The sequence below is a fragment of the Erpetoichthys calabaricus genome, chromosome 2 (assembly GCF_900747795.2).
Source record: "Erpetoichthys calabaricus chromosome 2, fErpCal1.3, whole genome shotgun sequence".
Lineage (NCBI taxonomy): Eukaryota > Metazoa > Chordata > Cladistia > Polypteriformes > Polypteridae > Erpetoichthys > Erpetoichthys calabaricus.
In genome coordinates this window covers 127,838,997-127,911,085 of record NC_041395.2, presented here as the reverse complement: position 1 = coordinate 127,911,085, position 72,089 = coordinate 127,838,997, and the positions used below count along the sequence as shown (strand labels likewise).

Sequence of the window (72,089 nt, the reverse complement as noted above, 5' to 3'; positions counted from 1 at the left end):
TCAGAAATTGAAAAGGGATGATTATAGGGAGTAAACACAAAGTATCAAAATAATGAAAGAAAGAAAAAAAGTAAACTCGAATGCTTCATAGGGCCTGACCTTCATCTTACTGGTGAGATGGTTCATCCACTGAGCCACCTCAGAATCCCATCAAAACACAGCCCAGCTCACCCTGCAGACTTTCTATTTTCCTGATAGCCAAGACACAGTTTGTTTTTGGCAGAAAGCTGTGTTCAATCCCCACAAAGAGACTGCTGACCTTACAGTCCCTGGAATAGCAGCTGGTGTTGGACACTCCTCCAAAAACGATACTACTAGTAGACCATAGCACCTTCTGATGGCTTTTGTCATCAGTTTACTCTTGAGTTTGCTATGAGCACTATAGTAATTCTAGAGTTTCTGCAGACCTGGAAATATTTATCAGTCCCTTACTGTCACTTGGAAGCATCCATCGACCCATGCTGGCATGCAGAACTGCTTTCTATTTGACAGTGTTTGCATGTTCCACTCTCTGTTCCACTCTCTCTTAGCTCTTTACTTGACAGCATTTCCCCTTTCCTTTGCCTCCTGCCCTTGTCAAGTTCTTACCAGCTGGAAAAACCAGTCCAAGAAAATTACCGTAATATAATAATGTTATGTCTTCAACAGTTGATGCCAATACTGACTGGACAGCTGATTAACTCAGGATGAGTCCTCTTTAATAAGAGTGTACAACCTAATCTAGACCAAATCAGAATGGGACGTGTTGTTCTGGTTGCAAGAAACATGTTAAACATTACACAACATTGTTTCCTGTGGTACAGGTAGATAGATAGATAGATAGATAGATAGATAGATAGATAGATAGATAGATAGATAGATAGATAGATAGATAGATAGATAGATAGATAGATAGATAGATAGATAGATATGAAAAGCATGAAAAGCATTCTACGACTAACAGAGAGATAGAAATTGTGTGTATAACATTTCATAGAAAATATGATGAAATCCTTAAATGTATACATGTGAATTTCAATAATTTCACAATTTCTAAAATAAAATGAGCACAATGTAATAAATGGCTATTAAACCACAATGGGTCTTCACAGGTACAGCTGGCTGATTATGCTGTTCCTTCTATATTGTTTATACCTTTAGTTTAAAACAACAAATATTTCTTGTATAATACAGATGGCCGTTATGAGCCATCTATTGTGCCTACGCCCTGGCATTAATATATTCATCAGTGCCAGACGCCAGCACCTGGAGTGCAGGTGAAAAGGTGGATCCAATTAACTCTGAAGATCTTACCCTGAGACTGTCCACACCCAAAACATGCCAAGAGATTTTTGCATGCCCATTTGTTCCTCATTTGTTAATCTTTTAAAAAACCTTCCTTTATTCTAATCATATTTTTTGCCTATCATGTCAAATGCCAATGGGTAGAGTAAAAGGCAAATTATGAATTGCTAATTAATTTGTCAGAGTAAAATCTTTTTAGTTATTTCTTGCAAAAATATTTCATATATAGGAACAATTTAGGATGTTAACATGTCTTCAGAATAATGATTTCCAAAAAGGGGATAATACGACCAATAATGGATTTTAATCTTGACTTTTATTGACTTATACCTTGTGCTTAATGCTTCTTGGATAGACTCCGACTACTAAAAGCCTGAAAAAAACAAAAAATATGGTGGGATTTCTGGATGGATCGATATAAAAAATTCAGTTATTGAAAGAATACCCATCACAAATATTAATTAATTCAATGAATTGAGTTTGACTGTAAGGTTTCCTCACCATTTGTGGTTTCTTCATTTTTTTCAATTTCTAGTTGCTCTAACTCTGTGACATAACCTCAGTTGCAAATATATCTGCTTTGCCCAGAAAAAGCCATTTAAATTCTAGCAATGGTGACTTCTTGAATCATCATGTTTGGGATCACTTCAGGAGTCTATCGCCCCTTAAAACATCTAGAACTACAGCAGAAGTGCTGTGAAGGAGTAACTAAATCCTTGAGCCCAATATTTAATTTAAAGGGCGCTGTTCCCCTTAGGAACTTTGAACCTACCTGCCTTTGTAACAGACATCAGGGTTGCTTTACTGTCAACTTGAGAAAAAATGTAACAATACCAGCTTCCTTTATATCCACTGTATCTCAAATCCTCGCTGTCTCATCCTGGTGCCATTGGAGTTCCTTCCCTGGCACCTTTGCATTGGCCAGGCATCACCTATATACTAACAGCATTCAGCAGGAGCTCTTCATTACCATTGTGTGTTTTTCATCCTTTAAATAGCCAATACCCTTCCTGGCACTCACAACTCCTTAACTAAGTGCTTTGAGTAGTGGGAAAAGCGCTATATAAATGTAAAGAATTTATTATTATTATTATTAACTACTACTAGGTGCTTTGTAATATTTAGTCACTTGAATTAATTAAATTATTGTACATTATATATCTCAGAATGGCTTTGAAAATACATATGGGGTCGCTTTATTAAGTACAGAGGTCTCTTTTATCATGAAGAACAGCCACCTGAATTCTTCAAGGCATTGAATCATCCAGATGCAGGAAGCATTCCTTGATGATTCTGATCCCAAGATGATTTGATTGCATCATGCAGTTCCTGCAGATTTTTTGCTCACACTTTTTTGCTACATATTACCTATTCCGTCTTATCCCAAAGGTTCTTTATTGCACTGAAATCTGGAACTGTGAAGATAATGGAATAAACTGAAGTAAAATATCTTGTTTGTACTAGTTTGAGATGATGCAAGGTCTGTGACATGGTGCATGATGTATTTGAAAATGTATGGCCATCTAGGGATGTTTATAATCAGAACAGTGTTGTGTCTTTCAAATTATGCACTGTTAGTAGTATTAAGGCGTCCTCAAATGTGTCAGGAGTAAATTTCCCACACTGTTAAAGTCCTGCTGCCATCTGGTACCCAACCATCTGCCTATGGCAGCAGACACTGAGCTTTGTCAAACCAGGCTACTGTTTGTGTTCTTTCTTTTAGTTTGAAGGGTCTGACCATTCTCCTCTCACCTCAACCACAGCTCTCTGCTCATTGGATGTGTTTTTGTGTTTTGTACTTTGCTCAATAACTTCTACAGACATGTAGCTTGTGAAAAATCCATCTATCGCTGCTTTCTCTGAAAAACTGAAACCATCACCTCTGTCACCAACAATCACACCATGGTAAAACTCTCTTTGATGATGCATCTTGCTCAATCTGATGTTTGGGTGAACAGCAAGCAAATCGCTTGTCAATTTCTGAATGATTGGATTAAGAAGATTTCAATATGGAACTGATACATGGACTTTTGGTTTTGCAATTAATGGAGCTGACATGTAAGCCTACAGTATATAGTTTAAATGGAAAAATTTGGTTAGTTTATACAACTTAATTTTCTTTGAAGTAATAATGATTAATGAACATTTCTCCAGTTCACAATGACTGGAAGTCGATGTTTATCCAACAAACATCAGGCACAAGATGGTGACCAACCCAGTCAGTAGAAGGGCTAATCAGCGTAAAAAGGAAAAAAGGCACAGAAATCTTAATATCTAGAATAGCTAAGATGGAATCACTTTGACATTACAGAAATCTTTCATTTTGCCTGTGTATAGGAAACCATGTTGTTCCTTCATTCTACAGTTTAAAATATATACCCTCTTATCCTATCCTAATAAGGATAATGAACAAAACAAATAAATACACCATCTGTATTCCAGATGAATGATTTAATAATTTTCGAACTGTAACCTCTGGCATGGCATTCCTGTTTTTAATACCTTCAGCATGCAGGAGAGAAAACATCGTGTTTCATGCTATAAAATGTTGAGCCACATTAAGTTTAAGGGCTAGTGCAACGATCTTAGTGAGAACAGCACTCTTCAAGGGCTAACCTTGTGGAGCAGTCTTCTATTACTCAAAATCAATGTCACAGTAAATATCTCTCTTTGTTAATCATGTTCATTTGACTTGTGACAAGGTAATATTTTATAAGAAAAGAGTAACACTCACCACTGATTTCTTTTTTATACAGAATGCCCATCAAGCCAAATCCATTATCCTTAATTTACTCCTGCAGCGACTTGCTAGCACAACATATTTCAATAAGCTAACACTAGAGGGAGCAATTGTTTGTTTTCCTTTTAGTTGTATTGCGAAATTTCAAATAATATTCAATTATAAAGAATTTTAATTTACTATTAAAAAATAGAAACATGTATGAGCCATTTATCCATCTATTTCCACAACTGCTTAATCCAGCTCTGGGTCAGGAGGACCAACAGTCTGACTCAGCAACACATGCCCAAGCAGAGAGAGGACTTCAGCCTAACACTTTGAAGCTTTCATTACTGGCACAAGAAAGAGTTCATTCTGAATTCAATGATGTACTCCTTATCTTGGATATTTTATCTGTAAAATACACACATGGAATATTACAAACACCAACAAAAGTAAGCAAAAGCCTGAATTGTTTTCCAGTCAAATTTTTCTCAAATGTACTTCTTTTTTGAACTTAACTCATGTCATTTGAATAACAAATTGTTTAACTCTGCCAAAGCAAACCACACGTATAGAGTAAATTTGACACCTTTGTTTCATCTCTGTTTTTGTTCTATTTTAAAATGCTGACTCTTTAGAAATTAATTTTAGATGACCTGGTTAACACTTCATTAGCAGCATCTGCTCAGTGAGTTGTTATTTCTAAGGTAATTTCAAAATACCAATTTAACTGTTTAGAAGGTGAATTAAAAGAATTAAATGCACAGCATTTTGTAAGCACATTGCATTTTATCAATACCTGATAGCACTCAAATAATTATTTGTTTCATATAGCTTCCAGAAAATAAGGTAGCTATGATTTTGAACATTAATCCATGCATTAATTTACTGAACCCTGCTAATCAATAATTGGGAATATGGTTGGAGCCTGGGTTGACGTAACCAATGCACAGGCATGCCCCCCTCATTGCTTAATATATTGATAAATTTGACACTTGTGCCAAATTTTTTATTACGCCCTGCCTAAAGAACTTAAAGATGGCACAATGGGCAGCATTACTGCCTCACAACCGTAGGGTCCCAAGTTCAAATTCTAGCCTGGTCACAGTCTGTGTGGAGTTTGCATGGTCTCCCTGTTTCTCCATGCAAGTTAGCTTGATTTGAGACCCTAAGTTGAACCTTTGTGAGTGAGCATGTCCCACAATGGACTTAGTCTGCATTTGCAGGTGCTGCTTCCTGCTCCTCCATCCCTTAAAACCCTTTGTGGAACGACTTAGTAAGTTCAGGAAATGAACAGAAGAATGAATACTCAACTTAGTCCATGGTAGGTCACAGTGGGTGCAACTGTTCATTCCCAACATTTCCTGTCTTTTACTGGACTACCACTTTATTTAAACTTTCTGTCATCTCCCAATTTCCACCATTTTTGCAGTCTGTCCAACCTGGGTTTAGTCATTCAACCTCTAAAAATGTTTCCCAAATTTTCTAATTGTCCTCTGATTTTCATTTTAATGATCACACAGGTAGGAATATCAGAAAGGCAGAGCTTCCTCTCTAGTATTTGTTGTCTATTCTGTGAGAATTCTTACAATGTGGGTGTAGCAAACTATGGAAAATTACAAACTGAATATTACCATGCCTTTCACATTACATGAAATCATTAATGGCATCTAAAAAAAGCAGAGCAGACACCGGTGACAAATGACAGAGAAAACCTAAAGTGAGACCAAAGCAATACTTCAATGGCACTTTCACTTGTGCGATGCTTCTTGACAAGACATTTTTACATATTAAATCTTATCAGCAAGATCAAGGAAGCTTAGCCACAATTGGTAATTTTCTACAGAGTGTGAAAACTCTTAATTAATAATAATAATCATAGCTTTTATTTCTAGTGCTCAAGGGACTTACGGCACATAAACACAGAAACTGAGAAATGACCCACACACCCACTCAATCCAATCAGGGGGTCACAGGTTTTCTGAAGACTTTTTAACAAGAGCATTGTATACAAGGCAGGAACCAGCGCTGGACAGGATGCCAGTGCACCACAAGGCACAATCATGGAAACATCTGTACCCACTCACATAGGGCCATGTCACAGCCACTAATTAACCTAAGATACGATACTTTGGGATTTCGGAAGAAACTAGTAGACATGCAGAAAACTGTTAAAGACATTCTATTGTGAGTGAGTACTTGGTGGAACCAAAAACCTGCACTTACTGCAGTTTTCCTTGGAATGAACTGAGAATCCAGCAATAAGACTATGTAAAGCCGCTATGCTGACCTTTCAGTGCAATATGTGCTCATGTCCACATGTCTTTTAGTCGGATACTATGCTTTCCGTCCATATCACAAAGATGTGTAAGGTAGACTGAGTAGCCAGTTAGTAGACTACATAAAAGTTCTGCTGCTATGTTGACCTTTCCATATCACATCTAGCATTGCAGACCATTTGTTTTACTGATGCAGATACTGAGATGAAGAAAGCACTCTTTTATTAGTGGACATGAGTGAAATTACATAGCAATAATAAAAGGTGATGCCATACTTGGACATAAAATCCGAGGCTAGGAATCTGCACCGGCAATCGGAAGGTTACCGGTTCGAATCCCGTAAATGCCAATAAGAACTCTGCTCTGTTGGGCCCTTGAGCAAGGCCCTTAACCTGCAATTGCTGAGCACTTTGAGTAGTGAGAAAAGCGCTATATAAATGCAAAGAATTATTATAAAATAAACTCCATTTTATCCTGCAACACTGAAATGAAGGCTAAAAATCTACTCAATGCTTTTATATAGTGCACTTTCATTTAAAAGCCTAGATTAGTGTGCACCTACCAAAACAGTAGGCCATTGCTTATACAGCATATCCATGATGAATACTTTGATACTTTTAAAGGCTGACATTTTATTTAAAGTTTTCTATACATTCTGTGTTTGACATTTATTTAATGTCATATTACATTTTGAAGTTCTGCTCATCTTTCAATGACTCTTCACTACAATGGACCCTAGACACATCCTGAAATGTTCTGTATACAAAACAAGCATATGATTTACAGGAAAAATGGACCATGAGAGATCGGCATACACCACTGTGAAATAGGCAAAACATGGCATCCCTTTACAAGGATCTGATACAATACATCTAACTTCCAAATCCACTCTATTATGAAATTTATATGTACCATAAAGACATCTGTGAAAAGGGTTTCATGTTCAATTTCTCTGAAAATGTTCAAGGTAGTGGCAGAAACATCAAAAACATCTGGTCGAATTTTGGATCTGTAGAGACACTATGTACATTTTTTCCATTCTAAAGAAAAGATTTGTGTCGTAAGTACTCATCAGGACTAACTAGATGACAGTAAAAAGTTCAAAATTAATATCTGTGCTACCTCACTGCTCCACAGCTCTGGGCTTTGTCACCATCACTCTCTTCTCTTCACATCCTCTTTGCTCTTTCTTCAGGTATTGTGTTTTTCCTTCCACATTCTTGGGATGCGTGTCACGTTAACTGGCCTTGAAGGGGTGACTGTGTGCGTGAGTGCACCTTACGATGGACTGACGTCCCATCCATTCTGGTTCCTGCCTTACAGCACAGGCTGATGGCATAGGCTCTGACCACTGCAACCCTAAACTGGATTAGGCAGGTTTGTTAATGTATTGATGGACAAATCAGTTCAGAAGCACGTCAGCAAGCACCTATAGTAGTCACCAAAATGGCAAAATACACCTCTCCTTCAGATGTTTAACTGTAAATTAACCCTTATTTGTTTCTCTCAAGGAACGTTGTGTTCTTTTTTTCTCATTAAATGGCTTGTGGGCTCTTGTTACTTTAGTACAGTTTGTGACGTTAAACATGATATCTGCTCATGACACTTAATCACTGCTTTCCATATTTTATTTTGCCACCTCCCTACCACTCTGTGTTTCAGTTTCAGTAAAAATGGCATGTATTGTTAATGCAATATTAAGCCTCCCATACTTTTTGTTAAAATGTTTGATATATTTTGGAGTGTTTCATCTGTTTTAGAGTAAACAGCTCTGACTTGGCCTTGATCTTGTCTGTGGTCACATAAAATAAAAAGCGATACTGCTTTTCAAGGGTGTTGAAAATTTTTACACCAAGGCAGACGCTTTTCCTGAAAAGGATTTATTGATTGTTTTTTCAGAAGCTATTCCTGATCATTTAAAAGCATCCCTGAAATTTGTCAATTATAACCTGAGGATAAAGGTTCTTCTGCACTGCCTAATTCAGACATTTTTTCCCTTGTTTCTTTTGTATGTCAGCAATGCAGTTCCCAGCATTTCTTTGTTCTGAATCCAACATATTCTTTTGTATACATCTGGTGTAAAATTTTTTGGAGCAACACACAAAATGTGAGCTTTATTGACTGGCAATGTATTATTCCCTACACAAACTTTCTTTTCACCCCTTTACATTTTTTTATAGAATTATTGCAAGAAACAGACTGAATCTGCAATAAATAATTTACAAAAGCCCTGTCTCTTTCTTTTCCAGCAGAGATGCTTTAATTATAATTTAATACATTGCGGCTTTAGCAATTATGGGTGTGATATTTTTGAAGCAAGTACTTAGATGTCAAGAAAGATTCCATTTATAAAAGGTTAAGAGGCAAGTTGCTGCCTGAAAGGAAAGGTTGGTTTTTCCCTTTCCCCACAGTAAGAAGTTCAAGACTAGGTTGTAAGCCTTAGTGAGTGCAGTACCTAATGTGCAAGTGTGTCTGTTTAGACAATTTGTATCTTGATGGAGGTGAAGAGCAGCAGCACAATAAACATTCTCTTACTTCTCTTCCCTGCTGTTTTGACAACAGACAATTGATAAAACGTGATTTTCCTTTTGCAGTACTTGTTCACAATTTTTTGCTGCTGTTATTATTGATGTTATCCCTTAACTCATCTCTTTACTGAACTGCCTTAATCCAGTGTTGTAGGTGTCCACACTGTGGACACAAAGCAGGACCAGCCCTGTAAGGGACATCAGCGGTCTGTCATACCCGCTTATATGGAGCCAGTTTCTTAGTGGCAAACTAAACCAAATGAAACTAATGTGCACATCCTTGCACTGATACAGGAATATGGGCAGCGCTGTCAGAAAAACCCCTGCAGATAAATTGAGAATGTGTAAACCTGACAGAGAGACGGGGCTGGTGTTCAAACGCAGTCTCCTTGAGCCGTGAGGCAACAGCACTAAGCAAAATAGGCCTATGTTGTCTGACATTTTCTTATGTCTGTATTAATTTTATAATCAAGATGCTTAATATGATTGTTGCCTTCACTTGCACATGATGCACACAATAAAGGCCCCTTGCATTCATTAGCCGGATAAAGCAAGTTTGATAATGGATGTTAATTATTTTTAACATATTTGGGCTGACACCTTTATGAAATGCAATTGGTTTCATTTTCTTTGTTTTTACAATTAGAGCACAGGCACATGAATTGACTTGCTTATGGTCACAAAGTGTCAGTGGCTTGATTTATACCCACAACCGCAGGGTCTGAAGTCCAACGTCTTGACCACTATGCCACAACCAATCCAGCTGACAAACAACTCAATACAACTGGACAAGTATGAACTCTTAGCATACAAGCACTGGGTCTCTGACATTCTGCACAGACTTTATAAATGAAATATATTCATTTGATAGCTGCTTACAATGGAGTGATTTTTAGCAACAGCATATCGAAAAAGGGCTTCACAAAAATGGTACAGAATAAGAATTCAGATGTAAAACAATAGATTTAGTTACAGAGCACTAAGCCTAATATTAATAGCAGACTTAAACCAGAGGGAGAGACGGGAATTGGCTCTTCATATTAACTGAAGAATATGTTGAGAGGAATTAGTATGAAGGGTCCATTAGTAAGGAATTGGGCTAGAAGCCTAGAAAAGTGCAGAGTCAAATCCCACCACCGGCAAAACACACATAAGTCACTTAAACAACTTGTGCACCCATTGTTAACTTAAGCATTTCTGTAAAGAAATGGGTCGTTTTGAAATTAAAAATTTCACATTTAATTTTCCATGAGCTATAAATAAAAGCCCTAATATTCTATTCAGGAATTATTTCTGCCAGGCAATCATTCTATATTGACTGAAGTCTTGTTGTCCACAACAAATATGAAATGAAATTATGTGCATGGGATAAAAGGTTGTAGAGTTTAAAATGAAAGCTGGCAAGAATATAGTTATCAAATGTAAAATAAACCATGGTACACTGACCAAAAAAGCCAAAGCAGGCAGACAAATGTAAGTACTACATGTGAAAGGTGAAATTGTGTATCATTCGTAAGAACAGTCTTAATTTTTATGACTAGGTCAGTTCTGGTTTGCCTGTGTTGCTAGATGGGAAGTGAGATTCAGATAATGGAAGAATACACTGAAACTGAAATGAAGACAAGAGATTTGGGTTTTATAGTAAAACGAAATCACAAAGAGATCGAAAGAGGTTTGGCTCATTGTGGCGAACCACGTGTAATTGGTTGAAATTAAAATAATCAAAATGTCAAAGAAAATGTGAGTGTCTTTACAGACGGGAGTCAAAAAGTGACTGGCCATTATATGGCCCAGGCAGGAACGGGAGGGGGGGTTGGGGGGGCAGACCACGAACATGACATCACAGGTGGCAAGGCTGACAATCTTCCATTCTACATGGGTGAAAGAAAGAGAAGGCATTTAGCAACAGCGTCAACCCATGGTTTGGAGGGTAATTACTAACAATCACTAGAGCCCTTGAGCTGTCACCCAGGCACATGACAATAGATAGAATTCAATCACAAACTATATGAAAAGCACGATTCAGAAAATGGATAAATACAATGAAATTGAAATGAAGACAAAAAAGCAATTTTATAGATAGAACCTAATCACAAATTGAACGAAACCATGATGTCTTGTTGGACTTGTATCATGTCGTAACTATGACTGATTCTTTGAAATGAATGAGAAATTTGGACACCTGTATTAAAAAAAACACATAATCCCTTATCATTTTAGCTCTTAATACTAACCAACAAAACTGAAAAATAGCATACCTTTGTGATTTTTCACACTGAATTAATTTCATGTAACCTTTTCTTAAGTGGTAGAGTGAATCTTCTCTCTGTATCTGTTGCCGTTTTAGACTGATCATCCAATATATTGTAACCTTAAAGCTGCAAATTGGCCTGGCGGAACTGAATACAACACAGGACCCAGCCTTTTAATGTGATGTCAATCTTAGGTTAACTAGTTTGTTTCTTATTAAAATACATTTCACAATTCACCTTACAGAAATATTAAAATCAAGTAAATCCAGGGACTTGACAATTTATGATAAAATTAAAGTTTTAACTACCTTTAGTTTCTCATTTTATCTAATTTGAATATTCACAAAATACACCTTATGGTGGTTTGGCATCCTGTCCAAGGTTGCTTCTTGAATTGTGTCAAATGCTGCTAGATTAAGTCTGAGCCCCCACAACCACATATAGTTGTAAGTAAATTTGGAAAATGATTTAATAATTCAGAATTATTTTGGAGCATAGAGTTGGAAAGAATGACTTGAAATTTTCTGCTATGCGAGCACCATCAGCAATATGTGTACATTTTGTGGATCAAAGAAACTGTCTTATTGCTTTGCTGTTTGCTAAGCTGAGGTCACTTGTGTGTTTTTTGAACGCACAAAGAGCACCTCAAGTAATGGGCATCCTCTGTCATAATTTCATGTTCCAGAACACAGTGACCCTAGAGTTAAGTTGCTGAGTGAGAACTGCCCAAGACAAACAAGCCCCAACCCATGAACAATTATCCAAGCTGTCCTTTCTCCTTTCTCATTCTGCAGAGACAAGCAGTCAGCCACTATCACTTCCTGATACTGACATCTCTCTCGTGTTTTTTTTTTTTTCGTTTTTTTTCAGCATTAGCCCCTCCCTTTGATGAAAATCCGCAACATGAGTGGTTAGGAGAAGCAATATTTAAAGTACTTGCAACAGCTGGGAGCCGCAACCCCCACGGAAAGGGGCCGTGTTACGTGCTTGCAGGCTGCGGCTACGGAGGTTTGTCACACAGGCAGAAGCAGAGCGGCTAGAAGTTCTCACGGATTCACCGGCGCGCAGAAGAACATAAGGAAAAAAAGGGGGCTTCATGATCCGACTAGTCCTGCGCTGTGCCAAAGACAGGGAAACCTGAACCTGCCCCCAGAGGTTAGTGACTTTATTTCGAATGTACTCCCAACTTGGTGTCTGTTTTTTTTTTTTAAATATTCGCTTCGTTTGTTACAATAACTTGCTAATTGCCATCGCGACTGATTTCTTTTCTTATCTATTTCATTTATGAGTTCGTTTTCAATCGAAATTGTAAGTGCATAATCTTTCAGTTCGAAGAGCAAGGCTCTTTGTGCTATTTGTTTAACTAGAAATGTATGGTTATTTGTTACGTGTTTTAAAGTTGACAATTTCGCCACCTTTAGAACTGCTTCTCCGATCTTATCTGCCTATGGGACAAGCGCGTTTGGTTAGTCTTTCTTTCTTTCTTTCTTTCTTTCTTTCTTTCTTTCTTTCTTTCTTTCTTTCTTTCTTTCTTTCTTAATAAACTCATCCGCATATGTGTGTATACTTTGGTTAGTTTAACCGATGGTATTACTTTAGATGTACAATCAGAAGATTGTTTGAAATATGTTCGTGGGAAGGTGGAGGTCTACGGTTTCTAAAACACGAAGCAGACGTTTCCTTTTCTAGTGTTCTTCAGGAGAGTGGGGGTGTATTTAAGTCTCCCTTTCCTTTCTGATTAAGCCTGTCCTGGTGTTAGCTACACTTTTTTTTTTGGAAACAGAAGGTTTTGCACGTAGGTTGTTTGGGATTCATTATGCTGGATATTGTTCCGGTTACATGCTGTACGTGCCTGGAGGATCAGCGCGCTGCTTTGTTATCGAACTTTTCAACTAGAGATTGCAATCTGGCTGTGGCATTTTCATTCAGCATGGGGAGAAACCGCTGAAATGTAACTTCTCTTTCTTAACAGGTCTTGAAAGGTTCCGCCAAATGGAGAAAACTTTGCGTCTTCTGCAGACTGGCTTAAAAGGCGCTGGCCAAGTGCTGGGCGACCCGACGCTGGATCTGAACAGTCCAACGGCAGCCAGCGGCGAATTCACCAAGCAGATGAGCTTGGCGGATAAAATCCCCCTGGTCAAGCCTTACCTGAAAAAGAAACACGCGCCCAGGAAGCTGGATGCCAAGTGTCTACGCGCACTGGACCCCATCCTTACCAGTCTATTTAGCTCCGAAAACCTAGGCGCCTGCGATGGCGTCTTTGTCTCCAGGAACCAAACCGGCAGCCGGAGGAATTTGTGCGAGGCTGCGGTGGCGAAGCAGATCTGCCTAAAAAGAAACGGAGTGCCCGATTTGATGGGCGACCACGGTGTTGAACTCATGGAAGGGGAACAGAAAGCCAGTTCCCTCCAGACGGGTCCCAAAGACAGCTCCTTCCCCCTCCCAGCCAGCGGTCCAGAACAGACGAGCGGAATGTACCCATTCGCACCAATAGAGACGGACAACAGTAATCACTTGCACACGGGGCTCTTTCAGGATAAAAGCGAAGAAGCCTCTTTGGATCTCGTGTTTGAACTTTTAACCCAGCTGCAGTATCACACTCACCAGGGCGACGGAATCCCGATCTGCGTGGATTTCTTGCAGGGAGGCTGCGCCTTTGGCAGCGACTGTCCCAAACACCACACCGCGCTCCCATACCACTGGCAGGCGAGGAGGAGCAGCACTCAGGTGTGGCAGAGTGTAGCGGAAGACTCCCAGGAACAGCTGGAACGGCTTTATTGCAACCCCGACAACGAACAGATAAGGCTTAAATATAAGTGAGTATTGCTTTGAAAATATTTCATTGTGTAACTTATTAGTGAAGCGCCCAGCATCACGTTGCTGAGTGGACAGACTTGTCCTGTGGACAAATAGTGCAAAGCACACGGCTGAGCTGTAGCAAAAGTGAAGGATCTGATAGTGTGAGCTTTTTTTGTATAGAGTGCCAAGATCCAGATGTTAAAATTAATTCATAGTGCTATTGTAACTAAACCGAAAAGCACAGTGAGTGGGAATTTTATGTAGAGGCGCAACTTTTTGTAAATGCTTTACAGGCGATCTATTAACGACTCCTGGAGTGCTGTGTCCTGTATTTGTTTATGAAATAATGCGAATAAAGCTCATTATAAGCGGAATATTTCGTTAGCCCACGAATTGCCAGTGTGGCAGTTATACCTGAGGTGTTGAGTCTTCATAAACTTTCGATTCCTTTTTAGTTGGTGAACGTGAACGCAATGACCTAGAACAGCCCATCCTTGACATGGAGTAGCAATGACAAGCGTCCAGGGGTCTCATTAATTCATGGCGCTGCTTAATCATTATGGTGTTCAATAATTTGAACTATTAACGACACTTATTCCATGTCATTTGTTTGTTCTATCAGCGTATATGAGCGAGCTGGAGAAGTGGCGATTTTATTTTAATCAGTTGGATCATTGCACAGATAAATCTATTGAGCCTGTGGATTTGGAGTTAACATGAGTAATATAACTGCCTCGTTTTGTAAGCCATTATTTTAATTGTAGTCTGTCTCTGTACCTTGGATTCTTTAGGACCTCTGATCAAACGGTGGACTTGAAAATGAAAGAAAGATGTGTATATTTACTGTACATGTAGGTGGAGGAGTGGGAGCACACATCTGAACAGAAAGTGTTGTTCTCAGCATAGCAAATAGTACACTGTGTTTTTATTTTATTAATGTTTTCATATTCATATGATTGTGTGAAAGGAATTGAGTTTCTGGATTAAATGAGTGTATTGCTTCCAGTTTTTGTCAATGAGTATTCAGTGATGATTTATGAATTAAGTTTTTTTTTTGCCTTTCAACACACCCTGAAAATGATGAAATTATCAGTTTCTAAACACTTATCTGGGTGTAATGGACATGGCTAGGCTATCTTAAGCAATTTATTCACTTACACTCGCAATATGAAAAGAAAAAAAATCCCTATGCTGTATTAATTACTGAATCATCTGGATAGTTTCATATTTGTTTTTTGGTCGGTTCAGTCTTGAAACTTAACATTAGGAATGTCTTCAAAAGTTAGCAAATAAAATAAACTAGTGCATGTTTATTGTGGTGTTTTTAAATAGAAATTAGCCTGATTGTGGCAGTATTGCCAGCTCTAGGCTTGTAAGCATGTTCAAGCATGCAGAAGTGTAGTGGCGTAGCTAGAGAGTCGTTTTTACGGGTTCAACACCACCCACCAAAATGAATGCAATGAGGCGAAGCAGAGGAACTTTATCCCCTTAACTAATTGAGGCCAAAAGAAATCTCCACGTCATCCAGAAACGTTTAAGTAAGGCACTCTTCCACATAAAAGGAACCTTAACTTAATGGAAGTAAAATTAGCGTAAACTGCACTGTAGTTTTTGCAAGCCCCCTTTTCCTGTTACCTCTTGACCCATGTAGGTTATGTGTTGCATTATACTAATACATTCTCCCTAAAGAGCTATGCCTAAATACACTAGTGTTATAATGAGAGTGTTGGAGTGAATACACAGACATTAAAGGTGTCTGTGAATTATTGACTCATCTTTTTATGGATTCTATTGAAATAATACAAATACGGTCACTTAGTTATAGTCATCATATAAGCAGCTATATAGAAGTATTCATTACATACACACACAAAATAAAGTGTGCATTCACTGATCAGATCACCTTGTATACCTGCTCGGATTGTGGATATTGAAGCAGCACAGAAAGTCACTAGATAGAGCCACACATGCATGGGTAAAGGATAGATGGATGGCTAAACCTGAATATTTTATTCATAGTGGCATATTTCATTTTGTTTCCATGAGCGAATACTTGTGTCCTGTTTTTATCACTCTTAGGATGTGTGGCAAAAGGAGTTAGTCCAGACATGTTTCATATTGAACAAAAACAGTGTTTGGGCATCTCTGTAGTCCCACCTTCTGAGGCTGTTTTCCTCAGGACTGAAAAGTAAAAAAATACAACCATTTACTTTTGCACTGTCCAGTTTTAGATTATAATTGACTATGCCGTTGATATTTGAAAACTTTATTAGTAGATGAACATTTAATATGTTTGGGATCTTGTGTTATGTTAAAGCCTCTCATTCAAATTGTCGATTTCCTTTGTCCTTCATTGAATATCATCAGAGTGTGTTTAGGTAAGCACAGTGTGAAATAGGAAGAAACAAAGAAAGCCCGCATTTTAGTGTTAATGACAGAAACAAATAGATTCTGTGTTGTTAAACATATATTCAAGTATCGTATGTATGAGTGTTATTGTTTCAGGCCGACTTCCAAGTATTATTGGCCCAATTCTAAGCTGTAATTTTATTTTGTAGCTAACATAGTTGGATCTCCTTCTAAATGCAGTTTTCACTTCATATCACATGATGTTTTATTTCACACTAGCATAAGTGCGCATTGCCTTGTAACAGCGACGTGGCTGAACAGTTGCACTTTGAAGCGCAAGGTCACAGGTTCAGTCCCCACTAGTGAGTCACTGTGGAACTCTATATAAGTCACTGAACCAATATGTGTTTTAATTCTACAAATAAAAGAAAACGCTGTAACATTAACACTCTTTGAGATGGTGCTGACGATAAAAGGTGCAATATAAAATAAAGCCTTCTCGACAAAATCCACCACATGTTGGGACTGGCTCAGCAGAGCAAGAGAAAAAAGTCACTAGCTTTCTTTAAGACTCTTATCTGAAAAAAAAAAAAACAAAAAAAAATCATTCTGAACATGAAAGCAATCTTACTGGTAGAATTAATCACCACACCCCACCAAAAACAGCACTGTTCTTCTTTATACAGCAGACAGCGCTTTCAAGCTACCTTGATTCTGCCCTGTTATTTTCGGAATGATTTCATATAGTTTAAAAAAGAGCATACAGCCATCAAGAGCACCCATTCATTGTCCTAGGCGATGGGCTTTAGAATTTCACTGCATAAAGAAAAGCAATTTAAAGGCAGGCAGGCAGTAAAAAAAGAGATGGATTCATGAGTCAGTATTTATCTTTGGAAGAAATTCAAACTGGCTTGATATCTTGATCGCAAAAGAGAAGCATCATTTTCTTTCATCGAGCCTTTAGAAATCCGGCAGGATAGTGGGTGCTGAAGCTCTAAGAACACACTTATCATGCACACTGCTTTAAAGGGGGAAGTTGATTGACTCACATGGGCTGGTGCTTCATATACTGTTTTTCGAAGGCAAGTAACGAAAAATTGTACTGTTAGTGTTTTTTTACTTATTTTAGTGATCGTTCTATACTTTTACCATTTGTCGGACAAAAGCTATACTATATAATGTATATAGTACATATGTATAATACATAATATAAAATGTAAGTGTGCCTATATGTGAGTTAATGTTAAGAGAGAGCAGCTTTCACAGCCTAGCATTTCCCAAAGAAATGCCATCCATTTGCCCCCTCTTCTGGACCTTGACATATAATTATACATTACAAAGACATTTCCATCCTGTGAGTTCACCCCTTGTCTCCTCATCATTGAACCCCCTGTATCCCAAGCGATGTTGTGTTCCCATGGTAACAAGATGCAGATAACAGTATGCTGAGGCCTTGCTGAGAGGCTCTTTTGCTAGAGCACATCGTTCACATGGTTACCGCATTATTTGGTTGCAGCTATTAATCTCTTGTGGTCAGACTAGCTTTACATGCCTATCTGTATAGATTGCACACAACAAGAAAGTGTCTGTTCAGCAGTTTGCATCATCAAGAGAAGCCAAGCCTTGTGCCAGTAATAGCCAGTGTCTGAGTGTTGCATGAACTGCACACATCGCATTCTGTGCTGCACTGTAACACCGAGACCAGTCTTGGGTGACATGCAACTTTTCTCATTTCAGATGGCGCCTGTTCATTGCACATTGGATGAAACTTTTTTTTGCAATCAATTCAAAACAGAAACATATATGACAAAAAAAACAACAAAAAAACTGAGCTGAAGTATGGTGAGAGTAGTGAGTGTCCCTACAGTGTAAACTGTTACTCCCGAGAAACTAATTGTTTCATGAGTCATCTATGGGTTTCAGATGCTAATTCTTATGGGTTGTTCAATGAAAGAACTTTGGATCATCATCTTATTATTTTACTTAATTAGAATGGTTTATTTTATTCAGAATTTCAGTTCTTTCCATGTTGACATAAATCATGAAGATAGCACAGTGTGCGGTCCTTTTTCTATTTTGAGGAAAAGTCTTAGTTGAGAAAAAGAATCTATATATATATATGTGTGTGTGAGTTTTTTTGTGCATTACATTTGTTCTTTGTTAATTCTCTACTTCTATGTCATGTCTTGTATATTTGCGGAATTGCTTTCAAAAATATGATTTAATCCATTGCCAGATTAGTATTCTTCATGTCTTTGACACATTGTGTTATGAGATTGTTCCTTATAACATTATTTGTCCGTATATTCACTGATTTTTGAATCTTACTAACCCAGTTCAGAGTCTAGGGGAGCCAAATTCATCTTCAGTGCTATCTCTAAACTAGGTATCATTTGTGTTTCTAAAAAATCTTATGTAACATATTTGTTAGGATTTTAATTTATGTTATAAAATAATGTATAATTAGTGGAATGTTTTTATTTCCTGAAGTCATTTTGATTTGTTAAAGGTGTATTTATAATATTGCAGTGACCATAAACTAAAGGAGCCGGGTCATGAATGGATGAATAATCTAAATGCTTTTCTTGTCTCAAAAATAGACATTCATTGTGCCGCTTTGTGAAAGTATTTATTAAATACTATTTACTTTACTATTACTTTAAATACTATTTATTAAATATTTGGATAGAGTTGGTCATTTCTCCACTATTTGGTGATATGTTGCCTAGCATTTGTGCTATGTGAAACCACTTATCTTTAATTCAAAGACCTGAAAGTACTTGTTGAATGAGAATGAGGAAAATCAGGTAACCAGATGGCTCTATAAAAACAAGGCATAGCGGTTGTAATTTTCATGTAACTTTTATTTAAGATAAAATGCCAACTGGTCTCTTTTCTTGACAAACCAGATTACACGGAGACAAATGTGCAATATTAGGTCCTGTTAGAAATACCCCTCTTCTTCTAAAGACGGATTGAGACATTTTGTTTCAGGGCACAAATAAGAACTTTGTATATAATTATTTTTTGGTTTGCAAATCAGGATCTGGTTTTGAAGAACAGTATTGAAAATCACTTCCCGCTTAAGAGAGTTATGCCTGGATTGTTTAAATGGTGTTAGCATGGTGTGTGTATAAACCTGCTTGCTAGACCTACAAAGCTGGGTGTGTATCGTTTGACCTCTTGACCGGCCATTTTCTCTGTTTGGAGGGGGGCTGTGAGAAATGGGATGGGGGTGGTGGTGTCTGGGATGTGGACAGCGATAGGCAGCCTGTTAGCTCTGCTTTAACTTTTTTGCAAACCACAAGTACTGTACTTTAAGGATGGACGTTTCCCCCTGAAACAAATACAGCAAAATCCCCAGTGTTAAATTAATTCTTATAGTGTTAAAGCAACTGTTAAACATGAATACAATACAGTGCATGCAAAGAGTGTTTCCATATGCAGTATGCATTTTAGGTGTTAATTTAGCACCGATGATTTTGCTGTGTACTTGAATGATGTTGTGTGATCTCAGTGACAGTAAAACGTAGTATTGCTTCAATAAGAGTGGGCAGTCAGGAGGAAATTTTATCAGCTCCACTCCTTCCAAAATCAAGAGCTGCTAGGGTATGACTTGATAAACTCCAACCAAGATGGCTCCTTCCTTGCACCCATTGATTCTGAGATGGGTACCAGCTCCCCACAACCTAATGTGGGTCAAGTGGGTTTTGGAAATTGATGGAATTAATGTTGAGATCTTCTGCCTCTTTTTGTTAAATATAGATGAGCATTGTACTCAGTTCAGATACTTTGAAATCCCAGATATACAGGGTGGCCCATATTTATCTATATGACGTTTCACAGGCTGTAGCATTTAGACTCCTGTGCAAAAAGTATTCGAAAATGGCATTGCTGTGTAGCCTGAGAATGGGAGTAATGATGTGCTGGACCAGGCAACCCCTGCTGTGTGCGAATACAGAATGGCGGGAATTGATTATCGGTAGAGCAGCGCATACGTTGTGTGCATTTATACTCCACAACAAACAATTATGTGGTGATGAAATGGAGGATGGCAGTTGATTTTGGAGGAAGTGGCTCTAGTGTGCTGACAATCGCAAGAATAAACACAAAATTTAATATCGATACTGTTTAGCAAGCGAAAGAAGCAGGTAGGCCCACGAGTGTGCGTACCGATGCCAACACAGCTGTTGTGGCGAATGCCTTTCAAAGTTGGGTTCTTCGTCAGGTGTGTATCGATCTAGATGGCGCATTGGTGGACCAAACCATGGAGAACTGGGGATGAAAAAACATTTAAGGTTCTTAATGTTCATTTTCCATTATATTACTTGATAATAACATTGGTGGTTTCTTGACAATAACGCCTTTTTGATCATATATGTAAATATGGGCCAACCTGTATTTTTTCAATAGTCCAGCTTAGAAATTCATAGTGAATTTTTTAAATTCTGTTGAGGGTGCATTTATATATACACACACATATATACTAGGGGGCTATGGCCCATACTCGCTTCACTCATCCACCCCACAACCCCCACCCCCGGGGGCGCGCTTCATGCTAGCCACTTCGCGTCTCTGCTGCTCGCGTTGTAAAAGGGGGGGGGGGGGGGGGCTGAACGCACGTTAAGGACGGATCAACTGTTGGCTTGCTGCTACTGAGATGCGTGATCTGCATGTCGTGCTGCGTGTCTCACTTCCTTGTCCTGTGGGATGTTAAAGTGTCTCAGAGAAATTGTTTGTAAGTAGGGCGTGACGTGGAAGAAGTCTCACGGGACTTCAAAGTGTCTCTCCGAGATGATCACGTCTCGACTCAAGATTTTTTTATATAATAGATACATATATATATATATATATATATATATATAATATATATTTATATATATATATATATATATATATATATATATATATATATATATATATATATATATATATATATATATATATATATATATGTATATATATATGTGTGTGTGTGTGTGTGTGTACAAGCTGTGTAAGCCCGTGTTGTAAAAAGCCCAGGGTCCTAGAAACTAAAAGTAAGAAAAATAAAAGAGATACAGTTTTGCCGATATTAGCGTCTAAGCTGCTTTGTCTTTCTTCAGAGGCTTCATTTTGCCGACGTGTTTGCCTCGCTTGTGTATTAGCGGCGGGAGGAAAAGTAAAAGAGATTCCATTTTGCAGATGTTAGTGGCTAAGCAACTTTTGTCTTTCTTCGGAGGTTTCATTTTGCTGACTTGTGTTATTAGTGGCTAAGCAAGTTTCCTGTTTCCTTTGAGGTGGAGCCCTTACCCCGACTCCACCTCTCACATCCTGGCCGAAATAAGATATATACTGTATAAGATATATATCAGTAGTTAAAGGCTTTCAATTTCTCATCTACATATTCTTCATTTCTTGAATTTGTTACAGACCATACAGGCAGCTGCTCTGAATTAATTTTCCTAAATAAATAAAAAACACTATAAGAGTCCTGCAATGCAGAAATACACTTAATGTTAACTATTCCAACCTCCTTAAATGCCTGAAACTGTATAGGTATATTGACATGCAAATTTTGCAGTTACCAAATCTTGTCATGCTGTGATAGTCGGCTTGGGATGTGACTTGTCACATTCTTCATATTTCGAGCCATCCACGTTTTCCTTTAATGATCTGAAAAATATGGGACTGTAAGGTATGTGGGGAGCACTGCCAAGTGGAATCTGCCGCATTATAATAGGTATTTAGCTTGATCGCTTACAACTGTGAGTTTCATTATGAAGTTTTGCGTTTATTAAACATGTCTGGACTGCAGGGCCACATTCTTCTGGAGCTGGGGAAGTATCAAAGAGTATTTTAATAGCACTAACCCAGATGATCCGTTCATTTTTGTTCTCATTTATAAATCCATTATACTAGAAATATCACATATTTCTTTGTAAACAGTTTCATAAAAATGCTAATTCAACACCTGTGCCTTGGCAGGCTTCCTGAAATTTGAAATTTGACAAAAATAAATGAAAAAACATACTTAAATGAAAATAGTTGAATTGACAGCCAGTATTGATGTAGAAAGGGTTGATCTTTAAACTTTTAGGGTTTTAATTTTTTTTTTTTTTTTTTTTTAATTAAATCAATGGCTAGAGAGTGGACAAAAGTAAACTGTAAAATACTTCAGTCTGGTTCTTCACAAAATATCAAAGCTGCTCATGGCAAGAGTGGTAAATTATGAAACTGGATAACAAGATGGTTAATGAGCTGGAAACCAAGAGTACAGATAATAGGAGAATGTTCACTAGGAGGTGATCACCGGAGTCCCTGTGGGATCAGTGCTAAGGTCATTACTCTTTTTAATTTCTGTAACACTACATGTTCATGTATACAGTTAATAAACTTGGAGGATGAGCAGATGACACCAAAAAAAGATGCTGAGGAGGAAATAAAAGCAATTCAGAAGAGTCTGGGCAATATTCAGTATGTGCATATCCTTTAAAAAGTGTATTGGGCTATTGATATGCAGGTAAAACAAATCTAAATTATAAATGCAAGATGGTTGAAGCTGACCTGAAAAAAATCAAACACTGAATAGGATGTAGGGGTTAATGCTGAAGAACCATTCTTTGTCTGTAAGTATTGTGCTCAAGAAATTGAGGAAGACAAAAAAGTTTAGGTTGTGCTGAATTCAAATAAACAGAATTTAATAAAAGAAGTAATACTATGGTGGCATCTAACAGCTATATAAGCTGTTCTAGGAAGAAGAACCAAGAACATCCCTCCTGGACTAAAGGGCATGGGCTTCTCTAACAGTTTTAAGGAACTGAACTTCTTAAGGAAGACAACATGAGTACCTAAATACTTGCAGGCGTCAATAAAGTGAAATGATGTACTAAGGGGACACCAGTTAGATGGAAGGAAAAATTCACTTCTCTCAGAACCTAAGAAGCACACAGATGGCTGTGGGAATCCAGTGCGTCCAGATGTAATTGAAATGGAGACACTACTGACTTTCAAAACATCTGAAAAGGCATTAAAATATTGTAGCCGTTAGTTAAGTCCGCATCTTGATGGACTAATTGGTATACTTATTTTGGAAAAATACCTTAAGCCTTTAAGAGCAATTGATGCCAAGGAAAGTATTTTTAAATATGCATCATTTAAAACCTGCAAGCAAGTATTGGCTTCTCAGCTAATTTCCAGGTGTTGGCAATGCAGTTTATCAAGGTTTTTTGTCAGTACCTGTTAGCAGCTCAATTTAAACATGTTTTGGAAAATTGTCAGTAATCACGCCCTGTACCTGTTGGTTCAGCCAACAATAAAACACAGCTCAAGTGAGATGGTAAGAAAATGTGACTTCTGTTTTGTTAAGAATGGTTTCAAAAATGGCTTGGACCTTCTGTAATGCTTTTGTTATTGAATAAGTAATTGTTTAGTGAATTTAAATGCAGCACTGAAACCTGGCAAAGTTAACTCTTGTCTTCTTGCCTTTTAATGATTTCAGTCAATAAAATACCAAGGGTGGAATTTCTAAAGTATGAGGAGGACATCTTGTAGGCCACGTTGGACTGTGATTTCTGGCAGCCAAGTGTGTTGTGATTGGTGTGAAAATAAAAGACTCCAAATGTTAGGTCAAGCTCCTGTACCAGATAAAAAAGTGGATTGCTCTCTGAAGCATAGGAGGAAGCAACTATCACCACTGGTAACTTCTTTATGAGACGGGAATGTTGTCAGGATTTAGGTACACGAAACAAACAATCAGGAGGAATAAAACATGTTGCAGAGTTGCCTTGATGAAAATATCATCAGGTAAAGTAAAAAAAAAAAAAAAGAAACAGTGTATGGTCCAACCAATCCACGACAGGCTCAAACAGTAAAATCTGACTAAGAAACCTGTGACAAAAAATGTTATTGTAAAACCCGCTAGGACCTGCTTCGCTCACCTATTAAATTGGCACAAGTACCTGTCAAATCATTCTAGCTAAATCACTACAGTACTATAAATGAGTAAAATAAAAGAAGAAAAATGGATGATAAAAATATACCAAAATACAGTGTGAATTAGCACAAAGAGAAGCTAATTGCTAGACAATAGTAATTAAAACATCACACATGCATGTTTTTATAAAAAAGTCAGAAGAAGTGGCAGTTTTGGTGTGTCATCAAGTTCCTTTCTTAGCATAAATGTTTGCCATGGTGTGAGATCTGCATGGGCACCCTGGGCAATGTGCACAAAAATCATTTCTCACTGGGGCCTCCATGATGTTTGGGCCATCTTTGATCCCGTAAGATAATAGAAAATTGTTATAAATAAAAACAGGTAAAAATTCCTAAAAATACAAAAAAACAGCTCAGTTGTCGGCCAGCCTCGACGGTTCTGAGTCTAACTGTTCCTGTCTGCACCTTCCTATACTTGCCATTCTGATTTGAAATCACAATCCATATGTGTCCTCTTCTAGAGATGTCGCTTGAATTCATAGGCTTCAGTTTGCTTACTGCCCGGCACTAATGACACTTCAGGTATTGTGCGTATTTGTCACTACTGAAAGCTTCACTGATTGAAGATCTTGTCTCAAAGAAGATTCTTCATATGGAAGAAATACTCTTTATTGATGCGAGCTGCCATGATTTCACCTAACTTTTCTTTGTTTCCCAAAACTTTTTTAAAGGCTAATCCTATTGTGTCAGATTCAATTCTTAGAATATCAGCTAGCAAAAAAAAATAAGAAACATGTGTTTTAATAAAAATGTAAAAAAGAAAATTGACTACATTTGGTGCCTACATTTCCAATGTCTTTAAATATCGGAAGCGAGACATCTGGTTACATCACCGATCTGTGAAGTTGTCGTTGTTTTTCTAGTCCACCGCAAAGGCAAAGAGTATTATATTGCTTTTACCCTTTATAACAACATATGCTGTATATAACAATGCATTCTAACACAACTAAAAACAAAAGTACAAACGTCATACCTGTATACTGCTTTCTTGTCACTTAAATCTAAATTAGTTTTGTTTAATACATACCTGAAGTTCTACGCAATGTCAGTTGAGCTAGTCCAGTTTTGAGGAAAGTGACTGGTTGAAAGGAACAAATAGTATTAGATCATTTAAAAGTTATGCCAAACGTAAGAGGTGTAATGACCAACCCAAACTTATAATTATCTCATTACCACACCCTCTTTTAATTAGCCGTATCAAAAGGAATTTGTATGGGTCATGAAGGTGAACTAGTCTGCCTAAATGGGTCACCAGCAAAAAGGTTTGCAAAAAGCACAGTTCTGCATTTTATTAATAAATTCCATAAGATCAATCAAAGAAAAAGAAGTACTCACACCATTCCCCAAGTATGGTTCTCTTAATTCCTATTAGTTGACTCTTTGCAGTGTGGAAACCATGCATGGGCTGTAACAGAGAAGAAAAAATTGAAATCTGGGTAAAATACTCTTTGCCTTTGTAGCACTGACAAAGATGTGTAGGCCTTAACTCTGGGCAAACACTGACTGTGAAGCACATGCAATGGTGAATTTTCCAGTTAATAACATTTTTAAAACTTTTTTACATCAGTGTTCAGAAGGAAAATCCATTTTTTTTATCCTGTTTATGGCTAGGTCAGTGTTTTTCAGGTTGGTATCCAGGGCACACTCAGGTCAAAGGGGAGTTCTGTAAAGAATGTGCTAAATTGCAAATAAATCATTCAATTGAAGAAAGGAATTCATAGGGTCTATCATTGACAGATGTCACATTCACACTGGAAATTTGGATCAGGATTACCTGTAGCCAAGAAGCGTTAAATCCAGCTAGGATCAAAGTGTGACCACTTGTTATCTAGATTGGTTCGTTGTATTTGTGTATTTGAACTAAATAACACACCATACAATGCCAGTCCGAGGGCAGATATTGACCAGGCTATAATGTAAAGGTCACTTTAGTAATTTTGTAATACTTAAGTCAAGGCAAATTGTAAATAAGAATAATTAGGTAGTTGTAATGTCATACATATAGTGAGCATCCAAGTGCTTTTGACTCAATTGTATGATACAGATGGTTCTGAATTACCACTTTTAAAGGGTTAAGATCTAATGTGTTCAACCTTCAATTTATTTTTATATTTGTTAAATCATTAGTGAAAGGTAAAATACTCCTCTCCTTCCCTGGCCCCATGACTCAGATGCAACCTTTGTTCAGAAATTTCTTATGCCTTGGGTCAATAAAAGGAGTTTTTGGAAAATTGAAAATTATTTGGTTAATTTTATTCAGTTTGTTTTTAGAAGTTACATTTATTTTATTATTGTTAATGATGATGTCATTTTGATGCCTTTTTGGTGTCATTGTTTTTCAATGGAGGCTCTGATTTGGGCTCTCGAGAGACTGAGCATTGGAGTCTGAGTGTCTGGGCTTGTGAGTGTCCTGGATAAAAACCAAGATCCAGGCCTTTAATGACCTCTTAGGCACAACCATCAGCAGTGTGTCTGTCTGTGGAGAGAATGTCGACCTTGTTGAGAGGTTTACTTACTGTACCTTGGCAGTGACATTCATGTCTCTGCTGACTCTTCCTATGAAGTCAGTAAACAGACTGTGAAAGCATGGGGGGTAATGAGGTTGCTGGAAAAGTGTTTGTGTGGCCCTCCCGATATCTATGTAAAAGGACGAAGGTCCAAGTCTTTAGAGTCCTGGTGCTTCCTGTCTTGCTATATGGTTGCGAGACATGGATGCTATCCAGTGACCTGAGACGAAGACTGGACTCCTTTGGTACTGTGTCTCTTCTGAGAATCCTTGGGTACCGCTGGTTTGACTTTTTGTCAAATGAGCATTGCTCATGGAGTCCCGAATTAGGCACATTACCTGTATTGTTAGGGAGCGTCAGTTACGGCACTATGACCATGTGGCGCAATTCCCCGAGGGTGATCCAGCTTGTAGGATTCTCATTGTTGGGGACCTGAGTGGCTGCACCAGGCCAAGGGGTCACCAACGTAACACCTGGCTGTGGCAGATAGGGGGTCATTTCTGGAGGGTGGGACTGGACTGTGTGCCTGCCTGGGGGGTTGCCAACCGGGATCCCGAGCTGTTGCGTCGTGTGGTGGGTGCGGCAATGTACCGTACCAGTGCATGCTCCCCGACTTGACTTCAGTTGTTTTTCATGGGTGTTCATGGCCTTAGCTAAGAATGGCCAGTATGGCTAAAAACCTGCATCACCCTATAATTGAAAATTCTGTTGGTTTCAGTAGATACTGTTGTAATGTCTTTGTGTATACGTTTAAGACGGGAACATAGACTGTATTTATTTCAGGTCCAGAGTTGCACAGAAAATACTCATACTGTAAAAGTACTTTTAAACACACTTTATTCTTAAACTTGAAATAACAGTCTTTTAAAGGCACACTGCAAACGTAGTAAACTTCACTTGTCTTACTCCAGTCTTGTCTCTCTGGAGATTAAAAATAATACACAAACGTCTTCCATTAGCACTATCAGGCTTTGTGACCAGTCAACAGGATAGAAATCTCATCTAGGCAGTGAAAACTAATCTGTAGTTAGTTGTGGTTCTTTTTCTGCGAGCATGAGACACGCATCTTGGCATGTGAAGCTGATGGATAGCTAAACTGCTACCTGCTTGAAAGTGTGTTCTCTCTGTACTTGAACCAGTCCTAGAAAATGAAAATGCAGACTGACTATATCTCTAGATAAATAAAATCCAACGTCGGGTCCGTATGTCTGTCCGCTTTTCACAAGAGAACTATTTAACAGATTTAGATCGTTTTTTTTTTTATAATTTGCTAGAACATTTCGGTTTATTTTGCCACTTTTCTCATCTCACCAAATATCATAGTTCACTTACAGGAGCAATTTATCTGAGACAGAGGCTGTGGGTTGAGGGGAGGGGGAAGCGTGACGTTAGGAGTGTAGAGCCATGTGGGGCCAAGCCTCTGTTTGAGTTGGTCTACCTCTCACGACATTTTGGAGCACACCTTGCTTTCGCTTAGCTAGTGATACCTATTTGTTTATTGATTTTGTCCTGTTTCACTATTACATGGGTGGAGCCGCCGGGACCAGGTAGTACTATATATAATATATATATATATATAGTGTATCATAGTAGTATAGTGGTAGTATAGTAGTAGTATAGTAATAGTGTGTGTATATATACAGTATATTTATATTAATATATATAGTAGTATAGTAGTATAGTATAGTAGTAGTGTGTATATATATATATATATATATATATATATATATATATATATATATATAGTGTATACAGTAGTATAGTAGTAGTGTAGTAGTACATATATACTACTGTCAAAAGATTTAGTACACCCAAGGTTTTTCAGTATTTGTAGAAATGCATGCAGTTTAATGTCAATGTTAATGTTTCATCAAGACATAGAACAATAAATAAGAGCAAGTAAAAAAAATAAGTCAAGACATAGAACAATAAATAAGAGCAAGTAAAAAAAATAAGTCAAGGAATCATTAAAGTTTTATTCAAATTTTTGATTAATCGAAGTAGCCACCTTTTGCTGATTTAACAGCCAAACTGTGGTAACCCTTTTGATTCAGAATGCCAGTCGCTCTGTGCAAGTCACCAACTCTGCCTCCAGCAAAAGAACCCCAGACCATCACACTTCCTCTTGCATGTTTGACAGCTGCTGTCACACACTGATGAACCATCCTTTTACCAACTCAACGGCATACAAACTCCCTGCATCATGGACTGAATTTTGATTCATCAGTCCATAAGATTTTGTGCATTTTATTCTTCCAGATCTAAAAGGTGTGTGTGTGTGTTAGGTAAACTTATCAACAACTACATTGGCTACATGGTGTATGATTGTGATCTGCATTGTACTGCCTCCATGTCCAGGATTTGTTCCCATAGCCAAGGATGTCAGCTCTGGTCCCCATGACCCTGAATTAGATCAGTGGATTAGACAGTGAGTTAACTCATTCATTCATTTCATACATACTGGAGGACATCTTAATGGCACCAGTTCTAAGTGTACATTTGGAATCAACTATAATACAAGTCTTGCAAAAATATGGTTCTGACTTTCTGGCAGGCAGAAGGCATTAAAGTGTTGTGGACAGAAGTTACAGCTCTCGCTTATTATAGCAAAAGTTTTAGTCTTTTGTGGAATTTTAAAATGTAATTCTGTTTGATATTTTAGGAATACTTGATCCACTATTTCAAGAATTCTTGTTTACTATAATCATGAACCTTTTTTACCTTTCATTTGTTTTTATATTTGTGTGAATATTTGGGCAACTCCTAACTGTCAGAGGTGAAATGTTCATACTACAGTACATGCTTATCAACTATTCAGTGAACTATGAAAACTGTCTTTAAATTTCACAATGTTTGTGTGTGTGCGTGTGTGTGTGCGTGTGTGTGTATGTGTGTGTGTGTTTTAATAAACAATGATCAACGAATGTGCTGAGTGATACAGTGGCATAGCAGGCAGCATTTCAGACCCAAGGCCCTTAGAGGCCTACTTAGATTTTAGGCTGGGATCTGTCGATGCATGAAGTTTGCTCATTCTCTCAGTATTGGTGCAGATGCTCTTTGGTGGTTCTGGTTTCCTCCCACATTATAAAAGCATCACCTAAACTGATCTGGTGTGGGTGTGAGAGCACCTTGCAAAGCAGGTCTGGTATGATCCTGTCTTGGCAGGCAATATGGCTAGAACAGTCTTTGGCTTTTCAAGTTCCTGATAAATGGATAATGAAAACATAAGCGTTTGTTTCTTTTGTTTTTGTTTGTTTCTGCTTTATGTATTTTGTTTGGAGTGACACAGTGTTGAAACAGGGATCTTTTCTATCATGTAGAGTATAGACTTCTGTTTTGACTCTTTCCTTGCGCACCTTCTGTGTAAAATAGGTGTGTCGAGCCCAAGTGCTGTTCACCTGTAGACGTTCTGTAGACGTTGGCTGTGAATCACATCTCCATACAGACTTAATGCTGGTGAATTTGAAAAGAAAGTGGAGGGGAGTGGGCAGAAATGGACTGGAGCGTTGTTGTTTTGTGATGAAAAAAGGCAGTACTCTGTAGACCACTACATTAGTGTATAATGCAGAAAACAGGGAAATATGGAAGGAAGCATAATACAGGAATATGTATGAAACATATGTGGAAATAATATAGTAACACATTGTAGCTCTAGTGTATTTAAAGGATGTGTGTAGAATTTATAGTAAAGCCTCACTCCATATATGATTTACGTAGGATGTGTGGGAATATTGTAATGAAACCACATAGGACACAGAGTATGCCAAGGATGTATTTTTACCACTTGTGAACTGATCAGCACTGAAGAAATTTGAAATCTTTCAGAACATTGCATTTAAAAGCTCAGGGTTTTCAGTATTCTTCTACATGTACTGTATATTGCAGATATATACCGTATAATGTATGTGGCGTGGATGGGATATAATGCATGGGTGATTGCTGTCAATGATTCAGTTGAACAGTTCATCTTGATGAGGATTATAAAGGGGCTTCAGTTATTCCACCCATGCAATGTAGCAGCTTTGCCCACTCCGTGCTTTTAGGCAGCTTGATGTAGGGGAACCTTTCATGTTGCAGACAATGTATATTTATTAACAAATTAAGGATATGTGCTCATACTGTTGGTGTCAGACAGAACAGAATCACAATTTAATGTAAAGTAAATGTAATTGGAATATACAGTTTGGTAGATTTTTATCTCACATGAAGGTATATAGTAATACTTAGTAATGAAGGTATATAGTGATACTTCTAGTATTTCTTTACAGGCCCAGAGACAGCATCATGCATGTTAATTAAATATTAGGAATAGGTTTTGCTGAAATGTCCTTAAAGACATCTTCCCCTTAATGCGCCTTTAATAGTGAGCATAAGCTTTCCGTATTTTACAAGACAAATTATATTTCAATAGGAATGAAAGAAGGCATTGATTTTGATGTACTGTTAGATTGTCTAGAGCTTACAAAAAAGCAGGAAAAGGACCAGAGAGAAATACCCCTGCTGAAGCTTTTGCAAACACCAGAAGGCCACAAAGGAGTGGTGATTGAAACATACAGCGTGAGGGTACTGGAAGTAACTTATTACTTGAATTGTGAGAGCTGGGAATTTGTGCTATAGAATGGCATGAAACTAAATTTCCTGTTTCCTCATGGACACAGAATGGATTGCTGGGGCCCCAAAAGCCAATTGATGGAGCAGGAAAGAGAGAGAATTAATGGGCATCCACTCCTTAGAAGGGTGCAGTAACAACTGAAGCCATCAGTGTAAAGCAGATGTGGGCTTTTTGGTGTCCATGCCAGATTCAAGTCACATGGCACAAAATGAGATAATTACATTAATTCTTATTTGGGAGTAATTTTTAATTTGGAGCTACTCCAGGGGGCCTAGAGACAGACGTGAGGGAGAAGAAACACTGAACATGGTTTTATTTATATATGTACACACACATACACACCATCATCAGGCACATCTTTAAAACCACTGACAGGTGAAGTGAATAACATTAATTATCTTGTTACAGTGGCACCTGTCAAAGGTGAGGGATATATTAGGCAGCAATGAACAGTCAGTTCTTGAAGGTGATGTGTTTTAAGCCAAAAAATATCCTAGAATAAGGATCTGAGTAACTTTGACATGTGCCAAATTGTGATGGCTGGATGACTGGGTCAGAGAATCTCCAAAATGTCAGGCCTTGAGTGATGTTCCTGTTATACAGTGGTTAGTACCTACCAAAAGTGTTCCAAAGAAGTATAATTGGTGAACTGGAGACAGGGTTCTGGGCACCTAAGTCTAATTGATGCTCTTAGGGAGTGTAGGATAGTCTGTCTGGTCTGATCCCACAGAAGAGCAATTGTAGCACAATCAGCTGAAAACTGTAATGCTGGCTATGAGAGAAAGGTGTCTGAACACACACAGTGCTTGCTGGGTATATATGGGGCTGCATAGCTACAGATGAGTAAGAGTGCCCACAATGACCCCTGCCTACTACTGAAATTGCCAGCAATGGGCATGTGAATGTCAGAACTTGACCATGAAGCATGTGAAGAAGGTGGCCTGTTCAGGTAAAGCACATTTTCCTTTAGATCATGTGGACAGGTGGGTGCATGTGCGTTGTATACCGAGGGGAAGAGATGGCAGCAGGATGCACTATAGGAAGAAGACAAGCTGGTGTAGGCAGTGTGATGCTCTGGGCAATATTCTGCTAGGAAACCTTGGGTCCTGGCATTCATCTAAATGTTACTTTGACCACAAACACCCCGTAAAGGCAATGGTCTCTTCCAGCAGGATAATATGTCTTGCCACAATGCAAAAAAATTTCGGGAATGGTTTGAGGAACATCACAGAGAGTTGAAGGTGTTGATTTGGCCTCCAAATTCCCCAGAACTCAATCTGAGCATTTGTGGGATGTACTGAAAATACAAATCTGATCAATGTAGGTCCCAACTCAAAACTTGCAGAACTTAAAGGATCTGCTGCTAATGTCTTGGTGCTAGATACTACAGACCAACTCCGAGGTCTTTGTGAAGTCAATACTTCCAGGTCAGATCTATTTTGGCAGCACAAGGTGGACCTACAAAATATTAGGTGGGTGGTTTTAATGTTGCGGCTGATCTGTGTGTGTGTGTGTATATATGTGTGTGTGTGTGTGTATATATATATATATATATATATATATATATATATATATATATATATATATATATATATATATATATATATATAATGTATGGAAGCGAAGGTCTGTGATACGGTTTGCATATTTGCAGCTGGAGATCCACAAAGGGGGAAGATGAATCATGTATCATAAATTAGTTTTTATTCCTGAGCTTTCAGCCCCTGCCAGGAGCCGTCATCAGAGGATAATGCTTAGACATACAAGAATCAAAGGCGATATATAGCAAAATTAAGTGGTGGGGGGGTGGTCTTAGGTCAGTGTGTGCGTGGGGGGGTAATGAGGTGGGGGTTGGGAGGAGTATTGGTCGTAAATGTTTATTTATTATGAACATGTTCTTCTTAAGTTTGTATATGCTGGGTTTATGTGCAAAATCGCCAAGATTCAGCCAGCTCTCTGGCACTTTTAGTACTGGCCTTAAATCTTACTTGTACATTGTATACATATATACTAGCTGTGTAAACCCGTGCTGTAAAAAGCCCGGGGTCCTAGAAACTATTGAAATCATCAGAAAAAAAATTGAAATGTACAGATGTTAGGTAATTGAAAGGAACTATTCTGGGCATCTCTGTCCTAGGAGGATTCATTTTGCCGACGTGCTCGCATCACTTGTGCATTAGCAGTGGGAGGTAAAGTAAAAGGGAAACCAGTTTGCCGATGTTTGCGGCTAAGCAATTTTGTCTTTCTTTGGAGGTTTTGTTTTGCTGAAGTGCTCATCTCGCTTGCGTTATTAGTGGCTAAGTGAGTTTTCTGCTTCCTTGGCGGCAGAGCCCTTACCCCGACTAAACCTCTCACTTCTGGGCCGGACAGACACACACACTTCCACATGTAGACGTTTATATATACATATATATATATACAGTATATAATCTCCAACCTCAGTGAAAGCTTGATTCAATCTTAGAAAAAAAAATCAGAGAAACATGTTCTGTATTTAATTTTTGATATTGGCCATGTTAGTTTCTTTCTGTGGCGGATGCTGAAATGGGGCAAAAGATAGCATTTCTGATTATAAGCTGCTTCGTGGTTTGTGTCCCATCTTTTTTATGTTGATCTTATTTATGCTTCATATGCAAAAATACAATCTTTCCTTTTTATGGTTTTTCATACTCATGGATTAGCCAAAAATAAATAAATTATACTGTATATATACTGTATGTATCTGTGAGTACCTTATGTATGTATATACATACACATACAAACAGGTGAAGGACATTCCCATGCCAAAATAAAAACCACCTTAGTGTTTCTTTAAGGTTCATTTTTACTTTTTTCACCTATTGTTGGGTTTTTCAGATGCTCAGAGATGCCTTCACAGTATATTTGCTGTATTTTAGTGAGAGGGGCTAATGAGTGATCGTGTCTATAAATAGTATAATATCTAAAGAACATTATGAGTTGGCAGTCGGGTATGGACCAAATAATGCAGAGAAAACCTCAAAAAGTATATATTTAGAAGTATTAAATTAGGAGCAAACTGCTTGCTTGGTATCATTACTAGATAAATAAGGCCATTGTGTTGAAAATGCAAAGTTCTTCTTAATTTTGGAAGAAGTCAATAGTTTGCTACATTGGCCTCCAGGAATGACATGGCAGCAAGCGAACCTTCATAAAGAATTTAGCAAGGCAGTGTTTTGAAATACTTTGCCTAAAGTTGTATGATTTATGTGTCATTTTGACCTTTATTCTTGTTTTCAATTCACATTCCTGCCGGGGTGGAGGAAGAGGTGTCAGATATCCAAGTTACTAGGGTGTACTTTACAAAGTAAAAAGATATTGATGCACAGTATATCACAGCTTTGAAATTTCATTATTGGGGACTGAATGTCTGCATTTTGCATGGGAAAAAGACACTAGGTGAAAGAGCGGTGAAATATTAAACTGATTATTAGCAATCATGTTCTCAAAATGTAAAAAAGTGACCGCATACAGAAGAAAAGCCAGAGGTATATATGTTTAGTTTTACATTTTATGTAGTAATATTGTACTTTGAATTTGATGTTAGATATGCCTTTCGTAGATATTTTCATATAAATTAGTAATTCTAGGTAGACGTTAAGTAAAACACTTTCCTGAATTCATTTTAGTCAGTATGCAGCTGACAAGTAATGGTTATATAATAGTTTTATATAACAATGAACAAGTCTGATTTTTTGTAAGCAGTATATAATTATATATTACATAAATGATTTTATATAATACGGTGTACAATAAATAAGAATATTTTAACATCTCAGTGAGCCAGTTCATTTGAAGGGTTTGATTTTTTTTTTTTTTTGTTTTTATTGATTCGTCCTTTCATTTCCCCCTAGAATTAAACATTGCCAAAAATTCACTGAAACAAAAATTCCCTGGAACTTAACAGCAGCAAGTAATCAACACACAGCAAAGCAGTGTTGTCCAATCAAACAAATGAATGCCACGAATCGCTGAATAAGCAATGAGCAGTTTATTGATTTGAATGTATGGTATAAAAGATGTAATCACTGAAATAAGAGATCATCCTTTACAAAGCTCAAAGGAAAATATCACTGAAACTGTTTTATCTGTGTATGTGTGTTTTTATAAGTTACACGATAATGTTTAAAAAGTTAATAAGTAAGTTAATCAATACATGTAAATACATGAATGATAACCCCTGTCACAGCCCCTTCAAAATCAAAGGTGTCTGAGCCTCCTGTGAGATTTATGTCAATTTAGTTTTTATTCTGACTACCATTTTCATCATTTGATCTGTCTTTTTGTGATCTGCTAAATGGGCTTGACAATGGTACCTTTATCATGATCGTTCTTTCTGGTGCCTTATCAAGGGCATCTTTCTGCCTTACACCTGATGGTGCCAAGGTGGGTTCTTTCCTCAATAACCCTGAAATGGATTAAATGGACCTGAGAATGGCAAGGATATCTTTATTATTTTAGTCATTACATTTAATTACATTTACATTTTTTTTTTACATGTTCTTTTATTTTGTGAATTTCCCTTTGGGATTAATAAAATATCTATCTATCTATCTATCTATCTATCTATCTATCTATCTATCTATCTATCTGTCTGTCTGTCTGTCTGTCTGTCTGTCTGTCTGTCTGTCTGTCTGTCTGTCTGTCTGTCTGTCTGTCTGTAAAAAGAGGTTATCATTTTGTTTATTTGGTTTGCTTCTTTGGAGTACTACACATTACGTTTGTTTGAACACTTCAACAGAGATTATATTTTCCAACTAGTCAACTTTCAGCACTGATGCCCCATCTAGAACTGGTTACTTGCCTTAATGCCCAATGCTGTTGTGATTCTGCCCCCGCCACCTCCACCCCGCAGCCCTGCACTGGATTAAGCAGGTTCAGTAAGGGAAGGGTAGTAGGATTTGTTTTAGCAATTCATGAAGACACATATACTTGTTTGACATGCAATTTAAGTCCAATGGCTGACTTTGCTATCCTCCAACATTGGACAGACATGCTTTTAGGTTAATTAGTGACTCAGTGTTGGTCAGTTTAGAATGAGTGTAGTGTACCGTGTGACACCCTGGCATCCTCCCAAATGCCGGTTCCTGTTTTGTTCAGTTAATGTAGGATAGGCTTTAAGGTGCTCGTGATCCATGACTTGGAAAAGCTGGGTAAAGAAAATGCATGTATTTATCGTGGGCACAGTAAAATAAGCACCAAGCAAGCATATATGGTGCATTATCAAGGGACACTTTTACACACACGGTCCAACACTGGATTGTAAGGAATTCAATTACCATTAACCGAACACACAAGTCTTTATATAGAATGAACGTAAATTTATTAAAAAATTGAATCAAGTTGAGTATTAGTGAGTCTTGACCATTTGAACTGCTGTGTGTATCTGTGTAAAGATAAAGGAATGGCCAAAGTGTGTGTCTTTACACACTGTGCTGAATAGGCTGCATGGTTTCCAAAATTTAAAGGGAAGTGTTCATTATTTTTTTTCATCTAAAAACACAACGAAAACAAAATTACTTATTCATATCCGTTCATACAGTTAACCACACTTGTCCAATCTATAGGTTTCATCAGATGAGGTGATGATACAAGTACTGGTAAATTCAGAAAATTAAAAATACATTTTTTAGACATCAAATGGGTTCTGCAACGTTGAGTACCTTCCTGTGTCAACCCGTTTATTAAAGCATACCTGATCAGTTACATTGTAAGTTCTCCCGTGATACTTTGTGCTGTACCTCCCTAGACTGATTTCTTCTAAATTATATCTTCTAGGATTTTCTACAGGGTAAATTTGTCTTCATTACTGTTGACATCCAACCTGTAATCTTACCCATCATAAAATGTGCGTGCTTTTAAAGAAATACATTTTACAATACACTCTTATATTACAGACAAGCATGATGGTGCAGTAGTTAGTGCCTTGTGCACCCAGTTTTATTTGACTCTCACGCTAAGTTTCTCTCTGTGCGCAATTAGCACTTTCTCTCTGCATCTGGTTTTTCCTTCAGGGATTCGTCATTAAAAAGGTACATGTGTTAGGCAGGTGGTGATTTTCAGTAGGTTTAGGCTCTGTGGGCGAGTTGGCCCTTAATCCAATTCAGGTTCAGGGTCACAGGGAGCCATAGCTTAACCCAGCAGCACTGGGTGCAAGGCAGGAAACGGGCCAGGACAGGGCGTAGTTCATGGCAGACTCTTGAGGGTTGTCTTTACATCTCAGATGAAGAGTAATGTGAATAGGAAGTGATGTACTGTGGTGATCAAATCTTATCAAACGGGTTCCTTCTTTCATATTTAACCATAGCACGACTGAGTCACTGACAGCTGTGTTTTGCTGTCATTTCATATATATTTTTAAAATTTTTGTTGCATCTTTTCTTGGATTCTTTCACCAACAACTTGTTCTCTGCTTTATTGACATGTTAATTCTCCAGTTTCTATTTGCTTTTATTTTCTGATGTACAAGTGTAGGACACAGTATAAGCTACATAAGAGAGACTAAACATAAAAAGCTCGTGGTTACAAGTGATGGTACCTTTACAGTTCTATTAAAAGGACTGAAGAAAATACAAATCTGTATAATCTGGACATGGCATTATGTTTCATAATGGAATAGGATGATCTACTCAATCACAACCAAAAGTATTAAACTATAAATAAAAAAATGAATGGACCTGTAGATTATTCATATCCATCAGAGAGAGTTGAAATATCAACACATTTTTATAGTTTAGTGGCTGTAATAGTGGAGATATGCTCTAGAGAGAAGAGGAATGAAGGTCAGTAGGACCAAGACAGAATGTTGAGGATGCAGGGAGTAGAGTTGTCAAAGGTGGATGAGTTTGAATACCTGGAATCAACAGTACAGAGTAACGGGAAGTGTGGAAGAGAGGTGAAGAAGAGAGTGCAGGCAGGGTGGAATGGGTAGAGAAGAGTGTCAGGAATGATTTGTGACAGACGGATATCAGCAAGAGTGAAAGGAAAGGTCTACAAGATGGTAGTGAGATCAGCTATGTTATATGGGTTGGAGACGGTGGCACTGACCAGAAAGCAGGAGACAGAGCTGGAGGTGGCAGAGTTAAAGATGCTAAGATTTGCATTGGGTGTGATGAGGATGGAGAGGATTAGAAATGAGTACATTAGAGGGTCAGCTCAAGTTGGACGGTTGGGAGACAAAGTCAGAGGGGCGAGATTGCGTTGGTTTGGACATGTGCAGAGGAGAGATGCTGCTTATACTGGGAAAAGGATGTTGAGGATGGAGCTGTCAGGTAAAAGGAAAAGAGGCCTAAGAGAAGGCTTATGGATGTGGTGAGAGTGGATATGAAAGTGAGGGGTGTAACAGTGCAAGATGCAGAGGGCAGCAAGAAATGGAAAAAGATGATCCGTAGCTGGGAAAGCTAAATTACAAAACAAAAATAACATTAGGCTGACTTTTCATCCAGGATTGATTCTTCCACCCAAAGTTGTCAGGATATCATTCTGTAGTGATGTGTTATGTTCCCGTTCTTTTTGAAGAAACAGATTTAAAGACACATCCAGACTGCAGACACTCCATGACTTTCTTATACTTTAATAGCTTAAAAGATAAATGAGGCCTATATGATATGCGACTGGCTCAGAGCAATATCCAACACACAAAGGCTAAATGAAATTAAATTTTTGAATAATAGAAAGGTCACTGCCTCACACCACGATGGGCCATGGTGTTCCAGCCTGGTCGCCTTCTGTACACATTCTACATTTACATTTACATCATTTAGCAGACGCTCTTATCCAGAGTGACTTACAACAGTGTTTGTTAGTTTTTTTCGCATACCCCTTGGGGTCAGAGCGCAGGGTCAGCCATTGTACAGCGCCCCCTGGAGCAATTACAGGTTAAGGGCCTTGCTCAAGGGCCCAGCAGAGTAGGATCTCTTTTGGCACTGACGGGGATTTGAACCGGCAACCTTCGGGATACCAGCGCAGATCCTTAGCCTCAGAGCCACCACTCCGCCCATTCTACCAGTGCATGTAGGGGTTTTCCCAAATATTCCTACAACCCTCAGGAATTAATAAAGTGTACCAAAACATCCCAAACTTGTACAGGTTAGATTGATTGTTTGTATGTCCAAATGTAGGGTTTCACTATCGTAGACTAGCATTTCAGCCACAGTTGGTTCATTTTAATGCTGTCATGTTATTTGGTGGCTTCTGGCTCCCCAGAGTTTAATGACAGTGAATGGGTTGATGACAGTAGGAACATTGGGTTTTGCCTATTTGATCATTTAGATAAATTCAGTAGATGGATGTGCAAAATAGATAAATAGACAAGACACTATATTCTACATAGATAGATAGATTTTAGATAGACAGGCAGACAATTTATTTGCCTCAAGGGGAAACTAATGTTAAGGAAGCTAACATAGAAAAACGAAACAGAATATACTTAAGAAAAAACAGTAAGAAGAATAAATGTATGCATTGTCCCTTTAACACTAACATATTAAAACGGAAGAAAAAAAAACAGTCTAACCAGAGGTTATGTTGTAACATCCAATGGCAGCTGGTAAGATAACGCACTGACAAAGCTCCTCTGAGCTGTAAATCACCCTTGGGCTGGAATTGCTCCACTGGTTGACCAGGCTATTACATTAAGGGTGTGAGACATTTGTCCAAGACAGCCAGCAACTTGCCAAGCATCCTTCTGTCTGCTGCCGACTCCAGAGAGTCCAGGCTAGTGCCTAGAGCAGAGACATCCTGTCTGATGAAGTTGTTAAGTCTGTTGGCATCTCCTTTTCTCATGTTTTGCCTCTGCAGTACAATCCGAGTTATTCAGTCAGTTATTATTTTATGTATCGCCTTTCACTAAACACTTTATATAACATGTGAGAGTCGTGATTGTCCTGCAGTGGGTTGGCGCCCTGCCCTGGATTGGTTCCTGCCTTGTGCCCTGTGCTGACTGGGATTGGCTCCAGCAGACCCCCGTGACCCTGTGTTTGGATTCAGCGGGTTAGAAAATGGATGGATGGATGGACGGAGTCGTGATTCCTTCCATCGCATAGCCCAGTCCTGTCTCAAGCACAAGGGTAATTCTTTTTAGTAACACTTCAGTTTTTCTGTTGTCTTAATAGATGTGGTATTTTTTTTAATTTTGTGTTTGCATAGAAAAGGATGGCGCATAATACTCTTGAGGTTTTTAGGCATTCTTTGTCTAATTTGATGGGGGGATTTACAGGGGATGGTGCTAAGTTACTAGAGTTGTCAGGTTGTTTTTGCATTGTAGTCAGTAAAGACAAATAAAAAAAAAAAATCTGTGATTCCTCTCCCTCCACGAAGATGAACTGTGCGTGCCGTCGTTCCTTTGTTACTATGATAAAAGCCTTTTAACAGACAAAAGCAAGATAAAGGGTCAGGCAAATGTACACCGTGTGTCTTGGTACACAAGATGCGATGGAAAGCTCCAAGTAACCCAACACTTCCTTATTCAAGTGGAAAACAGATACTGTCGCTCTGCCTTTTAATCACCGTTTTCTGGGTGTGGTGCTCATATCTCCACCTGACACTAATTCGTCAGCGCTTGCAAATTCCTGTAATAAAGGGCATTCACGCAGCAGCGACTCCGACACCTCCAGCACTACTGTCAAGCCTTAAAGTGACTGCACCTTTCAGAAGTGTTTATGGAACACGAGCCGCGCTCTTTACAGGTGCCCCCTTAAAACATTATGCAACCTGGGCCTTGACACCTTGTTTGTGCTTTATGTCAGCTCATTGCTGTTTACCCAAAGGCAATATGAAACCAACTGGAGAGAGCAGGCTTTTAGCTATAGGGCCTTCAGCTTAATTCTTATAATAAAAATATGATTTTTTTTAATGTGTCATTTTGAATAAATGCTACAGAGGGGGTCGTTCAGCTAGTCTTTCCGTTATTCATTTCCCTTTGAAGCAACAGCAAGAGGGTACAAATACATCAGTCACTCAACAAATATATCTTTTACGGTTATCACAATTGGAAATTATCTGGCATGCGTCAGTCTGTTTTATGCTCACGTTACACAAGTAGCTGTGCTCAAGAAGATCCAATGAAACAACTACGAAAAGGCAGATTTACAGCATTGGTGAATCAACCGCTCTGTTATTTGATGCCTTTCCTAGTGAGTACAGTAATAACAGTGAACTTCCAGATATTTCGTTCGGCAGCAGATTTTTCAAGCTGATTTTTTTATATTTGTATAACATCTTTCATGGTAGGTACAGTGTTAAGTTATTCATTCTATCTTCCAGGCAGAAAAAAAGCAGATTTATCACAGTTCCTTAATGCAGTACTCATTTGGATGGGTGCAGTGTCTAGAGATCCTACTTCACAGCTCCAGAGAGATGGGTTTAAGTCCAAGTGGGTCACGGTCTGCATGGACTTAGCATTCACCCCATGTTAATTTATTTTCTTTTAAGTGTTTATCCTCTATACCATACATACGAGTGGTTGCATAATGTGGCTACTATATAAAATAAGCATGAGCACTTTACACTGAATGCTTGAAAAGCACATAGCCTGCTGAAATACAACACGTGAAGATACATGTCTGTGATGATTCCTTCTTTATGTCGATTTGCTTCAATTAGTGATATGAACAGACTCTGTAAAACCTGGCTGTTTCATTCGGTTCACGTAAATTCTGATGCAGCGCCATCCATCCCAAACACACGCATGTCAAGTGAGTCAGCTGGTTGGTCCCTACCTTGTGCCTGGTAATTTCACGATAAGTTCTAGCCTCCCTGCGCTCCTAAACGTGGCGCACTCTAGTTTAGAAAATGTGTGGATATTCATTCTTTGAAACATCAACCCAAGTCGGAATATATCCCATCAGTCAGATTTCTTTTTACATGGTGCCTCTCACGACAAAGAACTCACCCATCCGAAACAACCACAATCACGTCATTCTTGTTCACATTCTGAGAAGCCACATGGATGCTGTTGGAAACTTACTAAAGGTAAATTTCACCCAAACATAAGAACATTTGTCTTCACATAGAGAACCATAGACACTTAGAAAAAGTTTCAACGTGGTGTGGTTAGAGAGTGGTAATTTAGGGACTTTCAAAACTCGACTAGATATCATTTCTGAGTAATGAGGTGAATAGGATTGATGTCATTGTTGGACTGCATGGTGTGTTCTTGTCAAAATCATTTTAATGTTCTAAAGAGTGGTCCCGTATTCCCTACTTCATTACTTTTCGCTGCACTTTTGTTAGCACTGGTGACCCCACAACCCCTGTCCAGGGGGTTCATAGTATCATTAAAGGCACCAGCTCGCCTCAAAACGGAAATGGATAAGAGAATTCAACAAATGGGTGAACCATTCATAGTTCTGAGAGTTATGAGCCAAAAGAATTGGAATTGGAACGACGTATCAGGAACAGTGTAGGTTATCTTTGGTATTTTTGTGTGTGACACGGTTCATTTTTATTTTTAAAAAGGTATTGTACTTTGTATGGCATTGCGATTACTTAGGTGGCACCTTTGAGATACAATTGGTTACATTTCTTTTTCCAGTTGGAGGCCAGGCAAGTGAAGTGATTTGCTCACGGTCACATAGTATCAGGATTTGAACCCACAACCCCCGGGTTGGAAGTCTAAAGCCTTAACCACTACACCACACTGGATTAAGTGTGCTCCCTGTACAGGGGAGACAATAGTGAATTACTGAGTTACATTACTATTGCTATTATTACATTACTGAATACTGAATGTAGCCTCCTACTTGATTGTGTTTGGTAATGCAAAGATTATTTGTTGATTGATCGTTCCTTTTAAACCATACAGATATTCACTTGGGTGGGGGCTTTACTCAACGGTGTAGTGTTGAACTTGAAATGCTACCCAGAGCTGTTTCCTGCCTTGTATCCAGTGCTGCTCAGATAGGCTCCAGTGACCCTGAAGTGGACTAAGCGAGCTTGAAAACGTCATGTTATGTTGTGATTGCTTTTTTCTCTCAATGAGTGCATTCAAGACTGAGAAGACGGCATCTTCTTAACTGCTTTGAATTTTCCTATTCATTAATTTGCATCGGCTGAGCACTGCTTCATTCATTGTCCTGTGTAACTTCTTTATGGACTTGGTATTTAAAGAACTTCTTTGTGTATTCAGTTGTTGCTTTGTCAAGAGCTATTTATGGAGTTAAGAGTTACGAATAGGAATGAAAAATTGAAAGGAATTTAAAAACAGCCACATGCAAGATAAGCTAAACAGAAAAACATTCGTGGATAGAGCAGCTACTAGTAAATGAAGGCAGCATTTGAAGTCATTTGACTTGCAGTAACATTATTTTTAGAATTCAGTCAACCAACCAGCAAGAAAGGCCCCGCAAGACACCCAGCGCCTCAGGCCCTTGGGGATTGTCTTTGTCCCCAGCTTGTGTCACTACACGGCTGCGGTGGCGTGCCATCAAGTATCGCGTGCTTTCTCATGCCGTGCGTGCAATTTGATCTGTAAACATTTCACACAGCCCAGCATTTTGGCCAACCATGCTGACAATGCAAACACCAGCCTTTAATGTCCCATGCAGCTCTCTCTTCGGAGCACATATGTCCACTGGTTTGATCTTATCAGCTACCTTGCAGCACTTCACATCTCTTCTGGATTAAACTGGTAACACTGAACACGTTTATGCGCGATGAAGACATCCAGCTGATTGGTCTTATAATTTCATAGACACCAGATATCTTTGCAAAGCTGAAGGATTAGCAGGCCTCTAGCAGAAGCAAACGTCACTCTACCCCCCACCCTCACCCTCACCGTGATGCGAGGCTGTGTTTCGTAAGAGGCATACTTGTCGCTAACTGTTCAGTAAATTGCATTCTGCAATTGTCTGATCTCTTCAGATTTAGGGATGAAGGCACACAGAGCAGGAAGAAGAGAAACATTTCTGAACATTTTTCACATAGTGCCATCTGTTAAGCATTCCTTGGCTCAAGTTCCACCGGAATACAATTTATCCTGCGGTGCACACACATCTCATCAGACAAGTCTTTACAGAATTTCTCTTCTCTTTTTCCGAGCCCACCAAATTCCTCTTGCAGTCACGGGTCACCAGCATTAGGTGTACGGCAGGTTGCACACGCGGAATGGACAGCACACTGGTGGTCATTCGAGCAAAACGTGTTAATCTGGCAACAAGTCTTTAGACTGGAGGCCCCAGGAAAAACTCGTATCAACATGAGGACAACATGTGTAATCCACACTCAGTTACCTAACTTTAAACGTGGTGCCAAAGTCCTGTTATGTGACAGTACTACTTATAGGTCACCAGGCTGTACTTTGGGGAAATTGTAAAGCAAAACCATGAAAGGAAAATCGTGTAAAGGGTGAAGGGAAGCAGTGGCTGGATGCAGGCTTTTATTTCTTTTGTCTGTTAGTTTCAGATACCCATTTGAACAGTTCAGGGACTCTAGGCAGGTGACATGCTCGCTCAGACCCAGACCCCCTCACGTAGGGACAATTTAGAGATGCCAGTTGAGTTCGCTTCATTTGGGATTGTGTGAAGGCTGAAGAAGTATACTGCCTTCTACAAATCAGCTGTCTAGTCCCACAATCAAATGAGTGGGTTTAAGATTAAAGCATATCTGAGACAGAACACCTTTCAGGATTTAGACATAGTCTCATAGCTATAAGAACTGTGGGGGGATTTTTAATTAACCTGACTGCTGGCCTTTGAATTCCAAACAGGAAACTAGAGTCCAAAGGACAAAAGTCTGAAACTCCTCACAAATGACGTCTAAGCCTAGAATGCAACTGAAGACGCAACTCGGCCCTGAACTACCAGGATAACAATCTATTATGTTGGTCACACAGGTAGAAACTATGGGACAATCATCCTGGCTATATGTCCTTTATCTGTTGTGAGGAGAAAACCTGAAAGAAGATTGAAAATCTATGAAAAAGCTACCTTCAGAAAGGCCAACAGGCTTATTATAAACCACAGCCATCCAGCAGAGTTGTCTTTCTTCTTCCTGTGTTCTGTTCTGACAAACCCTATGGTCATATTAGCACCAGCACTACTAGAGTCAGCCACCTTGTGCTACTCAACCATCGCATGTCCTGACAACCTGAAAGAAGATTGAAAATCTATGAAAAAGCTACCTGTAGAAAGGCCAACAGGCTTATTATAAACCACAGCCATCCAGCAGAGTTGTCTTTCTTCTTCCTGTGTTCTGTTCTGACGAACCCTATGGCAGCTGTGCGCAACCTGCGGCCGTACGGCCGCATGCGGCCGTGGGCAAGGACTTTGGCGGCCGTGGACGTGTATATTAAAGTGTACGTAATGGCGGCCGTGCAGGTGTAGGGTCTCTGGACTCCAGCGAGTAAGGGGTCTCAACGCCGCGGAATCTTTGTCGGCCGGGTCGGTATGGTGACGCCGAAAGCCGATTTGGACTCTGGGGTCTCTAGACTCCTGCAAGTGTAGAATCTCAAACACCGCAGAACCTTCCTTAGCCGGGTCGGTATGTTGACCAAAATGTTGCCCTTTATATATTCATCGAGGCCTAGGGACTCTCGAGCTTACTCCGCATTTCCTGGGAGAAATGGGGTGAGATGGTGCAGCGTGGATAAACAAATGGAAGTAGCATTCGATGTAGCACTGCCATCTCCTAATGGTCTCCAGCGAGTCCCCTGACTTTGCAAGTCTGTCTGCAAACATGCAAGAGCAAGGAAGCCATTAATGGCGATGTTTTCCAAACTTCCTGAAACAATTGCTGTAAAGGTTTTTTGTCCTATATGACGTTTCGTAGACATTTTTTTACATATGTAGACCAGTAAATTGAATATTGTCAGATATATCATACTCTGTTTTAATGTGTAATCTGTAAATTTTTACATAAATCATAAAACATTATTAAGTTTACTTGGACTTACTGGCGGCCGTTATTAAAGTAAAAAGTCTGTAGTGCGGCCGTTATTAAAGTAAAAAGTCTGTAGTGCGGCCGTCAATAGTGGAAAGGTTGCGCATGCCTGCCCTATGGTCATATTAGCACCAGCACTACTAGAGTCAGCCACCTTGTGCTACTCAACCATCGCATGTCCTGACAACCTGAAAGAAGATTGAAAATCTATGAAAAAGCTACCTTTAGAAAGGCCAACAGGCTTATTATAAACCACAGCCATCCAGCAGAGTTGTCTTTCTTCCACCTGTGTTCTGTTCTGACAAACCCTATGGTCATATTAGCACCAGCACTACTAGAGTCAGCCACCTTTTGCTACTCAACCGTCGCATGTCCTGACAACTGTATGGATGTCTCTTGTGTGTATTGTCTGATGCTGCATTTAACATATAGTGTTGTGTTGACTTCATTGTCTGCTGTTGCTACTGTCTGGAGGAGACAAGTATGTTAGAATTTCATTGTTACTATGTACCTATGACAATAAAGGTGAACTTGAATCAGAAATGTAAGTTGACCCAAGTGTCGTTGCTTTCCTAGGTGTTTCAATTTGTGGGTAATAAAATACAACAGGCTGTAATGTATTGTTTGAGACAACTTTTTTTTAGTGCGTGAGTCATTCATTACACACACATTGCTGTACCTTCAGTAGATGGATTTCAGTTAACTATGTAGCTCTTTTTGTAACTTCCTTGCATCTTATGTTGGCTCTTGAATTGATTGTAGATACTGTATTAATGTGTGTCTTTCCCTTTATAAATGGTATGGTTCTCAGGATGTAACACATGTCAGTGAACAATCCTTCTTTGGTGGGCTGGATGATATGACAGACGTTTCAGAGGATCACAACAAAATCAATTGAGAAAATGAAAGGATGGACAAAAATGAGATAGTATTTAGCCTGTTTGGTTGCCACCTTCATCCCAGAGTCTATTTGGCATCTCGAAACTGAGATGAGATTAGAACATGAGATTGTGTGTGCACTGCAGTGAACGGGTGTCCCATCCAGTGAGGTTCCCCGCTACTTTGCAGAATGTTGGATCTTCAGTTGGCCAAAAAGGGCTTAGAAAATGGATAGAAGAGGTTGAATGGATGAAGGTGTTATTAATGTTTTCTATTGGCAGGACAATCCATTGGCATGCTGGCCACTGAATTAGCTTGGTTTGACTGACCTGCCACAAACTGATCAAGCTTCCTTTCATTTTTTTTCATTGAACAATATAAGCATGTATCTACTGCCTTATTCATTCTAGCCCAGTAGGCGACCATAGGTGATCATGATTTCTCCTGACCTTAAGTGAAATTTACTGGCTCATCTATCTTAACGCCCATATGTGTGTTGACAAATGTATTGATTTTATTCCATGCACTGGATTGTGTTTCTAACTGTTCTGACCTCTTTGGGCTGTGCAACTTCTCTTGATTTCATTCTCCTGTCATTATTTCTCAGTTCTTATTTCACAATAGAAGCCTTCCACGTGCCTCGTTTGTTAACAGTCTCTGCTTCCTGCATTATCTAGTTTCACTTAGTTGATAAAATCACTCAATTAATGCTGACTCCTGTTGGACAGGCCTGCACTAAAGTGTGACCCGGTCATCTTCCATCACTGATTTGCATTTATCTTATGTTTTGCATTCTGTATCATTCACTCATTTCCTGCAATGCTTTATATTGGGAGCTCTGCATGGAATGTCCAACTCTCAATGCCGCCTACCCAATATTTTTTACAAAACCCACCGTTTTAGGGTAAGCCACCCTAATAGTGTCTTTTACAGTGTCCATCTTAATCCTGCCCTGTTGTGTATTTTGCAGTGCCGCCACTCTTTGAACCTTTGTCATGCTGTATGGACACAACGCAAGTGAACGGAGTTCAATTGCTGGTCCAGTTGCAGTCTGTGTGAAGTTGGCATGTTCTCCCCAACTCTCACGTCTCAGGTTAGGTTGCTTGATAGCTCTGCACTGGCTCCATATGAGTGAGCATGTGTGTGTGCCCCATCTTCCACCGAGCACCACATGCTGCTCCCATTCCCCTTGACTCCTATAAAAGAAGTAGCAGGTTAAGAAAATGGGTGGATTTGTTTTTTTTCTTTTGTGTGTATTGTTGCACCTTTTTTTTTGCATATTGCATAATACTTCTTAGGAAAATGCTCCTGTACTTGTCCTCAATTTTCTATTTGAATTTCTTTGAGAATATGCCTCTTCACTAGTTCCTTAACTGATTGCTTGGAGCCACACTTTTCGTTGATTTGGAAGGATTCATCAGCTATGGATTTCAATTTAATGCATTAAAAACCTCATCAGCATGACAACAGGCTTGTTTGGCTTTGTTTGCGTTATGAAGTGTACCCAACTCCCATTCCGATTCCCCAGTTACGAAATACTTCACTGAGTGCTATTTGCAGTCTGTTGGGGTTTCATTTTTCTTTTTCTTTTTATGAAACCAGCTGGTCGCCCTGGCAGAAGCGCTTCAAGAAGGCAAACATTCCTGATGAGAGGCGCAATGCTTGTTATCACGTCTGCAGTCCCAGGAACTCAATTGTGTGCATCAAGAAACAGGACATTTTGAACGCTTGTGATAATTAGAAGTGGGACACGGTGACACTTACCTTTAGAACACATAATACACAAAGCTCTCTTTGCCCTGCCCTGTGGGTTTCAAATCTTTAGAGGTACATTGTGATGAAATAAGAAAGAGCTGATTTATAGTGTCCTGGAATAATAATTCAAAATGATGCGTTTTTAGATGATTTCACACATAAATTATGAAAAACGAGCCGTAAATCCAATAAACTTTGTTACATATGGTGCCTTTTAGAGTTTCATTTATGAAAAAAATTACCACTGAAACGTAACTTTTTCAGACCTGTTTAATCCAACTGTTCATGATAGGGCTGATTTTTTATGACGATTCATTAGCACTGAACCAAACAACCTTTGCTCTTTGTAGTCCTTGCTAGAGTTTTAACCAAAGCACTTCACAATGTGCTTATTTATTCTCACTATCCATCCATCCATTTTTCTAACTGACATATCCAGTCAGGAATTGTGGGTAGCCAGAGTCAATCCTGGAAACATTGAAAGCAAGACAGGCACCAATTCCTTTTGGATAGCCAGTCTATAGCAAGGCAGGCTTACACACATCCACATTAAATCACACTTGGGACATTTTAGAGTCGCTACCTAACCTAACCATCACGTCTGTAAGAAAGAAAAAGGAAACTCCACACATTGAATAACCAGACGAGGATTCAAATGCGAGGACCCTGGAGTTGTGAGATAGTAGTGTTAACCACTGTGCCCACCATACTTCTTATAAAATATATACATAAACATTTCTATAGACATTTGTTTAGTGTTTTTTTTAACATGGATTGCTGTGCTCCAAGAGTAACTCAGCTGAGGAACTTGAATCTATATTTGGCTGTGAATAATTTGGAGGGCATGTTACCCCATTGCTTCCTGTCAGCTTGTTTATAGTCAGCTCCACAGTTCACGCCATCCAGGGTCAAAAGTTTGTCATCACGCCTTCCCCGAGCAACAGCAACTGCCGCTCAACCACATTTGCCTAGTAAATGCGTCAAGGGCTCACAGCAGGCCTGAGAGCAGGTTCTCACTTGCTGGGCTCCACATAGGCATGTATGTGCAAAATCGAAAGTGTTCATTCCTCAGGTCCTTTGCGACCAGCCATTTTGGCATTCTTTCCACCTCTCTCACATGTAAAGGACCTGGCTGGAGATGGATCACCTAGCTACATGATATATATTCAAGGGGTGTAATCTGCTAATGGACAATTCATCTTTGGTCGTCTTCTTCCCATTTTGAATCCTTTTATCATTCTATATGCACAGACTTTGAAAAGAGAACGGTGCCTGCTCTGTGAACACGTCTCCAATGCCAGTTTTGTTATTTTGGAGCTATTTGGGGAGCACCTGCTTTCAGCCCCCATATGTCTGTATAACAGTGAGGTTTAAACCCTCAATTTAACATTACAGCCCCATCAGAGCGCCCACTCAGTGGTTCTCAGGCAGAGTGTTTAATTGTCGGGTTAGCACAGTCCCTTTTCTCGCTTTGTTGGTTTACACATTGTACCTGCCGAGGGGAGACTATGTGTTCTGGAAGAACATTTCGAGCCTTTGCTTTATTCCGTTGCTGGAAATGAATGTCTAAAATGTTGAAGTAACTTGTCTGCGGTAATCACTGTGTACTGCTCATGTATTTTCAGTTAACTGTGTCTTAATGGAGTATGCTGCTGATTGCCACAGTGTTCTGTACGGATTATGCTGGACAGCGGGTTCTCTGAGGAAACATTTCATATCTTTGGCAAGCGGCGAGAATTTTTAGATGGGCTTGAGCTTTCTGCCAAGATTAAAAAAATGTACATACACCATTAAACAAAATAATTAAAACATAATGCTAAATAGTTATTCAAAGAATACATATGTAAACATATGATCCAAAAATATGTGAAGCTAGTAGCTTCAGTGGACAACTGTGGTTGCATTACGAGTTAACACACTCATTTTGGATCCAGTGTTGGTTGGAAATTCTTGCATGGGAACATCTAGTTTCTGGTGTTGACCGATGTGTTGCACATGATGGCTTGTCATTGAACATGATTTCTGCCTATCCCCTTTGTGTGGGCTTATTCATCGTTTCCTTGTAAGTCCTTTCGTGGGGTAACAGCTAACAAGTTTCAAAGCTTGGACACATTTCTCATGTTGACTTAATTTTGCCTGCCATTATTTCAGTTACTTTTGAGATGTAAGGCTGATGAGACTCACGGGTTTTGATTTCTGATAAGTCAGTAATGTTCATCTTTGAGATAATAAGTAAAGATATTTTGTCAATAGCCATATTTGATTGAACATTTTCAATTGCCATTGTTATAGATTTGTATGGCTGCCCTGACTGATTTTGTCTTTTGCTGATGGTTATTGGAAAACACAATTTTTCAGGAAACTATTGAAACGGGTAATTAGTCAGAATAATGGGAATTTTGGGCATACATATAATTTCATCCTGTGGTAACAATAGAAGCTTTAGCCAGATTTGAATGTAACCCTTTGTTCTGTGGTCTTGTTACATTAAGTTTTGGAGCTTTTAGATCAAAAGTAATACACTGAATGGCAGTTTACTGTAACTTATTACATACAGCATTGATGTTTACAGGCTGCACCTTTACGTGACCCATGAAGTGAATTGAAATTTTTAAACACTCTAGTAAAAAAGAACAGGTGAAAAGAAATAGTATGGTGAACTATGTTTGATGGCCACCTCCACCGGAACCCTTTTATAGAGCTGTGCAAGCATTTAAACTTAGCAAGGCATGCTGTCTGTCTCTCCTTTCTTGTGTTCTACCCAGGAAATGAAGTGGGTTGATAATGATGTTCCAGCACTTCACTGTTTCTGCTTTGATAACCGCATATCCAAGGGGACACCCCAGATCTCCACCATATTGCATGGGCCCCTGTCCTCCACCCCATTGTCTGAAGTATATGTATATAAACATGCTCAATAATCAACAGGGGACAAACTCCACTCCCCCACTTTGAAAATGTATGAATTTTATACCACATCATGAGAAGTACAAAGAAACTGACAGAACAGGGAGTAGTGCATGTACCCAATGAGGCGCAACTTGCTAAGCATGTCGACTTTGAGCTTCGCCGAGCTTTCATCCTTCCACTTCACTTCTGTGCATGAAGTGGCAGCCCCATTTCTCAGCACAATTACAGTCTCCGCTTAGTCAGTGGCTCCATTGTGTTGGCAGCCATCAGTTGCATGAACTGCAAGCCCCATTTCTCCACGTGATCACTTTTCACGTACTGAGACGAAAAAATGGATGTGGCTTCCACTCATTACAGCATTATTACTAGCAAATATTGACAAATAAAAAACACAGGTTGGCTAATTTTCTTTTTTTTTCTGTAACGTCACGCAAATTTCAATTAAGCCAGTTAAAGCATTTTTAAGATTTTTGGGGTATTTTGTTTTATATTGTTGGGGGGTTTATACCCATAAATACTGATGTAGCAAAGTGTCCTTTCTTAGGAGATACCTAATGACTTAGATTTACCAATCCTGCCGCATTTCAACTTTTTAACTAAATAGTGTTTTTTTTTTTTTTGAAGAGTGAGGGAGTCAGTCAACTTTCTATCATATATATAAATAGATACTGGGACTAGTAAATATAATGTGTTCTTGTATTCATTTTACTTACATTACAGACATTTGAAAAACTTTACGCTGATTTTTTGCAGATATTTCAATGCTAGTTGTGAAAGTGCGCACACCCAATCATACATGCTGTTACACAACAATTCACGCACTCAGCATGACTGGTGACTTTAAGAGTGACCAAACTGTGACACCATGAAGTTCAAAGATTTGTGTCACTGGGTGCAACATAAAGTTCATGGCAATAGAGAAGTCAGTCTTACAGTGCAGTGCCCTTTTATGGAGGCTGAGGGAACATCTAAATCCGTAGCAGAGGCAGGCACCATCTTTGTTGAAAGGGGCAGTGAAGTCCTAATAGTTTATATAGGGGTCCTCAATTATGGTCCTGGAGGGCCACAGTGGTTTTTCTAATTAGACTTCAGTCCTTGCTGATAATGAAACTTGGTATTTAACTATATGCCTTGTTAGCACTTTCATTCATCAAAGATGAATTTTATTTAAATTGTAGATCAGACATCCTCATTTACAGTCCTGGAGTTTCACAGTGGCTAAAGGTTTTCACTTCACCCAATTTCTTAATTAGAACCCATTTATTTACTACTAAACCAATGCGCTTTTTGGGCTTAATTTTAGTTTTCTTGCCTGTTAAAAACTCGGAACCCATAATTGTCTATTTTCGTTTTTAGCAGCTTTAGCAGTTTTTAGTTTTTAGTTTAATTGTTGCCTGTTTTCTTAACCAGACTTTAGTTAACAATGAAATGCAGATAACCAATAAACCATCAGTTCTCCACTGAACGTGCTTCCTTTTAAACCTGTGGATATGCACTATGAAGTATCTGTGTTAAAAAAAATGTTTAGAAGTAAATGAGAGGGCAATTGGAAGGACCGTTACGTTTAAACATGTTCTGGTCCACAAAACCCATGGATGATGTTCTTAAAGAAGGACTCTACAATGCAATTAAAATTTCTCTTGGATGAATGAAAGCACTAACAAGCCAATTAATTAAATGCCAAGTTTCATTATCAGCAAGGACTGTCTTCTAAGTAGGAAACTAGTTGGAAGGAAAACCTGCAGCCAATGTGGCCCTCCAGGACCGTGATTGAGGACCCCTGATTTATAGGCTATTAGAGACACAGTGTTGGGTATTAAAAATATCAAAGAGAGACCTTGTTTTGTACAGCTGATCACTTCTAACTCAGTGGTATTTGCGGTCGCCAACCACCCAGGTGTCTTAGGAATTAACAGTTGAGGCAGCCATATTGACGCATTTGCTCGTATCAGAGTCATCTGTAGTGGTTGGCAGGTGCTTCAACTGCTTGGGGACTCAAAAACAAAACACATCCATCTTCCAAACTGCCAGAGATGTAAATCTACTTGACAGTTTGTATTTATGATTGAACAAGGGCAGTCTTGTTGGAATCACTGAAGGAAATATGAATACTCTTAAGCATCTGCAGAATGTTATCGCTTGTTCCAAAAAAAGAAAATAAAAGGTAGGTTCTAGTGAAAACAAGATATGATAGTTTACTTCAAGGTGAAGATGTACAGTGGATATTGAGGACGGTGTACGGTGGATTAATTGACCGCTGAAAATTGTGTTAGTGGGTGTTTTTATTTGGTGTGCCATCTAGCAAAGTTGATTCCAGGAGAAAACCGCAGCAACCCTTAAATTAAATTAAATTAGCAGATTTTTAATGGCCAATGATAAAGTAGTGCAATGAAAAATCACCTTGACTCGTATTCTGGTTCTATAGCTACTGAACTTCAAAAATGTGGATTTAACATGTCTGTCCATCACCTTCTCTTGGTCTTAAGCTGGCTAGTTCAACATTACACAGCTTTAAACAGCATTCCTAGTTACAAAATAAAGTGTTCAGCATTTGTGCAAGTTGTCAGAGTTTAGAGCAAATTAGTCTTTTATGATGCTAGGATAGCATTGCTTTAGCCAATGATTGCGTATTTAGTTTCACGTTCCTCACATGTAAGCCCAAAGCTGGTTTAATTCAAGACAGACAAATATATACAAACAAACAGCCTTTATATTGTAGTGAACAGTGTGCTATGGCATCTGACAAGTAAAGAATTAGAAACCATTTGTTTCATGTGTAGGAGAAGTGATTTGAGCCTTGAAGTTTACAGGACAGTACCTTAGGCCACCAGAAACTTCAGCGCATCTCATTTGTTATATTTTTTGTGTTTGTAAAAATATGAAAAAAAGACTTGTTCGGGATATCCTAATTCGGGATATCCTAATAAGGTAGGGGTAGGTACCTTTTACCATTTTGCTTTCTAGTCCACAATTCTATTCTTGGAATATATAAAAAGTGTTATTTGACAGATAATATTTCAGATGCAAGAAGCAATAAAGAAAATGACTTTTGACTGTAGTTTGGATTATATAAACGTATGATTCTTCAACATGCCATTTTTCTGCATAAATAATAACTGATTGCATTTTATTACTCTGCGCTTCAGAGCTGCTGCTGTGACAGGAGTCAGGAGTCGTTCTTTTTCAATGTCCAAAAAGAAAAGACATCTCAAAAGTATTTCTAATTTCCCTCTGTCTGTCAGAGGCAGATAGCGTGTGAATCATTATATTGTCTTTTACTGTAATAAACCTTTGATATGCTTTGAGTAGATAATAATTGATAAAGATGCAGCTGCATACTTTGAAGGTTTAAAGTTAGCGTGCAGTTTCTATTTAACGCTATTGTTATTATGTTGCTGAAGAGCAGACAATTTATTGACACAATATGTACATGTCAACTGTGGTCAATCATTTATATAGTGTCTTTTACATTCGGTATTATTACTAGGCACTGCACAGTTTAATAAGTAAATAGAATAGAAAACAGCATGACATGACAAGGTAGAATACATGATCATTTATTCTTGCATGTTTGCGATTTTGTAGACTAATATTGTCTTTCTTGTTTCTAACTTCATATTAAATTTTATTAAGTTATTTTTTTACAAAAAGCTAATAAAATAAACCTTAAGATAAACGATCAAATATTAAAAGCAGGAATTACTTGTAATTGGGTAGCTCCCAGCATCAGTGGATGTGAATTATGGCCTCAGGGGTATTAGGGATAATGACGTCCTTTATGAAGCTTGTGCATAAGCCTCTGGAAGATCTTGTGTATGTTTCAAGTCGCATTACACAGATGGAATCTAAGAGACAGGTGTTCTGCCTAGTGTGGCCGGGTGCAGGAATGACAAGTCTCAAAAATAAAAGTTGGGATGCCAACAGGTCGTCCCGTTTCATTTAACTGAAAAAACACCTCCTCTTGGCATCTAAGCTTCTCGCACTCAGGCTTTTAACACACAGAAGTTTCGACTTTAGCTGAAGGTTCAGGGTCTGTTTGTCAGGATGACCATCTTGGCAGGTTGCTCTGATATCAAAAGACACCTCCTTCTGTGCAGCAGGGGAACTTGGAAGTGGTGGGGCTAAGTGCCCTCACTGGATGCTTCTCAATGCTGTAGGGGGAGAAGGAGAAGAGAATGTTAGCGACAGCACCCCTTATCATCCCGGCGGGTTGTTACATACCTCGATCGAGCCCATGAGAAGATCCTCTAACACGCATGCATGACACTAGATATTCCTACTGATGACTCTTGATCTACTTATGGCAGATAGTATAGATGCTTCATAGTAAAAGATAAGAAGTAAAAATGGTATTATTTGCGTCTCTTAAGGGTGTTGCACATACTTTATACATCTGCCACTTCAAAAAAAATCTGTTGTGTGTACATGCATTTCTCCTGCACCGACTGGATTTATGGATTTATAATGAGTTCAGCTAACTCTCCAATAATGCCCCATAAAAAATCATACCTATTTGCAGGAAAGACGTCTGGCATTACTGAACAGTTTCTGATGCTTTTGTGCACTCTGACATTCAGCCTGCCCTTCTAAAGACTTACCCTGTTTTTGAAAATCTGCAGCTGTAGCCGTCTTCACTTTGCTACCACACCCTTATTTTGTTGTTAATTTATTACCTTGCTACCACACCTTGATTTTGTTTTTGACTTATTTTATTTCTTAAAGTTTTAATTTTAAATTGCTAGAAACGTGATTTTTTTTTTTCTCCCCCACTTGACTTTACCTAACCCATGGTAACCTTCTGCATCTCTCTGTCTTTTTAGGGACCGCGTGCTGCCACTGGATTTTAACCTCATGAGAGTTGCTGATGTAGAATATGACCTGGTGAGGCGACTGGCTACTCCTTCTAGCCCAAATATAAATTGCAATTGTAACACTGTGTGGAGGTACTACTGCAGAGACAACATCGGCTGGAGAGAATACTCTGAGGTGAGTAACTAGGCTTAACTCTGCTAATGTGACATCACCAGCTTTGGCTAAGGCGTAATTAAGGCATAGGACAATAACAATCTACTGTAGTGGCTCCCATTCTGATCTTTTTAACAAGAGATATGTGAGGAGGACATTAGTGTTTTCACTCAGTGCACGCACCACCTATCTCTCAAAACCCACCCGCACACAGATCATATTACTTTATATATTGTAGAGAGATGTCTTGTGCACTCAGGATGTTTGTGGTAAAATCAGAATGACATGTGGGGTCATATATTTGAGGAGGCTGAAGGCTCTCCTTACAAGTTGAAGGGCACTCGAGAGGCAATATTTTTGCAGCTAATGTGACATAAACAATATGGTCATGCTCTGTCTTTATGGCTATAGATGTACTTTCTACAGAAGCATTGCCTTATGTTTTCTTTGTAAAATCTGTACTTGATTATCACATTTGATCATTGCATTGTATTCACTATTTGAAGAAGTGCTAGAATGGTTTACAGAATGCAAGTTACTTGGTGTATTTGTCAATTCAAAACATATACAAATGTTAATAGGGCATTACAGCTTGTTATGTTTTTAGCATCCATTTGCAATTGGTAAGGGAATTTTAGGAGCTCTGATATTACAAACTGTACAAATTGTAGCTGTGGTAATGTTATTATGCATACACTAGGAAAGTGATATTACAAAACAAGAGTCATGGGAATGTAAATGTCACAGTTGTTAGTCGTTGTCACTATACATTTCCTCTAATAATCATAAGTATTTAGTACGTGTTGCTTTGTGACCAGAACTGATAGCCTATAAAAAGCACAAACGTTACAGGAAAAGACGCGTGGCATTAGTGGTCCTGGTCATATGTGTGACAGTGAGGTCAGATGGCTGTGGCTGTCTCTTTGTGACTTTCATTACTGTTTGATAATTGTTTTCAGTAATAGAAACTATATGACATTGCACTGGAATGTGCTCATTCCCCCTTTCAGTGTGGGAGAAAATTAAATGCCAGGCGTTTTCATCTATTTAGAAAAATATTTTTGTTTCAGTGCTGAAAGTAAGAGAGGAGTTTGCTTTTAGTAGATCTTTTCCTAAAACAGCGATACAGTACCTCACAGTTTCAGGGTCTTGGGTTTGAATCTTGTGCCCAGTCACTAACTCTCTGTGGGATTTCTGCCCCCTTCTCTAAATGGGCTCTGTGTGGTGTGGATGTATGCACAAGTGGACCCAACAATAAACAATAGCGCTGCCATGACAAATTTTAGCCCACTGTGACCCTGAATTGAATTAAGAGGACTTGTAAATGTTGCATTACATATAATAGTACACCTACATCTATTATATAGTCTTTGCTATCTATCTTATCTATCTATCTATCTATCTATCTATCTATCTATCTATCTATCTATCTATCTATCTATCTATCTATCTATCTATCTACAGTACATAAAACACAATTCTGCATAAGCCTGGTTATACTGAATAACACGTTGAATTAAAATACTCATCTGTATACATGCACATATATAGTAATGACAATGTTGTAGTCAGAAACCTGTCCAGATAATTGTAGTTGTGTGATCAGCAAAGAGAAACTCTGAGAAGCAGCAGACACATTGAGAGATTGCGTTCTGAACCTGCATTTAAGTGTTGCAGACAACAAAGAAAAACACTTCTATTATTTCAACAACTAAAATGAGCTACTCAATGGCCATATTTCAGTGTGCACATCAAATCATTAGTCAGTGTCCTTTGGCTAACCTCCATGGTCTTGAGCCGTGGTGTCATGTGGAGTGTTTTTCTTCTTAGGAATGATCTTGCAGAGCAGCATACCTGCACAGAGCTTTAAAATGGCCTTTAGCAGTCAGTGTTGGGCTGTGCAGACCCAAGCAGGTATGTGTCTGCCTATCGAAGAGAGTGGGTGGGCCAGCACACAGTGTGGATCCCCATACCTCTGACCTGCAGACATAGCCATCTCTCTGAAGATGGACATCACCAAGTCATCCCATTTTTATCCTTACACTTGAGGATAATTAAAGATACATTTAGACATCTTGTTGGAGGAAATGTGCTCTTTAGTTGATGGGATTATCTAGTAAGTGAAGGTCCTTTGGACCAGAAAACCAGATGGAGAGATCTTTTTCATCTTCTGAAGTCATAACTATGTAGCTTATGTTAAATATAAAGCCATTTGTAACAAAATATGAAATGTTTTACAGAATATATTACCAAGAGGATGCTTTTGTAACATATTCTGTGTGCCTTCTCATTATGCCTGTCTTACATTTTTTACAATTGCATTCAGAGATGACACATTCATTTCCTAAGCAGATGGGCCAAAATCTGCTTATCATTAACTGAGCAAGCCTTATAGAAGAAAAAAAGGAGAAACTCTTTTTTTTTGCACACACAGCTGCTGGTTGAATCAAATCCATCCTTGTATAAATCGGAATTTTATCAGTTCGGTCAATGTCAGACCCTCAAATCACAGCCCTTTCATAACTAATGAATGAAGGCTTTTGTGATGTTTTCCACATTTCTGTATTAAGATTTGAAGTTAGAGTGTAGCTATGAAAATAAATAAATATGTGGCTTTTTATGTTAAAATACAAAAAATGATTACAAGTATGAATTACCCAAAAATGAGGTACAGTAAACTTTTCATGTGCTTTTATTAAAAACATTTTGTATATCTTACTTGTATGGTAAGACACAGTGTTCACTTTAAATGGGGTTATGTAAAATGGTGACTGACTGATTGATTAACACCATATTACCAAGAATGCCAACAGCAGTTCACTCTGTCTTGGGAGCCCTTTAAATAATATGCCATTTATTGATTTTTCCAATAGCCTGTTGTTCATTTAATCGAAGATGCTGCATGCAGAGGATTGAAGGAAGTCCGATTCGTCACCCTGCAAAACCAGTATATATTAAACATCAAAGAAGGGTTTCAGCAAAATGCTGTCTTTGGTTTTAGAAGACAAATCAAGAAAAGACCTCTCTTCCTTTCAACCGTCACCCTTATGCCATATTTACAGTAAGTGAAAATGCCTATCCTTATCATTCTCCACAGAGTAAATTATGTTTGTAGCTTGTCAAATGCAATGGTGCACAATTTTATAAATACATTTGTTTCCATGAATGTGACAGATAAAGCATGATGGTCTGGTCCAGTGCTGGGTTTGTGTCACATGCAGTAATAGGTAGATATACTGTATATCTATACTCATAGACTATATACTATTGTTTATATATACATGCATAATGGCAACAAAATTTTATGAGAATAATTGTATTTTGGTAAAATTGTCATTATTTTTGTGTATTAAATAATGTAAAATACCCCCGTGACTCTGTAGTTAGGATATAGCGGGTTGGATAATGACTGACTGACTGACTGACTTGAGAGAACAGTTCACCAAGTAAACCTCACTTCTTCATCTGCCTCTGAATTAAACTAAGGGGGTTTGAGAAAGTTATACTATGTGCATTACTTCTTACACTCCACTTATTTTATTTCTCTTATATAACATGTTAAATAGCATGCCTGACTGTGCTGCCTTCAGAATTAGCGTAGGATGATTATGTAGGTGTTAAAAAAAGAAAAAAGAACGAAAGCATCACTAAATCCCCCACTTCGGAAACTATAGGCAATGACATTCACACACGTAGTTATTGCCTAATCTTTATTTTAACATTATTTAATCAATCACATCACCGAGAACTGCAACGGATCATTGTGTTCCTAAGGCTGATGCGTTACGCAGAGCGAGAAGTCAGAAAGTAACATATTTTAAAGGGTGTCAGCAAAATGAGTCACTTCAATAAAAGCCGAATAAATCATCCATTCATTCGCCAGCCGCTTTAGCAGCCGCACCTGACTCTGACTGAATCCTTGAATCACTTTATCCATGTGGAAAACGGTGCTTCATTCACTGGATGCGATGCACTCAGGTGTAAGAGTTTGTTATCGGCCTTTGGGTCAATTGGAATTGGGTCAAATTATCACCGTCGCTATTAAGAGAAGCCCATTTTGTACAAGTGCGAGTGAGATATCCCTCATGCTGATTACTTGGTATCACTAAATGAATGGCTTAATTGTCTGTAACGAAGCTAAATTGTATCTCAGTGAATAACACTGAGTGTGTTATCATTACTGGCTTTTTATTCTGGCATGTTCTTTACTTGGATTGGTTCAGGCATGTCGTCACTTGGAAAAGACATTGAGGATGTCTTTTTAAGTCACAGGGCCTCAAGAATTAAATCACAAGGACTTGTGAATTCATCAAAGCACAGATGAATGAAGTGCCATGTGGCTCCCGTTCTTTGAGTAATACTAATAAAGATGCCATTGCTCTGATTTCAGCATCACAGCTGGAAACATTATTGTCAGAATCCAGTGGTTGGGAACATATTGTCTTGTTCTGAGGGGTGGAAGTCATTAGCCTGATTGACAACTTGGCACATTGCAGCAATTAAAAAGATTTCACTTTTGCATTTAAAAGTACAACACTCATTAATTCAGCGCTCTGCTCTCTTTTGCTCAGAATCATTGAAAGGCTTGATTTTAAGCTCTCTGATGAAGCAGAGACTTCAGATAAGGACGTGTTAGGTATTTCTGTGTTGGAATTGTGTAACTGAGACTAGCAAATAAGAGACGGTGAAGGTGGACACATTAAATAAAACGGTGAGGTTATTTAAAGCTGATCAATACTTGACAAAAGTGCCATTAGAACATTACAAAGCATAAATCAGCCTGTGGGATAAGCAAGTTAATTGGGACGAACTTAATTTAAAATGATGACTTTAGAAATAGAATGCTTACTGGACACGTTAGACTAACAAGTCTACTTTTTAGCTGGATATGAAATTGGTCTTTCTTCTGGAGTAAAATATGAAAAGACTGCTGCCATCTTTTGGCATATCATTCATTGATACGTTTTTTTTCTTCTTTCTAAAATTGGTGAATAGTCCATTTTATTTTCCTGTGTTTGTCGATTTTAAAAATAATTGCAGTGAATGTCAGACTGGTAATCTTCTGTTTGATATTAATTGTTTCCTGTAGATGTCTCATATACATTCCCGCTGAATAATGCTTTTCAGCCTCTTTTTCCACTTATTTCCCCAGTCTGGCATGTCGTATTGTTGTTTCCATGCTGACATTGCAGAGCTGATGATAAGCGGCAAACTTTTTTTTTTTTTCTGTCTGTTGCTTGCTCTCAGTTAATCTCCAGCAGAGCTCTGTGAATCATTGCAAATTGCCTTACTAGCTAAATGAATTGCTGCTGCTGCTGCATAAAACACATACTAAGCTTCATTTGGCCAGTAAACAGCACGCAGACAGAACTCTGTACCAAAGGATAGATAGCTTTGCTTTGTCCAGATTTCCACAAGATCATTAGTTATAAATAAAGTCACCTACGTCCCAGTTTTGATTCTGGTCCTACTCTACATGTGTTTGCATGGGCAGTCCAAACAGATTAGACAGTCGCACGTTACAGATATACGAGTGGCCATATGTGCTATGTGAGTGTGATGGCTTCCTCCCCATTCCAACTGCACTTCTTCCTGGCATTGAATATGTAGTCTGTTTCATTTATTTCAAAAGGATTTGTATTAAACATTTGCTTGGTATAGGAGAGGTGACATAACTATGACAGCTCATTGTAAATTCAGTGTACAAGTGTCATCATATTATGCACTGTCTTTACTTTCTCCTTCCACAGTTATTTTTTTTTATAATATAGTAAAGTTGATGTGTGGCATCATGGCATTTAATGGTTCTAGAAATTAAAACTATTCTATTTTTTCTTGATACAGCTCTTTGTTTCAAAGACACATTTGACCGCTTTGTATCATGCATACTATTCATGCTTATAACCATTAAAAAACCTGTTTTACCAAATATAGCATTTGTGGGCATGGGTCTGTCCTATATTTTTAAGTCTTAAACGTAAGAACTTGTGTAGAGCTGTTAGTTGTTTCTCAGAGCAATGAGGTGAAACTGAACCATTGAATAAATAGAGTGTGGTGTGAGTTTTTGAAATAGTTTAGCTGAATCTGTTCATGTCACAAATTATTCACCAAAAGTGACAATCTTCCTTTTTGTTTTTTGTTTTTTTGTACAGAACACTTGGTGGCATTCCGACAGCAATAAGCCCAGCGGCCAGGCTTGCGTGCAATCCCCCACTGTCGCCAGGTGTCTCTACCTCATCAAGTCTTTATCCAGAAACTTGGGTGGCAATGGAGGCTTTCCAAGATTTTGTCCAGGTGCCAGTGTCCAAGGAAGACAAAAGCTACAGAACTGTTTACAGTCTCTTTCATAAGACAGTGTCAGAGACCAAATATAAAATATTGAAAATTATGAGGGTCCAGAATCCTTTCCTTTGGGAAAAATATAAAAGGTAAGTTTGAGTTTATAAAGACGATGCTATTAGGCCCTGCATATTGATTTAATGCGACAGAACGGTAGACAAGATCAGGGCCAGCATTAGCAGTTGGGTAATTGACCACAGAAGTAAATATAAAAGACCAGTCATTCAGTTAGTAATGTATAATGTGGAAAATATGCTCTAATAAATTAAACATCTTCATTTTCTTAAAAGCACCATATCATTTTTTTTTGTATTGTGGTTTCATATTGTGCAATGGATAATGTGTAGTAAGCAAATGAAGATTTTTTTTATATATATATAACGGGGGTTTTCTATCTGCTGCATTTAATTCAGTTATAGATGTGAGCTTAATGTTAAAAGAATTATTTAAATCCTCAGTTTGTAACAAGTGCAGGGTAGCATAGTTAACTAGGAAATATATACAAAGTAGCAAAAATATGAAAGTTGTATTTCATTTTTTTTTTTCATCTTTTAATGGCTATGGAGAGGAACTTTACTGCCCATCTCATTTTGGTCTACGAATCTCCCCTTTTTAAAGTTTACTTTTGATCCTAATTCATGGATTTAGAAAGTTCCACATCACCACTTTGGTCTTAATTTTAACTAGCCGACGCCCGCCGTAGCATATGGCGGTGTAAGAATAGGAACAGAAAACGATGAGAAAGGAATTCAGAAATCAAGTAGAAATAAATACTTCTTGAAAGACGCAGTGTGCATGTAGAATTTCCGGCCAAGTAGGATTACATGTGAAAGTGATAAATAAATCAGGCTTTCCGAATTTACATACTATGGCCATGGCATCCTGATAGTTTTGTTGCATGTATCTTGGATTTCCTGGAAATGTGGACGGTAATATGATCATTTTGCCTACACGTACGTTGTTATTTTCAGCATTTGCTTGCAGTACATCTGAAAGTCCTTTGTATTGTTCCACGCGCAGATCTTGTTGATGTAATCTGAGATAGTTGAGATGCGCACCCTCTGTTTTAACATACGCATCTACGACATACTGTTGGAATAGTTTGCCGCTGGAGTGCAAAATACTAAATGTATTCCTCATTGCTAATCTGTACGTGTAAAATTGGCATTGAGTAAGCCTTATTCGCTTGGCGGTTCTTTTATCGGGAACATGTTGTAAATCTTTGTGCCAGCCAATGTCTCCGTAAGGGAATAAAAGTGGGTAAACCATAGGATCACAATTTATATTGAGCATGGATATCTGTTTACAGGAGATGCATTGGGATAGATGCAAATGTCACTTTCAGCTTTCGTTTCGCCATCTTCTCCGACGAAAATCGCTGCAATGTCGGGGCATTGTATCGTCGTAAACCCTGCCCAGGGTTTTCCTTGAAAACCATTCATACAGATGCTGTTGGATTGGACTGAGCGGGGTTGATGGTTCTGAGCGTGGAATCTAGCTGGAGAAGTACATTTTCGCTGCATGCAGAGTTTGCTTTATTTTGTAAGCGTACTTCAGTAGCTTGTGCTGTGTCAAAAACATTCAACTGTCCATATCCTGGAGAGGTAGAAGTGTTAGCGTATAGTGGAGAGATTTGGTGATAAATTTGCCTGTGTATTTTAAAACAGTATGGTCCGTGGCCAGGGGGTTGAGTTATCTATGCACCCATGGAAGCAAACGCTAGAGAAGAGTTGTATTCTCGAATGTGTTCATGATAATTTTTAGCTTCTGATGTTTGCTGTGTAAGAAGCTGTTGTAAAGACACAGGTGGCTCCCGCAAAGGTGGTAAAGCTACTTTACCGTTGTGGCAGCACCTCGAGTACTTGTTGGATGTATTACACTCAACAGTCCAGTATCGTGCATGACATGGAAGACGAGAAATAGGAATCGGGAAATGCTATGCCGGCTGCATGTGGGCGGAACGGTTTTGAAGTGGAAGCAGGACAAACCAGAAGAGAAATATATATAAGAGATGACGTTTTGGGGATATTGTAACTGAGAGCTTGCTGGGTAGTTACCCATATTTGGTATACTGTATTAATCCCTGAGGGAAAAATATGAGCTATAAATCATCATCTGCATTGTATCTGAAAAATTCTGAGGCACAGAATTTGAGTGTTAGCATGGAAAAGCCATATGCTGTAACAAGCTGGGATCTGTTTAACTGTGTTTACATGCTGTATAGCCCTAAAAATAAGCGGCTTTGACATGATGTTTAGCGCTGACAAGTTTAGATTACAAACATCAACATCATAGACCAAAAATCATAGCATAGATCATCTCTAAATGCACGTGTTCTCACACTGTAGCAGTTGTTCATCCAAGAAAGCAGTATCTTTTTTTTAAAAAACCTTGAATAGTTGGACTGAATACTACAGGCCTCCTTGTCATCAACCATATTCCTGTTGACAAGACCTGCTCACATTGGCCACGCAGCTTTGCTCCTACTGTCAAAGTTTGAAAAGGTCCATTTATATTGGACCAACTTTTCAAGTCCTGCTGTTGATAAGGAAAAATTGTTCAGTCACTATCACTTGCACACTCCATAACCAAGTAGATTTTATAAGTATTTTCAGTCAGTCAGTCATTTTCCAACCCGCTATATCCTAACTACAGGGTCACAGGGGTCTGCTGGAGCCAATCCCAGCCAGCACAGGGCACAAGGCAGGAACAAACCCCTTGGCAGGGCGCCAGTCCACCGCAGGGCACACACACCAAGCACAATTTAGGATCGCCAATGCACCTAACCAGCATGTCTTTGAACTGTGGTAGGAAACCCACGCAGACATGGGAAGAACATGCAAACTCCACACAGGGAGGACCCGGGAAGCGAGCCCAGGTCTCCTTACTGTGAGGGAGCAGCGCTACCACTGCACCACTGTGCCGCCTGATAAGTATTGTAGCTCGACTCATTTCAGTTCTTTATAAAATGAAAAACACGATGAAAGGTGAGGCCGTGTTTAAAAATAACCAAAATCACTGGAAACTCAGTCTCCTAAAGAGTGGGTTAGAATGTCACAGCCCAAATATCAGTCAAAGTCTATTTTATTGTACACAGTTACGTTCAAAGTAGGCCTTATCATTCAATGGGCAAGAGCAATGGTGCGTAAGAAATAGAAATTAATTTTAAAATGAATTGAATGTTCTTTAAATGTAATTTTATATAATTGAAAAAATACTGTGTGCCATAAAATTCTAAGGGGCCAAGTTTATATAAATATGGTTATTTCAGAGCACAGTTGGTTATACTTGTATTATTAAACATCCCTTGACAACATGTAAGAAACATTTCATTTTATATTAGTATTCAATAAAATATTCTAGTAATACAGTTTTCATCAAATAAGCTAAATTGTCAAGTCTTCTAACCAGAAATGGATGAGATGAGAACGAGATGCACAAAGCTCTTTGGTTATTGTTCCTCTGTGTCACGCAGTAAAGCAATGAGCAGCACAACAGCTTCGCTGCTCCTCAGTCTGGTGGCTCACCCCAGCATAGTGTCCTCCTTTTGTTGAACCTGCTGCCCTGTGTGCTTTCTTTCACAATAATATATAAAGACGACATGAAGGGCAAGAATCTCTTCCAGTCCAGTAATGGCTGCACATGAGAGAAGATTATCTCTGTCTATAAAACACCTCATTACAGCAGCCACCCTCTGACCTGGAATTTCCCTTATCAGTCTGAAGTATATAACAGCTATGGCACTGCAGTGACTGCCAGCCTCATGTAAAGAGCATTTTGGACTTAACTAGCTTTATGTTGTGTAGTCCAAAGAGAATGCTTTATAGAACTAGTCTAGTTATTATTGTTCAAGCAGAGTGACCCTGAACGAGTTTCTGAAGATCAAACAGGAAACCTGCAAATTTGAGCCTCCCTAGTCCTAAGCCATGGTGCCAGCCAGTGGGGTAAAGTTTCACTTTGGGAAGAGGTGTCTTGCTTTAACATTACTGGTAAAACATTGGCTAGGGAAGTTAACACATATTTTGTTTTAATGTTAAGAATGTCAGAACTTTAACTTTATTTTACTTTAGAGCTTTCTTAGATACGATAGCATTAAAAATAATGTCCACGGCCACATAGGGATCAGCATGAATCATACTGCCAGCGTGCAGTACATTTAACAACACGTAGCTTAAAACTGCCTATTTATCAAAGTAATTCTGTTTTTCACAAATCTGTTTACCATACAGTGTTAAGAAAAAGGTAAAAACAAGCACTTATGAATAACTTGTATATACTGTGAAACCAACAAAATCAAGCATAAAGAATAAAATGTCATATTAAAAACAGTAATACGTCAATCTGTCTTTTAGGGATACATTCAGCACTAGTTTTAAGAAATTATTGCATGTCATAGTCCACATACAGTATAAAGATAAACTGAACATCAGTTATTCATGGTAAATATATGCCATACCATTTTCTGAGTCCGCTTAATCTTGAGCAGGGTCATGGGGGGGCTGAAGTCTAATGCAGTTAACTTAGGGTTAGGGTTAGTCCATCATAGAGCAAACACAAAGACACACACACATGCACTGGGGCCAATTTGGTATCACCAGACCACCTATATGTGTATGACCAATCAAAAAGAAAGAACACGCAGACATTACTGGATCGGTATTCTCAGCTCTGACTACCTGCCAGTGAATGCGTTGTGTGCTATCAAAGAAGTCATCTATAGCTGGTGTTTGATCAGGAGGAGCTTTCTGTGTTGGGTGGAGACTGTGTTGGCAGTGAAGAAGGACATGGCAGGCGTTGTACCACTTTTAGTAATAACTATGACAAGAAACGTAGTGAGTAACTGATCACAGTAGGCTGTCTTTCAAATGTGTCTGTCTGTCCATCTCTCAGTCTTCTCTGTTTAGCTAATCCAGGGATTTCAGGTCTGTCTGTTTTTCTATATATTTAAAAACAAGCAGATATTGTATGTGGTCCTACATTGCTTTTAAGAAAATATTTTGATAAGGCTATGGTGCATAATGTGGAATAATAAAATGTATTGAGCAGTAATAGAAGCAAGTGCCCCATCAAATCCCTTTTTTGTGAACTATAGACTAAGTGGTTGGACTAAAATCCACACACAACATCACCGATTCGGAAGGTCTTTCCGCATCTTATCTATGTCACCTAGTGTCTTTCAGATCTATTTATTATGTATTGTATCTGTGCACAATCAAGACATTGAATGTGATCCTACTTCACTTTTAATCAAAATGTTTCACAAGGCCATGATAAGCATTATAGGAAAAAGGGAAATAACAGAGCGCATTGAGCAGCCATAGAAGTAAGTGGCCCATCAAATCCCTTTTTTGTGAACTAATAATAAGTAAGCAATTGGAATGAAATCCGTAACGTCACAGATTCTGGTGCCCAAAATGGCTCACTCTGTAGGTCGTACATCTCACTTGACCTGCACGTGCTAAAGTAAGAAGAATATGTATTAGACATGCCTCGGAACAGAGCTGAACAGGAAGGGCACCACTCACATCTTGCACTGCACCTTGGTCGTTTTACTTGATACCAACAATCGTCGTGCACCCTGTTGTGCATCCATAAGCGTTCCCTTTGCTAATGATGGGAAATGTATTACTTTTGTGTCACTTGTGTTACATTCAAGTCAGAGTTTATTTCTCGTGTAGTCTTTCCCTGTAATATGTCGCCAAAGGGAGGGAAGGACTGCATTTAGTAAAGTTTCTATCTATCTATCTATCTATCTATCTATCTATCTATCTATCTATCTATCTATCTATCTATCTATCTATCTATCTATCTATTCTGTAAAAGCTGGTGTATATACAGTAAAAGAATTTACCAGTTCATTTCAAGTTCCTTGATTTATACGACTTATCAATGCACAATTTTTCAATTGAAAGACCGCAGGATCTATGCTAAATTTGTATAGTAAATGCTAATTCTCAATTATGGCAAATGCATATCTTAATAATTCATACTTGATTAATTTTTCTAAATTACATGGCCAGGTATTAATGATGTTAAAACACATATTGAGATCTAGCAATTGAATAATCGTTCTCACAGTATTTTAACTATTAACCAAATAGCTCAAATTCAGGTCAACGTTTTTTAAACTATGGAACTGAAACCTAGCTCCATAAATATATGTAATTACTCAATCACCACCTTTTCTTGTACCAGAAAGAACCTTGTTACCATGAATGAAAATTAAACTGTAATTTCGGTATGCAAAGCTTTTGAAATAATGATGAGCCTAGACACGCCCGTGGGGTTTGTTAAATTTGATGCTTTACAGTAAGTATGTGATGTAATTCACTCCAGGATGAGTCTGTCTGGGTGCACCTCTTTCCATTAGCAGAAGTGTGCTATGGTTACACCTGAGGAACGTGACAGAATAATGTGCACCTGTCATGCCGTGCACCTGTTCACACACCTGGCCCCACCCCTTTTTGCAGATGGCATCTCCAATAGCTGGATTGTCAAATTCTTGTCCTATAGGACAGCATTGGGCGACCGTTTTCCTTGACAGGACTCTGCATAGAAGAGATGGATTCCTTTTTGGTTCCTTCCCGGTTTAGTTAAAGTCCTGTCTTCTTGAATCACCTTTTCAGCGTGTGTTTTATTTTCTCATAAGAGCTTAGTTCAGAATGTTTTATTCACTGAAATTTCTAATGAATTTTCAGTTTGTTTGCTAAGCAGCTCTTTATACACAAGTTGCTGCAAATTAGTTTCAGAGGAGCAACATATTCATTCTGAGTCGCCTGTCAGCTTGTGGATTTTGCAGTGGTTAGCATTTAATCCTGTGCCTAGTAGCTGTCGTGTCTGGAATTTTCACGTTCTCTCCATGTCTGCTTGACGTTTTCTCTGGGCACTCCAGTGTTTCTCTCATAACCAGGTTAACTAGTAAACTGTCAAGCTAAACTAAAAATGAACGTGAAAATCAAGCTGCCCATATTGTTCATTTTTATACTGTGCCTTGTCTTAGCATCCACACTCCCAACACAGACCCCAAAATGGAAGCAGTCTAAATAATCGGAATTTTATTCGGAGTGTTTGATTCATCAATGTGTGGTTCTAATGACACGCGTGTCCCATGAACTCTATGAGGCTCATTCCTCATTACACTTAACTTTGAGCTTTTCTCTTTGCTTGGTGTTTTCAATTCCTCGTGTGTTCTTAATTCCATGTTTGTTTGTTTTTCTTTTGCCTCATCATTTTACTTCCTTTTGTAGATTTTTTTGTTTGTCTATTTGCTTGTAAATGTAGCAATTCAGGACAAAATATTTGGTTAGGTTTTTACAAGTGAGAAAAAAGCAAACTGGAGCAACATATAAAGTTGATAAGAGCAGTTCCAGCAAATGATGGTGCTCTTTGAAATTAAACTTGGGACCCTGCTTTATGGTAGACAATTTGAAAAGGATAAAGTTAATCTATGAATTCTCTGACTGTATTTAAAGTGGAAGGTGTCTGGGACACTTCAAAACAATAGGCCACTGATTGTAGAAAGTTTTAAAGAAACAGAGCATGCCTGCTGTAATTTAGGACTTCTCCATCCAAGAATAACATGCTTTCCTTACCTTTCACAGGAAGAAAGAGTACATGTCCCGAAAGATGACGGAAATGGACCGCATGTTAAACGAAAGACACTTGTTTCATGGGACTTCTCAAGATGTGGTGGATGGCATCTGCAAGCACAACTTTGACCCCCGTGTTTGTGGGAAGCATGCAACCATGTTCGGACAAGGCAGTTACTTTGCCAGGAAGGCGATCTACTCACACAACTTTTCCAAACGCTCTTCAAAAGGAATACATTATATGTTTCTTGCCAAGGTCCTCACAGGAAAGTATACCGTGGGTAACCCCACAATGAGAAGACCACCACACATCAATGCCATTGACCCTTCTAGCGATCTGTTTGATTCTTGTGTTGATAACTGGATAGACCCACAGATTTTTGTTATATTCAATGACGACCAGAGTTACCCTTATTTCATTATAGAATATGAAGAAGTTTCTGATACTGTGTGCATTTAACTGCTGCTCTGCTCTGCTAGGAAACAAAACAATAAACTGCCAGTTCCATGGAAAAGTATTCTTACCAAAATATTCTGTGGCGCAGGGCTAATGAGCCCCAGGTCTGCATTCAGGATTCGAACATTACAAAAGGCCAAGACCTTCTTTCCTCTGACCTCGGGGATCCCAGCACAGCATGCTAACTAAAATACTGTATGTGACAAGACTGTTCATAGCAGCTGCATTGTAACGTGTAGGATTTTCAAATGCTGTAAATATTTAATGAACACCGTAGAGGAAAGCAAATAGTATATAGTACTACTGCAGTCACAACTGTAAGACATGTACATATGATTTCATTGTTTATATATTTTAAATATGTGCCTTCTGTTTATAAAAAAGGTTTATTTATGTCAGTAAATGTTACATTAAAAAAACGAATTGTATTGAAGCATTTCACTGAAAAGCAAGGACTTTTGCTTTTATCGTTATGTGTTTTTCATTACAAATAAACAAATAATCAAAATTATTTTCATGCTCAAGTAGTGTCTGCCAAATTTAATACCTCCAAAATGCCCAGGAATAACACCTGTTTTCGGTGAAGCATGGGCAGTCAACGTAATTGCAGCTTCACAAGCAATTAATGTGGTACACTTAGTACAGTATAAAAGTGATGGGCATGTGAAGCATGAATGGCATCTCGCTGTGAAACACGTCGGGTGAAAGCGTCAGATGGCTCCGGGATCAAGAATTGCAGTAACCCAACCGGCATTATCAGCATCCTTGTGTGCTTAACATTAATATACCTAATCATGTATTTTATTGCGTGTATGTTTGTACTGTATGAATGTGTGTGTATAGATATATTCCTAACATAAATATATATAGTAGGACTTTTTTTGATAAACTACATGTGATGTGTGCGTGTGTATATTATAAAATATGTATGTGTGTGAGTATATATAATATATATATATATATATATATATATATATATATATATATATATATA

The 72,089-nt window shown here is 38.5% G+C and overlaps 1 protein-coding gene across 1 annotated transcript; it reads left to right on the top strand.

Annotated features, from left to right (window-relative positions):
• The first annotated feature begins 12,007 nt into the window (after window positions 1-12,007).
• On the top strand, window positions 12,008-71,606 carry tiparp (TCDD-inducible poly(ADP-ribose) polymerase). The gene is made up of 6 exons (XM_028794496.2): window positions 12,008-12,220; window positions 13,038-13,881; window positions 56,566-56,731; window positions 59,584-59,771; window positions 62,863-63,138; window positions 70,651-71,606. Exons 2-6 carry the CDS (start codon window positions 13,058-13,060, stop codon window positions 71,096-71,098), a joined length of 1,902 nt encoding a protein of 633 aa, XP_028650329.2. The 5' UTR covers window positions 12,008-12,220; window positions 13,038-13,057; the 3' UTR covers window positions 71,099-71,606.
• Window positions 71,607-72,089: the final 483 nt, after the last annotated feature.

What these genes read in the sequence shown, in the direction of transcription:
- tiparp (XM_028794496.2), top strand. Translation starts at nt 13,058, where the DNA reads ATGGAGAAAACTTTGCGTCTTCTGCAGACTGGCTTAAAAGGCGCTGGC. An exon ending in GCTGGAGAGAATACTCTGAG is followed by an intron (nt 56,732 to 59,583) that starts GTGAGTAACTAG and finishes TTTTTCCAATAG; the next exon opens with CCTGTTGTTCATTTAATCGA. An exon ending in CTTTGGGAAAAATATAAAAG is followed by an intron (nt 63,139 to 70,650) that starts GTAAGTTTGAGT and finishes TACCTTTCACAG; the next exon opens with GAAGAAAGAGTACATGTCCC.